The following is a 71,414-nucleotide window of genomic DNA, read 5'->3' as shown; positions in this document are numbered from 1 at the left end:
TGTCCAGATAATCCATGAACACACTGTTCATCAGGTACATAAAGAAGGCTGGCGCATTTGTCAAACCAAAGGACATAACCGTGAACTCATATAACCCGTACTTGGTGATGAATGCCGTCTTCGGTATATCCGAGGGTCGGATTCTGAGTTGATGATAACTAGATCTTAGATCTATCTTCGAGAATACGCTGGCACCTCTGAGCTGGTCGAACAAATCTTCTATCCTTGGCAGGGGGTACTTGTTCTTGACAGTGACTTCATTCAAGGCTCTGTAGTCTATGCACATCCTTTTGGTACCATCTTTCTTCTCTACAAACAACACTAGAGCGGCCCAAGGCGAGGTGCTTGGCCTGATGTAACCCTTCTCTAACATCTCATCTATCTGCTTCTTGAGTTCCACCAATTCTGGTCCAGACACTCGGTAGGCTCTTTTGGAAATGGGGGCGGTACCAGGGATAAGCTCTATGGCAAATTTGACTTTTCTCTCGGGTGGCATGCCTGTTAGCTCCTCGGGAAACACATCCGGAAAGTCTGACACAACCTTGATAGCCTCGAGCGGGTTGGGCTCCTTACTATCAACTGAAATCTGGTGACAGACTCCCTCTTCTGACTTAGGCATCCTTAACTCGGCCACTACCTCTTCTCCTGACGGGGACTTCAATGTTACGGTCCTCTTGTCACAACTAACATTTGCTTCATACTTCATTAACCAGTTCATCCCTAGAATAACATCTATCCCAGGGGTGTCTATTACTATTAAGTCACTGGGGAATCCTATCCCCCTTATTTCCACCATTATGTTTGAACATATTTTATCTGTTTGCACCTTGCCACCAACCGAATTAATCCTCATGGGTGGCATCATTGCCTCTACTGAGATGCTATGCAATTCTACCCATGTTGCAGTGACAAATGAATGAGTTGCACCAGTATCAAATAGCACTTTCGCGGGATGAGATTCGACTGAGAACATACCTACTGCCACGTCTGGTGCATCCTGGATCGCTTCGGCTTCCAAGTGGTTCACCTTTCCACGGTTGTACGCTTGGCTACGATTGCCTGCTGCCGGCTGCAGTACACCTTGCCTTGCTGGGGCATTGGGGTTGGTTTGCTGCTGAGCCGTCTTCTTTGGGCACTGCATCGCCCAGTGGCCTTGTTCTCCACAGTGGAAACATCCTCTGCCTCCTCCTTGTGCTGGGGCTGCTTGGTTGCTCTGATTCGCTGCTGGGGCAGGAAGGCGAGGTGCCTGGTTGTTCTGCTTCTGATACTGATTACCTCCTTGCTGGCTGTGCTGACGATACTGCTGCTGCTGCTGCGGGTACTGTCTCTGAAACTGCTGCTGATGCGGACGCTGATTCTGATTCTGATATCCCTGTGGGTGACCAGATCTGCCTTGCTGAGATGAACTGCCTGAGAAACGCGGACGGCTGATGCCTCCGGACTGGGGTCCATTCATCTTGCGCTTCCGATCTTCCATATCCTTACGCTTCTTCTCAGTCATAACTGCCCTATCGATCAGATGCTGGAAGGTGGGGAAGGTGTGATTCATCAGCTGGTAATGCAGGGGATCCACCAAACCTCTCATGAACCTGTACTGCCTCTTGGCATCAGTGTTGACATCCTCGGGTGCATAACGAGACAGCTGCAGAAACTTGTCTCTGTACTCACTAACAGACAGGGGTCCCTGCTTCAGAGCCAGAAACTCCTCCTTCTTCACGATCATCAGTCCCTCCGGCACATGGTACCGACGGAAACTCTCGCTGAATTCCTCCCAGGTGATGGCTTCGGGGTCAGCATGGGTGGCGAGGTAGGACTCCCACCAGGACTGGGCTGCTCCCCTCAGCTGGCGGGGACCATATAGAACCTTCTCCCTGTCGTCGCATTGGGCGGTGCGTAGCTCCCTCTCCACTGCGCGCAACCAGTCTTCTGCATCCATGGGGTCAGCAGAATGGGCGAAGGTAGGAGGGTGCCCTCTCATGAACTCACCACGCTTATCTCGTGGCATCTGGGGCATCTGCACTTGCAATTGGGGTTGGGGTTGCTGTTGAGCCTGCTGCATGGCTGCCAGGGTCTGCCCGATGGCTTGCACCGCCTGGGTCTGCATCAAGAACATCTGCTCCACTGACATCGGGGGTGGTGGGGGAGGCTGCCTCTGATTTTCCTCCTGCTGGTCATGCTGCTCCAGCTGAGCACGCCTGTTGCATCGGCGCCTGTTGTCAGACATCTGTGGAAGACATTCATACATCAGCATTGATCTTACAACCCTTCAGCATAAGAAAAGAGAATACAGAATTCTTCATGACACTGAGTGAACAAAGAGCTTCACTGATCCTCATTCATGATTCAACACAGCTTCTCAGATAAATAAGGAAAGTAAGAGTAAATGGCTTCCCAACTAAACAACTGACTTCATTAATATTACTAGCTAAGCCGAACTGCAGGGGAAACCCGCAGGTTGGCAACAGTCATTACAAAGATTCGAATCCAGCACAAGTTCATCATAACAAGCATGCAAACAACTGATAAGCAAACTAAACTAAATGGAAGCAACTGATAAGCAAACTAAACTGACTACCTAAGACTGAGACATCTGACTTAAGAATTATTACAAACTCCGACGCTAACGATCTAAGGATCCAGATCTATCCTGGTCTTACAGACAGGGGAACCATAAGTGTGGTGACCACGTGGCGGTGAGCGGTATGGGTGCTGAGTCCCGACAGGAGCGGGGGAACCACCCTCCTGGTGATGGCGCTCTGCCAACTCAGCACGCAACTCCGCAATCTCCGTTCGAGCCCTGCTTAGCTCGTCCAGAGAGTGGTCCAGCTCCGTGTTAAGCACTGCGACTAGGTTGACTGTGCTGCTCAACCTAGGGTTAGCCTCACTAACAGGTGAAACAACCACACTCTCTGTGCTGCCAGTAGGGCGGCGGGGGTAGTACCGAAGGTTAAGACCGTCGGCCACGCCACCGAACAGAGAACAGTACTGGGAGAGTGCACGTCGTGCTGCATCCTGCATAGCCGCCTCTGCAGTGTCCCTCTCGGAGATGGAATAGTGCTCCGAAACGGCCTCCGCACCCCGGAGGTCATCCTCCGGACGGCGAACTAGGCAGGTAGCCTCCCAGCGGTCCGGGTACCTCCCGCGACTGTGCTGGTAGACTACACAACGATACTTGATCGACCAGGTGTGCCGGTCGAAAGCCTGGCGCAGCAAGGTGTCGAGTGCGTCGTGGAAGTGACAACCGCGAGCGGCGTCACGGGTGATGGGTCGGGCGACCCATCCTTCCGCCTCCTGCGGCTCAGAGGACTCCGTGTTGTGGTCTGAGTCGTCGTCGTCGGGGTCTCCTCCAGGATCTCCACCAGTAGCTCCTCCAACAGCCGGGACGTCCCGCGGTGGAACAAGGGGCGCCTCCAGCTGGGCGACAGAGGAACGGGGTCTCACGGTCTCCACCTCCTGCTGGGGTGAGGAGGAAGAGCCCTGCTGCTCTCCGTGCTGGCGCTGGCGTTCCTGCTCCTCACGCAGGCGGTGGTGCAGCCTCTCTAGGTGACTCGACTGTCCGGACACTGTGCGGTGCAGAGGACGCTCCGCAAGTCGAGACGGCAGGAAAGGAATCACCGACTTACGTGCAGTGTGTCTAAGACGAGCCATCTACAAAAGACACCGTAAGCATAAGAGTAAGAGCAGAACTAATATGACAAGTGAATAAACCAAGGACAGAATAAGATAAAAATTTTAACAAGGTATTGTATAGATAGATAGTAAAATATAGGGTTGGTCGAGGTGACCGACTTTTTTTTGAAGTAACATCAGATGTCAAGGTGAGGGGGAGGGTCAATAGTCCTTAGTACGACCAGTGCTACTCTAGGTCAGCGGTCCTACAGTCAGCATGGGCTTTGATACCACTTATGTCACACCCGGTTTTGGAAGGCAAACCGAATGCGAACTATGTACGTGCCAGGATCAGAACTCACGTACACAGCGATTACATAAATGAACATCATCACACAATGCTCGAATAATAACATAAAAGGGTACTTATTACATCATAGAGTCATAGACATCCACATATTCATTGTCTTAACAAGTAAATCAAAGTGTTAAACGAAACGCAGTAAAGATAAAGCCTCCACAGGCAGCTGACTGGGGGTTGCCGCCAACCCACTCCTAGAATTCATCGTAGTCTTGAAACTCCTGGAAGTCTCCTTCCACGGCTTCGCCTTCTCCTGAGCAGTGGTTACAATGTGGGCAACCTGGTGTTTTGTGGTAAAGCAAGGATGAGTACACATCAACGTACTCAGCAAATGTCCCGTTTGGCTGAGGTGGACTAGCTTTATGTGGAGTTAGGCTCAAGCAGTTGCTTTTAGTTGGTCAGGTACTTATCATTAGTAGAAGCCAGATTTTAGCATTAACCAACCCGTAAACCATTTCCTCGTCGAGGAACATCATCATCATAGTCGAACCAAAACCATATCATAATCATTGTATCTCGGACCATCTGTATCTCTAATCAAAGAGGATCCCAAGGCTGCTCTTAACCGTGAGCACGGCTGATATACCAGTTTCACTACCCTCTGCAGAGGTTGCACACTTTACCCATGAGTCATGATTCCCTTTCTACCCGGGGAGAGCTACTCCCCATTGACCACTACCTAGGTGGTCCGGCAGGGCATCACTACGTAGCTTTTACAAAGATTCCCTAGAGATCGTAGCTGCCCGTTAGGTTTCTCCAGTTTGATAAACACAGTACCCCTCCCCGCAGGAGAGTGACTAACAAAGAGCAAAACGAAAGAACCTCGGCACTCAGCCTCAGCAGAGCAAGCACTGTGCCTGGACCCCATTGACGACACGACGGCTAAGCAACTACACCTTTAGTTCATCTAATTAATCAGCTAAGGGCATCCCATTTCACCCTCATGGTTGCACTGTTATCCCGGGTGGTCTCTCAACGAACCAGTCCTTACGGAGAGGTACTCAGGAAACAGCCTGAGCCCCCTAGAGTATCACAAGATCATCAACATCAACAGGATAACAGTATCATAAATAGTCACATCATGTTCATTGATTATGTTAAAGCAATAGCAAAGTGCTAACCATAACAACCCAATAGGTCATCAAGGACAAAGTAAAGTGTAAAGCTAGTCAATCCTTAGGTTTCAAGTGAGTAATGCGGGGTAGTAAGTTATAAATGAATAGGACATAGTGGGACAGAGGACACTTGCCTTCACCAAACTGCTGCTCAGGGACTTCCTCTGCAACTGCCTCGGGAAACACACACTGCTCGTTGTCTACGTAAAGCAATCATTCACACTATGCACTTGGGAAAATAACAACAAAAACAATATACCAAACATATGCAGCAGAGAGAGGTCACAAGTTCATACTTGAAAAGGGATAGGCACTCTGGTGTTCCCTAGGTCTGGAGTAGAGGACTATACAAAGTGATTCATTATCCACTAATCAAGTTTAAGTCAGTGGTGGAATTAAATCATCACCTGGTTTTAAGTTCCTAAACTTAAGTGTTTGAGTCCATAAGCTTAAGTGTTCCAACTTTTATTAAAGTCTACTATCTTTTATTTATCTCAAATAGGGTTCCCATAACATTAACTTTATCCTAATGATTAACCATTAATTGGGACATGGGAACAGCAGGGAAACATTGCATAAACAGATAGATAATAATATTATGAACATTTTGCAATTTGAAGCACCTAATTTGGAGTTCATATGGCAAAGTTATGAATTTTACAAGTTTAGGGGTTAAAATTATACCCTAAGGACTTATTTTGAATTAAATAAAAGGTCCGAGGACCTAACTGCGAGAAACCAGGGACGGCGGGCGCAAATTCCAGAAAACAGGGGGTTCTTTAAGAAAATGTGCGGGCGAAGGGGTATCGGGCGCCTACAGCCGTTGGATCTCAGATCTACGGCCAGGATTAGATCCTGCGGGCGGGCGCGCGGGCGCGCGGCGGCGGGAGCGGCTGACAGGCGGGGCCGGGCGGACAGCGCGGGCGCGGGCGACTGGCAGGCGGGACCGGGCGGACAGCGCGGGCGCGCGGGCGACTGGCAAGTGGGGCCTAACGGGCAGAGGGACGGGGTGAGGGGGCAGTGGGCCTGGGCCGCTGGATCTCTGGCGGACGGCCAGGATTAGGTCCGGGCGAGTTGAATCAGGGCCGCCCGATCTGGGCTGAACGGCGGAGATCGGATGGGCGGCCTGGGTCTTCCCTACGGCTAGCTGGGCGGCGGCGCTCGTCCCCGCGGCGGAGGGCTCGCCGGAGACGAGGGGCGCGGGCGATTGGCGGGGCTCTGGGGCAATCCGAGTGGTCGGGGAGGCTAGGGAGGGCACGGGGACTCCATTGGTGGGGTCTGGGTCAGGGCAGAGGCACCGGAGGGGGGCGGTTCACGGCGGGGCGGCTCGGCGGCGGGGTTACTCTACTCCGGCGAGCAATCAAACGCAACAGAGAGCAAAACAAAGGGCGATAGGGGCGGGAGAGGTCCCTTACCTCAAGGCGGGCTCCGGGGACTCCTCGGCGGCGACAGAGACGCGACGGGGACCCGGGTCGACGGTGGCGGCTGCACGGCGGACGACGGGTGAGCGCGGGCAGAGAGAAATAGGGAGGGGAAGAGGGAATTGGGGTGCGTTCCGGGTTGCGGACGTCGGGGCGGAGCTCACCGGGGCTAGGGGCGCGGCGGAGCTCCAACGGCGACGAGGAACCGAGCTCGGGACGGCGGGGTTATGGCGGCGGCGCTCTGCGTGCGCGCAGCGAGGGGGAAAGAGGGTCTACTGGAGCGCAAATGGGGGAGAGGGTGAGGGCGAGTGGGGCTCGGGGCTCAAGTGGCCAGGGGCGGGTCAGTTCCGAGCTCCACGCGCGACGTGGGCGCGGGGAAGGCGGGCGCGAGCAGCTCGGCGGCGGTTACGCGGGGACGACGGGGCTGACAGCCCGGGCCCGCGACGCAGAGAGAGAGAAGAAAGCGGGTGCGGGCGCGAGAGAAGCGGGGCTGACGGGTTGGGCCCACGGGCAGAGAGAGAGCGAGGGAGCGGGCGCGCGCGGGGAAGCGGCAGCGCCGACAGGTGGGGCCGGGCGAGCAGAGAGAGAAGGGGGCGGGTACGCGGGAGGCGACCGCGCCGACAGGCCGGGCCCGCTGCGCAGAGAGAGGAGGGGAGAGAGGCGCGCGCGCGAGGTGGGCCGACTGGGCCGAAAGGCCGAGGGGGGGCGGGTAAGTGGGCTGCTTTGTCTTTTTCTTTTATTCTGAATTGTTTTTCCCTTTTCTTTTTACCTATTCTATTTGATTCAAATTCAAATGAGCCCCAAATCCAAATTAGACTTTTTGAGAATTATGCACCAAACAAAAGTGAAATCTAGGGTTCAACATGATGCAACAATTCATACTCCCTTAGGGTTTAACATAATAAACTATAACTACAAGTAAAATAAGCACTTAGCTCCTATAGAAATGAGAGAGACAAGAATTAGGAAGGATGAGAAAAGGAAGTAACACCTGAATTTGTGAATATGAGCAAAGAAATTTTATACCCCCAAATTCAGGGTGTTACAGTGGTGGCCTGACCCTGACGACATCGGCGACGCGGTGCTGGAGACCCTGGGGCAGGTGACGTATTTCTCCGGCCGGGGGTTGGCCCGCCCATGCCTGCCCGACGTCCCGGCGGATCGACTCAAGCGCTCCTGCTCCCTCGTCGATCCTGGCCTGCGCCCCGCGGACTTGCTCGAGCTGTGGGTCATAACCCCCCGCCGGGACGGGGACCACAGCTAGCTCCCGCGGGATGTCAGCGCGAGGCACCGGCCCAGGGGGAGCACCGTCCTCCGGCATGCCGAGATGGTTGCCTCCGGAGGGACCCCCTAGATCGACGTGGAAACATTCGCGGCTTGGGCCGCAGTCCTCGTCGTCGAGGCTGCGGCTACCGTCGGAACAGTCGGAGAGGCAGTAGTCACATGCGGTCATGAAGTTCCGCATGGCACTGGGGTTGCCAAATCCGGAGAAATCCCAACAGATGTTGGGGTCGTCATCTTCCTCGGACCCAGAAGGCCCGTAGGTCGAGACGTCCGTCAGCCGGTCCCAAGGCGACCGCAAGCGAAACCCCAGAGGGTTTGTACTCGCCTCTACAAGGGCGCCCGCCAAAGCGAGATCGCTAGGCGGGTTGAGGCTGAGTATAAATGACGTAGGATGGGAATCGGTTGGTACCTTTTTGTCATCGAGCGGCGATGAAGTCACGTCGAGGACTGACTGCATCGTCGCCTCCGGTACGAGGGCGACGTCCTGCAAGCTTTTCGCAAGCACGCTGGCGTCGTCCACTTGCTCGGGATCGGCGTGTCGCGGGGAGACGGCGCTCGCCTTCGTCTCAAACGCGAGGTCGACGCCCAACGCGCCCCCCGTTGGGGTGCTAGGGACGTCGACTCGCTCGACAGCCGACGAGGCGCGGCCTCCTGCTTGGCCTTGGTTGCCCCGCCTCCTCCTCCGTTGGCGGGGGAGAGGACGGGGCGAGCTCGAATGTTGTTCTTCCGCCACGCGGGGAAGACGTCGTCGATTCCGCCGCCGGCGGGCGGGCTGTCGGCCGCCATTGTCGTTGTCGCGCGGCGGTGGAAGGAGTATCATGTCGTAGCTGCTGTCGAGGGACATGAACTCAAGACTCCCGAAACGGAGCACCGTCCCGGGTTGGAGAGGTTGTCGGAGACTGCCCATCTGGAGCTTGACGGGAAGCTTTTCGTCAACACGCAGCATGCCCCTACCTGGCGCGCCAACTGTCGGCGTTTCGAGACCGGGGGGTCCCTCAGGCCGACGAGTGAGTGTCGCGTGCCCCATTCCAGATAGGTCGAGCGCGTGGGCGATCGCGAAGGGGGGAAAGGAGCGAGGCGGCCGGAGACCGGCACGAGAGAGGTGGGAATCCCGCGGCCTTCGTGTTTGTCCCGCGCCCAGGTCGGGTGCGCTTGCAGTAGGGGATTACAAGCGTCCACGCGGGTGAGGGAAGCGAGCGGCCCCAAGAGAGCGCCTGTCCCGTCCTCGTCTCGCGCGGCCAACCCTCTCTAAGAGGGCCCTGGTCCTTCCTTTTATAGACGCAAGGAGAGGATCCAGGTGTACAATGGGGGTGTAGCAGAGTGCTACGTGTCTAGTGAGGGAGAGCTAGTGCCCTGAGTACATGCTAATGTGGCAGCCGGAGAGATCTTGGAACCCAACTAGTGTGACGTCGTGGCCGTCGGAGGAGCGGTGGAGCCTGGCGGAGGGACAGCTGTCGGAGCGGTAGTGTCCTTGCTGACGTCCTCCTGCTTCCGTAAGAGAGCTGAGAGCCGCCGTCGTCACAGGGCATGCGGGGCGCCATCATCGCCTATCTGGTGGAGACAGCCAGATGGGACACCGGTCTTGTTCTCTGCGGCCCGAGTCAGCTCGGGGTAGGGTGATGATGGCGCTTCCTGTTGACGTGGCTGGCCTGCGCCCTAGGTTGGGCGACGTGGAGGCTCCTCCGAAGCCGAGGTCGAGTCTGTCTTCCATGGCCGAGGCCGAGTCCGAGCCCCTGGGTCGGGCGAGGCGGAGGTCGTCGGCAGAGGCCAGGGCGGTGTCCGAGCCCTGGGGTCGGGCGAAGCGGAGTTCGTCGTCTTCCGGGTCTTAGCCCGAGTCCGAGCCCTGGGTCAGGCGGAGCGGAGTTCGCCGTCTTCCGGGTCTTAGCCCGAGTCCGAGCCCTGGGTCGGGCGGAGCGGAGTTCGCCGTCTTCCGGGTCTTAGCCCGAGTCCGAGCCCTGGGTCGGGCGGAGCGGAGTTCGCCGTCTTCCGGGTCTTAGCCCGAGTCTGAGCCCTGGGTCGGGTGGAGCGGAGTTCGCCGTCTTCCGGGTCTTAGCCCGAGTCCGAGCCCTGGGTCGGGCGGAGCGGAGTTCGCCGTCTTCCGGGTCTTAGCCCGAGTCCGAGCCCTGGGTCGGGCGGAGCGGAGTTCGCCGTCTTCCGGGGCTGAGCCCGAGTCCGAGCCCTGGGTCGGGCGGAGCTTCCTATGGTGCCTTTGGCAGGGACTGGCTTCCTGTCAGCATCACTCTGTCAAGTGGCGCTGCAGTCGGAGTGGCGCAGGCGGCGCTGTCCTTCTGTCAGGCCAGTCAGTGGAGCGGCGAAGTGACGGCGGTCACTTCGGCTCTGCCGGAGGGCGCGTGTCAGGATAAAGGTGTCAGGCCACCTTTGCGTTAAATGCTCCTGCGATTTGGTCGGTCGGTGTGGCGATTTTAGTCAGGTTTGCTTCTTAGCGAAGGCAAGGCCTCGGGCGAGCCGAAGATGTGTCCGCCGTTGGAGGGGGGCCTCGGGCGAGACGGAAATCCTCCGGAGTCGGCTGCCCTTGTCCGAGGCTAGGCTCGGGCGAGGCATGATCGAGTCGCTCGAATGGACTGATCCCTGACTTAATCGCACCCATCAGGCCTTTGCAGCTTTATGCTGATGGGGGTTACCAGCTGAGAATTAGGAGTCTTGAGGGTACCCCTAATTATGGTCCCCGACACGTTGTTTTCCATCCTTCAAACAATTGCAACGAAATAAGGGGCAAAGGAACCAAATTTCGTCCAAACAATTATCCATTACTATGACCTGACTCAAAATTTTCTTTGCAAAACATACATTAGTCACAATAATCATATGTTGTTACTAATCATCAAAACATTTGAGGATCTAGATGCTTCCAGTGTCAGCTAGCTCGAGAGTTGACTTTTGAAAATACCTTAGGGGTACTAGAAGGATATTAATATCGTCTAGAGGGGGTAAAAAGAAAATTATAAAACTTTAACTCTGTTAAACTCGACTTACTTGATTATGACATATCGGTACAGTGAAATAATATCCTAGTCTGATAAGTACCTGTGGTTTACAAATACTTGTACCAAATATAATGTAAGAAGTGCAAGTAATAGAAATAAAGGAAATTTAGATCTATATCATGAAAAGATTACAACTATATATATATATAATTTCACTTATATATGGGGTTCACATGACTCAATGACATATGGAGCCAATGATATATATCTAAATTTGTAATCTTTTAATGATATATATCCAATTATTTCTAGAAATAAACACAAATTGACTGTAACCTGTTTGACCGGTAGAGCATACTACCCAACAGCCGCCACAACGCTCCTCCTACGTTTCTTTCTTCCTCCACACGCCTGCTTGTTCACCTCCATGGCTGATGGCTCCATCTCCTCCTGTCCCTAACCCCCTCCGGCCCTCCCCTCCTCCAAAGCCCTAAACCCCACGTAGCTCGGTGTGTCAGTCCACTCGCCCGCCCGGTCGGCGCCGCACCCATCTTTCGGTGAGCGCCCGCTTCCGTCTTGCTTCAGGAGGCGTTCCTCTCTGTCTCCCTCTCTCAGTCTTTCTCTCTTCCGTGTTACTTTCTGTTCCCTATTGGGCATTGGCATTATGTTTTAGGTTCTGTTTGGTGCGACTCGAGTTCGCTCTCCGTTGCATCGGTGGTTTGGTGATGATCCAGGATTCCATGGATGGTTTGACCAGTGGGATCGCCGATCAGTGACTCCGCGTGCTGCTCTTTGTAATTTTAATTTTGGTCATTTTTGGGGGGAAATTTCAGTGGCGATCGGTGAGTTTTGGGCATTTCAGGGTCTATGCGGTAACGAAAAGGACCGAATTGAAACTGTGCTTAATCGCTAATCCATCCCAACGAGTTATTTTTTAATGAAGAAACCACGGTGGCCTTAATCGGCTAATCGCTAACGCCTTGTTCGTTTGTGTTGGACTGCACCAGAAATCGTTCCAGCTAATCAAAGTTTATATAAATTAGAGAAGCAATCTGGTTAGGAATCGTTCCGACCCACCAATCCGGCACAAACGAACAGGCCTAAGTGATACGCGTCGTTTTGCTCGTTGCTGCCCTTTTCTTTAGGTATTGTTGCCGTACTTATTGGAGGTTTGCGCCTCGATCCATCCTTTGCCTGCACATGAACTGTAGGGGTGGTCGCTGATGAATGGTGGTGAACTTGCCCGTGCACTTGGTTATATGTTGAATTAATTTCGGACTTATCACTTATTCTAGAAAGAAGACCCACGTGTTCCTTTGTTCTTCAGTCGCTAAGGCTGGGTAGATTAATGTGGAGCTAAACCAACACGTGTCTTCCTGTTTGTTGTATTGTGGAACTGTTACTGCTGCCGACGGTAAAAGTCTTTTTCCCCGTTGATATGTGGATAATTGTCAGTTTCCACATTGAGATCAGCAAAACATGCAAAGTTTTTGGCAAAGTAGAGGGCTTGTGAAAACGTGAAGTATGAATTTCTTGGAATGGTTGGCTACTGATCTCTAGTCCATTTGTTGCTGATATTCAGAGACTGTTAGAGGAAGTGCTTTCAATGGTGTCAGAATTCGTTCACATTTGACCCATGACAGTTACTAGTGATAAATGGACAGTTGAGGCAAATAACAAGGGTTATTCTTATTTAACTTCTTACCAGCATCTGCAAGAAAACTCCAGATATTTGTTCAGCTGGGGATTCAAAATTTACATTTTCTAAAACTAAATGCTGAGGTCACATGTCAAAAGGGAAAAACATATCGCAAACTTATTTTCTGTAATGCCTATGATTGGATGAACTATGCAAAGTTGGTCACTATTAATGAATTAGCCTAACGATTCTTCTTATGAATTACTGCATCCGTTCTAAATTATAAGATGTTTTGACATTTCTAAATACATAATTTTTATTATGTATCTAGTCATAACTTATGTCTAAATACATAGCTAAAACTATGAATCTAGAAAATCCAAAACGGCTTGTAATTTAGAATGGAGGGACTAGTTGCCAGCTTCTTGTTTTTTTTGAATAATTCTATTTTTAGGCAATTCAAGACAACTGGACATTTGGTTACATTAAAACAACATCCTAGGATTCCTTGAAAATAGTTATTGAAAATTCTTGTTATGGCTGTGGTCTTGTTGCATCAAGCACCTTTGTTCTTTGCAGCTATTTTCTTTCTTTATGGGAATAATATAATCTTATGCTTATGTTTGGACAATTGTATCACTTCAGGATTCTACCCTAAAGGCATGACCTTGGTCTTCCAATCTGGAAATTGAGTAGCAATCAAGTATGGCTGCAAGAGCAATCACGAGGAGAAGGAAGTATCTTTTCGACCATGTTAAAACACCTAACCTCTCATCTTCATCCTCTACTTTCCAACATGGAAGAATTGGTTCTGAAGATGAGCCAAAAATAACACTACTGTTTCTGGAGCAAAGCTCTAGGGATTCAAGATCTGAGAAGGAGCAATACTGTGTGAATTTGACTAATAGGAATTTGGCAGGTATTGCTAATAGATTTCTGCGACGTCCAGCTCATGGGATATCTCTTTCATATTATGGAATTGGAAAGAATGACTTTGGGTTGCCACTGGGAGCTAGATCTATGCTGCAGTCAGTTCGTGCATCATCAACTGCAACCGCAGGGCAACCTAAGTTGGATATTGATGACGAACAGAGTGGGGATCAGAAGCAAAATAGAAAGAAAAAAGAGACATCCCCAGAGGAATGTGATCAGGCTGTGGAAGGCCTAAGCACTGCAAAAGCTAAAGCCAAAGCTAAACAGGTCCAAGAATCTCTCAAGGCTAGCCAATCGGCCATGCAGAAATTCTGGGCAAGGCTTTTGGGTATTGGTCCTGCTCTGCGAGCTGTGGCTTCAATGAGCAGGTCTCAGTTCCTTCATACCTAAATGCGTACATATAAGAACAATGATTGATCGGTCTCTTTCTTAACTTATGAAACTTTACCTCTTTGTTTGTTAAGGGCTGATTGGGCTGCAAAGCTTAAGCATTGGAAGGCTGAATTTGTTACTACACTGCAGCATTACTGGTTAGGGACAAAGCTACTATGGGCAGATGTTAGAATCTCATCAAGATTACTGGTGAAACTTGCTGGTGGAAAAAGCCTTTCTAGAAGAGAGAGGCAACAGCTGACACGCACAACAGCTGATATCTTCAGGCTGGTACCATTTGCTGTGTTCATCGTTGTTCCTTTCATGGAGTTCTTACTGCCAGTGTTCCTGAAGTTATTTCCAAACATGCTTCCATCAACTTTCCAAGACAAAATGAAAGAAGAGGTATGTGTTTGATTGGTTTAAGAACCTGAGATTATATTGGTCTGATGGTGTTACATTTCTCGGCATGTGAATAGTACTCTGTATGCCACAAACTCACTGCCACACATTTGTTATTAATGGATTAGTTCCATGGCACAACATACCTTACTGTTGCTCTTGTTGCTGTAGATAATCATTTTTGTGTCCCATGTTTGAACTGGGTCTCGTGTGCCATTTTGTGTCATGACTACAGAGTAAATACATTATCATAGTGCAAACTGATTGGCTCAAGGATATGATTCATTTTACTGTGCAGGAAGCATTGAAGAGGAAACTAAAAGCAAGGATGGAATATGCAAAGTTTTTGCAAGATACAGCAAAAGAAATGGCAAAGGAAGTCCAAACATCACGTAGTGGGGATATAAAACAAACTGCTGAAGATCTGGACGAGTTTTTGAACAAGGTATATATTATTTCTATGCTCCAGTTATTACTGTAATTAGTTATGTATTTTAACAAGGTATATATTCTTTCTATGCTCCAATCATTACCACAATTAGTTATGTATTGTAAACAGCTGTATGCTATTATGCGATTGGATGACATACCTAAATTTTAATTAGGTTAGGAGAGGTGAACGGGTCTCCAATGACGAAATCTTGAGCTTTGCGAAGCTTTTCAATGATGAACTTACTTTGGATAACATGAGCATGTTCGACGGTCCTTTTATCTTACCTGTGTAAATTGATCATCAAACTATCATAGTTACAATAGTGACTAAACTGTTGCTTGGTTTTGTTTCTGCAGATCACGCTTGGTAAATATGTGCAAATATATGGGTATCCGGCCTTTTGGTACAGATCACTACTTGAGGTTCATGCTTCGCAAAAAACTGCAAGAGTAAGTATTTAAATTGGTAACTGTATAAATGCTGGTTTAATTTGGATTTGGAGGGGCAGGCCCGGTGCCCACATAAGTGGCGTCTGGGGAAGGGATAAACCGAGGCAAGCCTTCCTCCGCAAATGCAGAGTGGCTGTTTCAAACCCGTGACCTGGTAACTGAGTTAGACAGCTCTCACCACCGCACCAAACCTGCCCTTCGATTTGGATCTGGAGCATCTATATATTATTCTGATTATATCTACTTAAATGGCAGTATAACATTAGCCTTACTGTACATAAACTTGCTTTTCTACCTTAATTGAAACGCAGAACTCCTGCCACTCTTTTAAAAAAACCATTATAACAGAAAATGCTCAATTTGGTAGATCAAACTGTGATGAGGCTTGTGGCCTATCTTTATATTAAGTAGTTTCAAGTAATATTTCATATTAGTCAGTTCACGGTGGACGTGCAAGCTTACCAGAATTTAGAAATTTCCGAAATAGACTTAAGTGGTGTTTAGGTTGAATAGTAGTTCAGGTTCAGCAATACACTTTTTAAAAATAAATGCTATATCATCAAGATTTTTTTTTCTTGTTTCACAATTTGCCAGTTCTTTTGCCCTTTGTCTTGTTTCTGTTTGATTTAATATGCTACCGTTTGAATTTGAACTGTCTTCTTATAGTGATGCTTATTTTTTTGATATCGGTACCTATCTTCACAGCATTAAGAATGATGATAAGATGATTCAAGCTGAGGGTGTTGAATCTCTTTCTGAAGAGGAGCTTCGGCAAGCCTGTCGGGAACGTGGTCACCTAGGTCTACTGTCAACTGAAGAGATGAGACAGCAGGTTTGCCCACTTGGCCACTTGATCCTACGACATGCGATAATTCTAGACTGTATGGTCTCAAATAATTCACTTAGTTTCTTGTTATTGGATTTTATTATGCTGTTCATTCATCTTGCAATTCACTAGTCATCCATTGTAGTCTTGCATAACTCCTGCCTTTCTGAGACAGACTTGCATCACTCTTACCATAATTTATATACAATGAAGATATATTAATTAATGTTCATTATGTGCCAAGCCACCTTATGCAAAGCTAAAATTGATCACTTTGAGACAGCGACACACACTTCTACAGCTAGTGGCATAGTGTGGTCAGAAGTGTTCCAAAAGACAGAAAGAAAGGGCTGAATTCTCTCATCCTTGTGGCTAGGGAGATATGGGAACATCTCAATGCTTGTGGCTGAGTACTAGGCCATGTATTTCAGTAGTCTTACGGGCAGTGGCAAATGAGAATAGTTTGTGGTGTTTGGCTGGTTGTCAACTGTTCATGACTACTCATCTGGTCGCTTAACCTTGACACCTAGATCAAGGTCTCTTTTGTCGTTGTTGAGTCTCTATTGTAAGTGGCACTGGCACATGTGTAACTTATATAATTAATGAAATGACACACAGTTCTCCTGTGTAATTTTACAGAAAAAGAAAAAAAAGACAGCAACACCTTAACTGAGGGGCAGATCCACACTGCATTCAGTGGTCTCCTGTGAGGCTGTGACATAAGTGTTAGACATATATGGACAGTGCAGCCATATATGGACAGTGCAGCCGTATATAGACTGATTATAGTCTTCCTTGTATAAGCATATAGCTTTCCCTGTTTAGGAGATTGTATACTTGTACTCCAAGTTACTTTGGCTATATATATGTGAGATCACCCCCTCATTGGGTGTGGTGTCTTCCCAATTCTATCTCTCTACATGGTATCACGAGTCTAGGGTCTCCCTGATTTTGTGCCCTCCCTCCCGCTGCCTCTACACCCACCACACGCCGCCGCCTGACCTAGGGCGCGACACCTACCTGCGCCGCCTCTCCCTCTGCTGCGCAGAAGTCTTGGATGTCCACGATCACCCACGTGGACTCCTCCGCCGGTGACAGCGACTCCGACTGCTCCGTCGGACTTTCTCTCCTGTTCGGCGACGACGTTCTTGCTGCCCAGATCGATCTCCCCATGGCGCTTCCCTACGCCACGATCTCTGTGCAGTCCTACGTCCCCATGAAGCTCGACCTCCGCGCGGACAACTTCTCCAAGTGGAAGGCCTGCTTCGAAGCCCTGTGTGGCACCTTCGAGCTGCTGTCCCACATCGACGGGACGGCGCCTCCCAATCCCCTCACGCCGGTTTGGCTCCAGGAGGACTGTTGCGTCCGTGCCTGGCTCTACGGCACCGTCTCCGACGCCGTCCACGACCTCATCATGACGCCCGAACCGACGGCACGCAAGCATTGGGCTATCATCACCGCCCGCTTCGAGGCGAACAAGGCGCCGCGTGCCATCTTCTTGAGCCAAGCCTTCATGACCTTGACTCAGGGAGACTTATCTGTCGAGGCCTATGGCCAGGAGATGAAGAGAGCGGCTGATCGCCTCCGCGATGTCGGCAAGCCCGTCGACGACTCCACCATGGTGCTCAACCTCCTCCGCGGCGCCAATCCCCGCTTCAGCACCACCTGCGACATCATCGCTGGTGACGCCACCATGGACTTCGTCGGCGCCCTCGACATGCTCGCCCTCAAGGAACTACGGCTGGCTGAGGAGGGCAAGATGGTCAAGTCCACTGCCCTCCACGTCTCCTCCACATCCTCCTCGTCATCCTCCGGCTGCACAGGCCCCTGCCGGTCCTGTACGCCGTCTCCCCAGCAGTTTTGGGTGCAGCACCAGCAGCCGGGGAAGCAGCAGCGCGGCGGCGGGCAGCCAAAGCGCAAGAAGACCTATTTTCGCAAGGGCGGCGGCGGCGGCAACCAACAGCAGCAGCAGCACCGTGCGCCCAACCCCACTGGACCATGGATTTGCATCAATCCGTGGGGCCAGCAGCAGGGACAAGCCGGCGGCAGCAGCGGTTCTGGAGGTGGCGGGCAGACATGGCGCGCTACGAACAGTGGCCAGCAGCGTGGTGGCCCCGACCTTCTCGGGTCCTCCCCGCAGGCCCACACCGCGATCAGCGACCAGTAGTCTGCCGGCCCCCAGTACTTCGACACGGCGGGCCTCATGGCGGCGCTGCAGCAAATGTCGCTGCAAGGTGACGCCTGGGTGATGGACACTGGTGCCTCTACACATATGCACTCCTCTGAAGGTATCCTTCATTCTCATCTCCCAGCTGCTGCTTCTTCGATCATGGTAGGCAATGGTGCAAGTATTCCTGTCACGACCCGCGGCTCATCGATCCTTGACATCAACTCCACTAAATTTGTGTTGAACAACATCCTTGTCACTCCTTCCATAGTCTGTAATTTATTATCTGTTCGTCAATTTACCCGAGATAATGGCGGTTCTATCGAATTTGACGCTTTTGGTTTCTCTGTCAAGGAACCCAGGACGGGGCGAGTGATTCTTCGCTGCAATAGCTCAGGCGATCTCTAAACACTTTCACCAGCCGCCCAGTCCACTGCCAGCGCCCTCCTCGCAGCCTCCTCCTCAGTGTGGCATCATCGCCTAGGTCACCCCGGTCCAGCAGTCTTATCTAGTCTCAAGAGGAAAATTTTAATTTCATGTAATAAAGTAGACCACACTCTTTGTCATGCCTGTCATCTAGGCAAACATAACATCTCTCCCCGCCTTCTCAAACAGCTCGTCCTCGAGCTGTAAGTTGGGGTAAGCAACACGGAACTCTTCAAGCTTTTCCCATGTGGCGTCATCTTCAGCCAGTCCACGCCACTGTACGAGAACCTGCCACACGCCCCGCCTAAGTTGAGCGCGAAGCACCTTGGCCGGCACAGGAAGCAGCCGACCATCCATCACTGGGTCAAGCGTCCTCGGAGTTGCAGGAGGATCCCCATGGTGCGGCTTCAGCAGGCTGACGTGGAAGACATCATGGATGCGAGCACCATCTGGCAACTGCAGGCGGTAGGCTACCGACCCAATCCTTTCCTGGACACGGAAAGGGCCTGCGTAGCGAGGTCCTAGCTTTCCCTTCGCGCGCGGATGGAGGGACTGAAAGGTGCGGTGTAGCAGGCGTAGCCACACCCAGTCGCCCACCTGGAACTGGACCTCCCGATGCCCGACATTGTAATACTTTTTGGCGAGCTGCTGGGCCTGCAAAAGGCGCTGGCGCACCTCGGCCAGCATCTCATCTCTGGAGCGTAGCATGTCGTCTGCGGCCTCAGTACGTGTCGTCCCTGGCGTGTAAGGTAGCATGGACGGTGGGGATCTGCCATAGACCACCTCGAAGGGAGTGGCACGCAATGCTGTGTGGTAGGAGGTATTATAGCAATACTCCGCCCAGGACAGCCAATCCACCCATGCCCGCGGTCGATCGCCGGTGACACACCGAAGATACATCGCAATAATTTTGTTGACCACCTCCGATTGTCCATCCATCTGTGGGTGGAAGGCAGTGCTCATCTTTAGTGTCACCCCCGCCATCCTGAAGAGGTCGCGCCACACGTGCCCGGTGAAGACGGGGTCTCGGTCACTGACAATAGACAACGAGAACCCGTGCAGTTGTACGATGCCGTCGAAGAATGCCCGTGCTACGGACGACGCGGTGTAGGGGTGGCCGAGGGCGATGAAGTGGGCGTATTTGGAGAAGCGATCCACCACCGTGAGGATGACAGACTTGCCTGCCACCTTGGGCAGCCCCTCGATGAAGTCCATGGAGATGTCGGCCCACACATGGGACGACACCTCAAGGGGTTGCAGGAGGCCGCCCGGCTGCTGCGCCAGTGTCTTGTTTTGCTGGCACGTGGTGCAGGTGCGCACCCAGTCCTGGACGAGCGCGCGATCATGTGGCATGTAGAAGTCTGCCCGTAGTCGATGGAGGGTTTTCTGGATGCCCTCATGACCTGCCGAGTGCGCCAGTGTCAGCACCTGGTGGCGCAGGTCGTCGTAGTTCGGCACGAAGATGCGTGTGCCGTGCAGGAGCAGCCCGTCGACGAGGCGCCATGGCGCAGCCAATACGCCGTCCCGCATCTGCTGGAGGAGGTGCTGCCCGTCAGGTGCAGCTGCCAGTGCCCGCCTGATGTCGTTCAGCAGGGAGAATGTCGGGCCCGAGATGGCCAGTGCTGCCATAGCCGTGTCCTCCACGGCAGCCTCCGAGTCGCGGCGGGACAGGGCGTCGGCCACGGTGTTCAGGCGCCCCGGCCTGTATTCCACCGAGAAATCGAAACCGAACAACTTGCTGGTCCACTGATGCTGAGGAACTGTGGACAAGTGCTGATCCAGCAAGAATTTGAGACTGTAGTGGTCAGTCTGAACAGAAAAGTGGCGCCCCCACAAGTACGGGCGCCAGTGACGGACGACCTGCACGAGGCTGATGAACTCCCTCTCGTAGGCCGCCAACTTAAGGTGGCGGGCTGCAAATGGCTTGCTGAAGTAGGCGAGAGGTCCCGCGCCCTGATGAAGGACAGCACCGAACCCTGCACCTGACGCGTCACAGTCGACGACGAAGAGCTTGGCGAAGTCCGGCATCTGGAGCACTGGACCCGTCGTTAGGGCGTGCTTTAGGGCGTGGAAGGCTGTTGTCGCGTCATCGTCCCAGGCAAACGCGTCTCGTCGCAAGAGACGTGTCAGCGGGGCTGCGATGAGGCCGAAGTCTTTGATGAACTTCCGGTAGTACCCTGCTAGTCCCAAGAAGCCCCGGAGGCCTCGTGCAGACCGCGGGGGCGGCCAGGAGGCCACTGCCGCGACCTTGTCGGCGTCCATGGCGACCCCGCCCTCGGAGATGACATGGCCCAGATAGGCCACTGATGTGGCGCCGAAGGAACACTTGGAGCGCTTCAGGTGGAGGTGGTGTGCCTGCAATGTCTCGAGGACGGTGCCCACATGCTGGAGGTGCTCCGCCCATGATGCACTGTAGATCAGGATATCGTCGAAGAAGACAAGCACAAACTTCCGAAGATATGGGCGGAGTACGTCGTTCATCAGGGCCTGGAAAGTAGCAGGCGCGTTTGAGAGGCCGAACGGCATGACCAAGAACTCATAGTGGCCATGATGGGTGCGGAACGCCGTCTTGGCGATGTCATCGGTGTGCATCCGCACCTGGTGGTAGCCTGAGCGTAAGTCCAGCTTGGAGAAGAAACGGGCTCCATGGAGCTCGTCGAGGAGCTCGTCCACCACCGGGATCGGGAACTTGTCCTTGGACGTCTTGGCGTTGAGGGCGCGGTAGTCGATGCAGAAACGCCACGAGCGGTCCGCCTTGCGAACCAAGAGCACCGGAGCGGAGAACGGCGACGTGCTGGGTCGTATGATGCCTTGTGTGAGCATGGCCTCACACTATCGCTCCAGCTCGTCCTTCTGCAGCTGTGCGTACCGGTACGGTCGTACGGCCACCGGAGCTGTACCGGGCAGCAGGTGGATGTGATGGTCGTAGGGGCGGGCCGGGGGCAGTCCCGTGGGCTTGTTGAAGATGGCGCCATGTTGCTGCAGAAGGACGTCCATGAGGGGCTGTTGGGCAGTGTCGACGACTGCCACAGCCAGCTGCTGCGGGGCAGGCTGTTGCGTGGCCCGCACACCCTGCCAGTGGATGCGCCGGCCCTGGCGCTGGAACGACAGGGTCAGTGCTCGGAAGTTCCACTGGATGGTGCCCAGCGTCTCCAGGAAGTCCACGCCGAGGATGAAGTCGAAGCAGCCCAGGCGCATCCCGACGCACGTGATGGAGAAGGACTCGTCGTTGATGATGACGGGGACGTCGCGGGCGATGCCGGCGCAGGGTAGGCGGTCACCGTTGGCCACCGTGACCCGAAGGTGCTCGCCACCCGCCATAGCTAACCCGAGGCGGCTCATCGTGTCAGCGTTGAGGAAGTTGTGGGTTGAACCTGTGTCCATGAGGGCGAGTAGTCGCTCGCCGTTGATGGTGACTGGTAGCAGCAGCGTCTTGTCCGTCCGGATGCCCGCCAGCGCGTGTAACGAGACCACCAACGCGTTGGCTCCCGTGACGTCTGGGGCGGCCGACTCCTCAAGGGGGTCGACCCCACCCTCACCGGACGCCTCGTCGAGGAAGTCGTCGACCTCCAAGTAGAACAGCCGCTGGCAGACGTGTCCCCGAACGTAGGGTTCATCGCAGTTGAAGCAGAGCCCCTGCCGGCGCCGCTCCTGCTGCTCGCCCGGGGACAATCGGCGAAACGGGCGTGTCGGAGTCGTACTATCGCCTGGCGTCGTCGTACCGGTCGGTAGAGCCCCGGGCGGTGCTGGTGTCACGCGACCCGAGCCCTGCGCCCGTTGTGGTGGTCGCGACCCGCGCTGCTGGAATGGGGGCTAGGCCGCCGCGCGCCGTTCGAACGCCCGTGCCAGGTACATGGCAGTTTGTAGATCCTGTGGGTCGCGCAGCTCAACGTCCACCTGCAAGTACTCGGGAAGGCCGCCCACGAATAGCTCCGTCTTCTGCATGGGGGAGACGTCCCGAGCTCGACACAGCAACGCCTGGAAGCGGTCCGAGTACTCCTGGACCGTGGACAGGAAGGGGAGGTGTCCCAGTTCCGCAAGGCGAGAACCGCACACTGCTGGACCGAAGCGAAGGCGACACAGCTCGGCGAAGCGATCCCAAGACGGCATGCCCTCGTCCTGTTCCAGGGCATAGTACCACGTCTGTGCCGGCCCCTTAAGATGGTACGAGGCCAGCCACGTGCGATCCGAGGCTGGCGTGCGCTGCCCCCGAAAGAACTGCTCACAATGATTTAGCCAGTTCAGCGGATCCTCAGAGCCATCGTATGTGGCGAAATCCAGCTTGTAGTAGCGTGGAGGCGCGCGCGCCTCAGTGCCCCCGTAGGCTGTGGTCTCCACGTCGTCGTCCTGAGGCAGCCTGTGGTACGGTGACCACGCTGATGTCGCTGCGGGTACGTGGGGGCGTAAGGGCCCCCGACCCGGGAACAGGGGGTCGTCGCCGCCTCCTAACAGCATCCCGGGAGGCCCACCGACGGTGCTGCTGGGTAAGGAAGTCGTGAGCGCCGGTCGCGGGAGTGCCTCAGAGTACACTGGTGGTGAAACCGTAGGCGCGCCCTGCGCCCAAGATGGGATGGGGGATGGGGATGGTGGGAAGCGGATCATATGGATGGGGGCTGTGGTCGGTGATGCGGTGGATGAAGGCCCGGGGTCGATCGACATGCCGTACTGGTAAGAAATTGGTTGCCGGGCGAGTGGAGGGAGTGGCGCAGGTGGCTGCGTGGGTGGGGCAGTGCGGCCGGCGGTGGCTGCGCTGTCAGGGACGGGTGCGGCGGCTGGGGTGGATGGGCGGCTTGTGGATTGGGGAGGTGGTCTGTCAGCATGGCGTTCATGGTGATCTGCATGTCGCGCACGGCGTGGCTGAGATCCGCCAAGGACGCCACGATCTGGGTCGGTGTGAGCGCGGGGGCGGCCTGCTGGTTGATGGCCGCGCCGGGAGGGCCGAGCGCCATGGCCTCCGACGACGCAGGGACCGCGGCCAGGGAGACGACCGGCGCTGCGGGCGGGCTTGAGGCCGGCGACGGCTGCTGTCCCGGTGACGGCGACTTGGAGGAACTCATGATTGTCGAGTCCTCTGATACCAGATTGGTAGAACTACGGATTCTACCGGGCAGATTGCGCAGATTGTAGGGAGGGGATTTGGTGCGACCAGGGTGGCGGCGCTGGGGCGCCGTCGTGATCCTGACTGGGTTGCGCGCAGGGAGAAGATCACAGGAGACTCTGGCTCCCTCTGGGAAGCCAGAATAGATTGGAATTTTGCTTATCTTTATTCCAGAGTTTACAGATCTATATATAGAGCTATCTCAAGTCTATCTACTAACTTTGGATAAGTATAACTATCTAGATAGAGCTGATCTTTATCTACTAACTTTGGATAAGTATAACTAACTAGATAGAGCTTATCTATTAGCTATTGGGCCTTGGGCCCCACCTGGGCAGCCTTGGCCCTATTGCGCCTAACATAGGCTTGGCCATACATAACATGCAAGTTCAAGGAAACTTTTTATAAAGAAAACTCAACTGATGCCATATAAATGCATATAAAACTATGCTAGTAACTTTTTTTTGCAGCTCCGAGACTGGTTGGATCTCTCATTAAATCATGCAGTGCCATCTTCACTTCTCATACTTTCAAGGTAAACTTAGCAAACATTTCCCCAGTTGTCATGCTATTACTTTTTATGCTTGCATTCTTATGTTTGGTAATTCTGTCAGAGCTTTTACTGTATCTGGGAAAGTGAAACCTGAGGAAGCTGTTGTAGCAACACTATCTTCACTACCGGATGAAGTTGTGGATACAGTTGGAACAGTACTGCCATCTGAAGATTCAGTTTCTGAGAGGAGGAGAAAACTTGAATTTCTTGAGATGCAAGAAGAACTTATCAAGGTGACGTGTACATATGCATCTTTTTATTTCTGTAGAGATACCATATAGAGTGTAATAATTAAACGACGTGTTTTTTAATCTCCCATTGTGCCAATGCAGCCATAAGCTTTGGGAAATATAAAACCACTGTACTGATAAGTTGATAGAGAACTTCCCTTCACTGAATGTGTACCTGCTGGCTTTTAGTTTGTAATCTAAATTTTATTATTAGTTTTTTTTCTCGAAAGCGCAAGAGAGCTGCGCATCATTATATTAAGAAAGGAAAGGTCCAAAGTGGACCGAATTACAACACCAAGACCAAACCCTCAAGCCTCCCCCACAAGGGGGAAGCCTGACGGGCCCTACGAGACCCTATTTAAAGCGACAATAATTCCCAAACTGTCTAAATGCTTCGCTCCCGCCTTACTCCAACTAATAAACTCATCTAGAAACAACCTCTTTGTCAAATTAATGGAAGGGCTCACTCCATCAAAAACAACCCTATTACGAGAGAGCCACAAGCACCAAGCTCCAAGGATAATGACACTATTGAAACCTCTCCTCTTGCACCTATGGACTCTTTTAGAGACCCTCTCCCACCACGCAGCAAAGGACTGTTCAGCAGCAATAGGAGTGAAGTTACCAAGCCCGATGGACGACAAAATGAGATGCCAAAAATCCCTAGGAAAACTGCAGTTGCAAAGGATATGCTGGATTGTTTCCTGCTCCTGATCACATAGGGGGCAACTCGCCGGGTAATGTAACCCTCTCCTCTGAAGTCTGTCCGCAGTCCAACATTTATTCCTTATAGCCAGCCAAAGAAAAAATTTGCATTTAGGGGGGGGGGGGGGTCCAAGTCTTCCACAATTGTTTCCAAGGCTCAAAGAAAATGGACCCCGGGAAGAAGGCATTATAGCAAGACTTTGAGGAAAACTGCCTAGAAGTCGTGTGTCTCCAAACAAGCCTGTCCGCCTCTTGTGAAAGAGTCACCTGTCCAATCTCATCCCATAATTTTAAATACTGCTGCAGCCCAAGCATAGAAAGATGACTCCCAATATCCCTAACCCAACGCCAGTTGTCCAAAGCTTGAGCAACCGTCCGGGTCGAGCTGACTCTACTGTCCACCAAACAGACAACCTCTGGTGCAATATCAAAGATAGCCTTCCCATTCAACCATTTATCAAACCAAAAGAGAGTGCTAGTTCCATCTCCAACCACATGAAAGACCGAAAGATTGAAAAACTGTCTCACTTGTTGCTGAATAGGAAGATTTATTCCCTGCCATGGTCTGGACGGATCGGTTCTTTGCAGCCATAACCATTTCACCTGTAAAGCCCAACTTTTGAATTGTAAATTAGAAACTCCAAGACCGCCATACTTTAGAGGTCTGGTTACTATCTCCCAAGGAACAAGACAGCTTCCACCATTAACATTCTTCCTTCCTTTCCATAGAAACCCTCTCTTGAGTTTATCAATGGACTTGATCACCCATTTGGGAACACTCATGGCCATAAGGATATAAACTGGAATTGCCGAAAGCACATGCCTCACTAACGCTGTCCTACCAGCCGGACTCAGCAAACGAGCCTTCCAGTTGGGAAGCTGGTCAGCAATCTTATTAACCCACACCATAAAATCCCTTTTCCTCAGCTTTTTATCAGAGATAGGCAGCCCCAAATAGCTGCACGGAAAGGATCCCGAACTGCATTGCAAGATATTGCAGCCAGCCTGACTCTCCAGCCCTTCACATCTAATTGGAATAGCAAAACTTTTACGCAGATTTGTTACCAGCCCCGTTGCTTCACCAAAGCAATCCAAAATCAATCTAACACAATTCAGATCATCCACCAAAGGTTTAACAAAAAGCACCACGTCATCAGCGTAGATCGAGAGCCTATTCCGAATCCCAGCTGCCTCCAATCCTTGTAACAGCCCCCTGCTTTCAGCTGCCCTGAACAGACTATTAAGAACATCCATGACCATCACAAACAGCATAGGAGAAAGGGGATCACCCTGACGAAGGCCTCGCCGATGAGCAATACGAGCACCAGGCGAGCCATTAAGAAGTACTTGCGTAGAAGACGTGAACATTAGGGAGGAAATAAGATTCCGCCAGATTGGACCAAAGCCAAGATGGACAAGAATTTCAATAATGAAGGCCCATGACACAAAATCGAATGCCCTTGATATATCTAATTTTAAGAATAGACCCGCAATCTTCCTCTTGTGCAGCGACTTAATAGACTGCTAAACCAGCATAAAATTATCATGAATTGATCTCCCTCTCACAAAAGCGCTTTGGTTGGCTGCCACCAACTCATGAAGATGAGGGCCCAACCTGTTGGCCAGCAGCTTGGTGACCAACTTAGCAAAACTGTGGATGAGACTAATGGGCCTATAATCGCTTGCAGTCATAGCATCGGACCTCTTAGGGAGAAGAATAATATAGGCTGAATTCAACAGTCCAAGTTTATGAGCATTTCCTTGGTGCAGAATCTTCCTTAATAATGCTCCAGCAGGTCTTGTAAAACCTCCCTGTAAACCCATCAGGCCCAGGAGCCTTGTCAGAAGGCAGGTCAACAATCGCATCCCTCACCTCCTTCTCCGAGAAAGGGCTATCCAGCTCACTGAGATCCGCTGCAGGCCTATGACAGCCCAATAAATCAATAGTAACAGACCTTGGAAAATCAGTGCCTAGAAGGTTGGTAAAGAAACCGTCCAGAACTCCTTGAATATCCTCATGATTTGTGTACACCCTTCCATCCTCCTCTAGATTTGAAATGAACTTCCTTTTTTTACGGTAAACAGCCTGTCGGTGAAAGAAATGAGTATTGGCATCTCCTTCTTTTAAAAATTGAATTCTGGACCGCAAACGTGCAATAGTTCTTTGCAAAGACGCCAATACCAGACAATGTTGTTTCAGCTGCCCCCAAAGCCAAAGCTCCTCCCTGGATAAGGATCTGATATCTTGCGCCATCTCCAGCCTATGCAAAACCTCACGGGCAAGTCCCAACTGGGCATTGACATTCCCCACCTCTTTGTGACCCCAGGACTGCAAACACTTAGCTAATCTTTTAAACTTCAGTGATATCTTCTCAAATGGACAAAAATCTTGCAGAGGTAGACTCCACGAGGCAACCACCACCTCCAAAAACCCCGGGATTTTTGGCCAAAAACTCTCAAAGTGAAATCTTCTCCTCCCCACGCCCCCTCTCTAATTCTAAGAGTTAGGGGACAGTGATCCGAGACAGCAGTAGCATTACTGTGAAGAGAACAATCTGGAAAAAAATCCTCCCAGTCCGCAGTGCAGAAAACATGATCTAATTTCACAAGAGTAGGCACCTCCCTCTGATTTGACCAAGTGAATCTTCTGCCAATCAAAGGAATCTCTTTTAGCTCCATAGAATTGACAAACCCCCTGAAACGACCCATCATTAGTGAAAGTCGCCTAGAGGGGGGGGGGGGTGAATAGGGTGAAACTGAAATTCTCAAAAATAATCACAACTACAAGCCGGGTTAGCGTTAGAAATATAATAGAGTCCGCAAGAGAGGGTGCAAAACAAATCGCAAGTGAAATGAAGTGAGACACGCGGATTTGTTTTACCGAGGTTCGGTTCTCTCAAACCTACTCCCCGTTGAGGAGGCCACAAAGGCCGGGTCTCTTTCAACCCTTACCCTCTCTCAAACGGTCCCTCGGACCGAGTGAGCTTTCTCTTCTCAATCACTTGGAACACAAAGTTCCCACAAGGACCACCACAAGTTTGGTGTCTCTTGCCTCAATTACAAGTGAGTTTGATCGCAATGAAAGAATCAAGAAAGAAGAAAGCAATCCAAGCGCAAGAGCTCGAAAGAACACAGGCAAATCTCTCTCTCTAATCACTAGGGCGTTGTGTGGAATTTGGAGAGGATTTGATCTCTTTGGTGTGCCTAGAATTGAATGCTAGAGCTCTTGTAAGTAGTTGGGAAGTGGAAAACTTGGATGCTATGAATGGTGGGTGGTTGGGGGTATTTATAGCCCCAACCACCAAACTAGCCGTTTGGTGAGGCTGTCTGTTCGATGGCGCACCGGACAGTCCGGTGCGACAGCCACGTCACCAAAGCCGTTGGGTTCCGACCGTTGGAGCTCTGACTTCTGGGCCCGCCTGGATGTCCGGTGGCGCACCGGACATGTACTGTAGAGTGTCCGGTGCGCCAGCATGGGCGTGCCTGACCTCTGCGCGTGCTGCGCGCGCATTTAATGCGTCGCAGGTAGCCGTTGGCGCCTGAAGTAGCCGTTGCTCCGCTGTTACACCGGACAGTCCGGTGTACACCGGACAGTCCGGTGAATTATAGCGGAGCAGTTGAAATGAATTCCCGAGGCTAGCGAGTTCCGGAGGCCGCTCTTCCTTGGAGCTCCGGACACTGTCCGGTGTACACCGGACAGTCCGGTGAATTATAGCGGAGTCGCCTCTGGAATTTCCCGAAGGTGACGAGTTTGAAGTTGGTGTCCTCTGGTGCACCGGACATGTCCGGTGGCACACCGGACAGTCCGGTGCGCCAGACCAGAGGTGCCTTCGGTTGCCCCATTGCTCTTTTGTTGAACCCAATACTTGGTCTTTTTATTGGCTAAGTGTGAACCTTTGGCACCTGTATAACTTATACACTAGAGCAAACTAGTTAGTCCAAATATTTGTGTTGGGCAATTCAACCACCAAAATTAATTAGGGACTAGGTGTAAGCCTAATTCCCTTTCAATTAGCCTATTAATGTTGGAATTATTCTTATCTTCCTCCCGGAGGATCATATTAAAATCCCCACAAAAACCATGGCCCCACACATTCATCACGAACCGTTCTCAATTCATGGATAAACTCCTGCTTAAAAATATCCTGGTGAGGTCCATACACACCTGTGAACCACCAGGAAGAACCAGACTCATCCTGAAACTGGACTGAGACAGAAATTCTTCACAACCGAAGCCACAGAGACAAAAGACTCATCACACCAAGCAATTAGTACTCCTCCTCTAGTCCCCTGGGCAGGACTAAACACAAAATTACTGAAACCAGTCCCAAGAATAGACAGCATGTCAAAGTCCGAGATAGCACACAATTTGGTTTCCTGTAGACAAACAATGGAAGGCTTGATATCAAGGACCAGAGATTTAACCGAGTCCCTCCTGGCACGATCATTTAGACCCTCACATTCCAAATAAGAAAACAGCTATTCTCCATTGGAAACAATCAGATCGCCCCCACCTGAGGGACCTCCCAACCAAACAAAGCTGCCAAAGCAGCCACATGTGCACTCAAAAGCCCGGAATCAAATAACTTTGCATAATTGCAGGCATCTTTGAGAGAAATATTCTCCATGTCATCACAAAAACCCAGATGCCTACATACTTGTGCAGCCGCATTGGATCCAAGTTCTGGAGGGAATTTGGCCACCCTCCTACTTCTCCGTGGCCGAAAATCACTTGGCATGGCCTTTTTCCTGCTTTTGGTCCTTCGGTGGGGAGGGGGTGGTAACAAGCCATCAGAAGGCTTAGTAACCGCAGACTTGAACTCCTCCAAAGGTGGAACCATTTCCACCACAGATTGCAGTAAAAGGTCTTCCTGGACCACCTGAGCCTGAGATAATCTTCTTCTGGAATAAACTTTAAACACGGGTGGCTTTGATCTCCATCTATCATCCCGGGAAGACTGACAAGACTCAAACCTTCGAACCCTGGCAGAGACAACAGCAGGAGAACCAACAGCCACCAATTGGGAGAACCCAGAACCATGCTGCCCAGCAGTGACTGCCTCCTCCACATTAGCAGAAACACCATCGGCCAGCAAATAGGAGAACCCGGAACCATGCTGCCCAACAGTGACAACCTCTGCCAAGTCGGTCATAAGGACCCCCACCAAAGGATTGTCCAAGCAAGGCCCAGCCGGCGAGATAACAACATGCGAAGACCAGTCCTCCTGACAACTGACCCTCAAATCCTCTGCCAGATCCAACGCTAACACTGGAGGGTGACCAGGCGCCTCCAGCTCTGCAACCGAAACTTCCGGGAGAGCCAGGCATCAACTGATCCCAAATCTGGAGGGTGACCAGGCGCCTCCCGCTCCTCAACCGAAACAATCGGGAGAGCCGGAGCATCAACTGATCCCACCTCCACCAAATCCTGATGAACAGCCTCAACAGACATGTCATCCACCTGCCCAGAACGACTGCGCTGACCCAGACGCAAATGAATTGGAACCCGAACAGAAGACGCAGGGCGCCCCGGCCACCCCACATGATGCTCATGATCACTATCTTCGTCGACAAAGCCCGAAGGGGGTGGCGCTGGAGGATCCACACCGGAAGCTGAACTTCCATCAGAATGAAGAACCACCACAGAAACAGGGAACACTAACGTGCTAGGAACCCAGCTCCCATCCTCTCCACAGACCATCGGCTCTTCAGCAAGGAGATCTACCACCGCCGGCAGCAGCTCAGGTGACCGGCACCATACTTTCAGTCTGAGAACAGACATGTCTTCCTCCTTGACCAAGCCAGGCAAAAAACCATGAATCAAACAGAAAGCACCAAGAACAGCCTCAGCAGCCTCAATCCCCCAGAGATGCGCAGGAATTCCACGTAGTTCAACGCCAACGGGCACAAGCGGCTGTCCACCTCCAATAGCGAAAGCCTGACGAGACCACCTTCGAATATGCAACCTGAGCGGAGGGACATGAAGAGATTGCCCCTCCCCAACCACCCGATCAGCCACGGCAACCGAGGGGAAGAAGACGAGGAAAGAATTAGGCGCAACACGACGTATGCGGAGCGACCCTGCTTCAAGGCAAAACCTCGAGGCGATCGCGTCACGCACCTCCACGGCGCAGCCAGAATCCTCCCTGCCTACAACACTGACGATCAGTGCACGACGAAGTTCCTCCTCAGCCCGATCAATTCTTCCACAACGCCCGACAAAGCTCACCGGCTTATCCAGGCCGAAGGCAGGCGGAGGAGGCAACTGCCCCCCAGCGCCCGACTTCCTCTTCCTCTGTCCACGGCGAGTTCTCTTCTTCGCGCCTTCACCAGTCGTTGTAGCAGGTCCAGACCCGCCAGCCACAGCCATATCTCGACCGCAGACAGTCTTCTCCGAAGGTTTCATAGCCATAGGCCGCCACACCAAAGTGCGTCCAGGGATGGGAGGGTCCGTCCGCCAGCGCGGGCACACGCCCACACGGTGCCCCGGCAACCGACAGAAAAAACACCGCACGCGATTACGGCACACCGCCGCACGGTGCTCAGTCGAGAAACAATTGAAGCATCTTCCGCACAAATCCACCGGGACAGGTCTGGGGAGGGACTTCAAGGTGCTCGAACGCCGACGAACCACCGTCACCCAACCACCAACGTCCCTGGACGCAGCAGGCTTGGGAGAAAACAGAGCCTCCCTATAGGATTTCCTCCCCACGTCACCCTGAACTAGTGACGCAGCAGAGGAGGCACAAGCTCCACCGTCCTCCATCCAGCGCTGCTCCTTCGATCTTCCGCCGTGCACAACACCAAGGGGATAATCCTCCGACGTCGGGGAGGGAAGTTGAGTGGTCGCCGGTCTTGGAGTAAGAGCCGGCGAGAGGCCAGAGGAAGGAGGACACGGCGCGTAGCGCAGCTCCTCCGGACGTCCGCCGCGCTGAACACCAGGGGAGGGGTCCTTCGACGCCGGCGAAGGGAGAGGGGTGGTCGCCGGTCTTGGAATAGGAGCCGGCGAGGGGCCAATGGGGGGTGGAAACGAGGCGTCGGGAGGGGGAAGGCCAGAGGGCGGGAGCGGGAGCGTGACCGTCATACCGCTCCTTGCACCCATCCTAAAACGCAGGATAACCAAGAAAATAATGGTGGCACCTGCGCAAGTTACATTTTAGCCACATTTAATTTTATCTAACACAATGCGCTGTTTCAGATTTTGAAATTTCTACTGTCGAGCATTGTTATTGTGTTGCTGCTCCCTAGTTATACATCATGTTTGAATCCCTAGTTGGATTGTTAGAGTACATTTACTGTCTGCCACTATTGTAATGGGCTCGGCCCACCTAACTCAGACCATATATGTATATATATATATCACCCATTCCATTTCAATATGGTATCAGAGGACTCTCATTTTTCAGCCTTCTCCTTGGCCGCCACCCACCCACCCAAACCCTAATCCCACCAGCCGTCGGCGCCTCCATCTCCGGCGCGGCCCTTGGGGCGCTCCCCCGCGCCGCCGCCCCCTCCTCCCCTCTTCCTACGCGGCGCGCCTGCACCTCCCGGTCCGGCGTGAGGCCACCGCCCGCGCGGTCGCGCTTCTAACCCCGCGCCGCAGCCCCCGCTGTCCTGCTGCTCGCTCCGGGAGCTCGAGGCCGTAGGCCCCCACTCGAGTGGTCGAAGCCCCGACCAACGACCCCGCAGATTTGTCCCATTGTTCTCCTCCCTCCGTGGCGACGACGCCGGCGCCCCTCCGTCCTCCCCGTCGTGTCCTCCTTGATCCTTCTTTGAGTGGTAATGCTGACCTCGCCTCCTATTCCTCCGGTAGCCCTATCGGGGTCCGGGCGCACAGATCTGCCCACCCTTGGACGCTCGGCGCTGCCCAGCTCTTCCCTCCCAGTCGGTCGCGGCGGCTGCCAACCAGCACGACAGGGCTGCTGTTGCCTGCTCTTGTCATCGCCGGTCGTGGAGACCGACAGCGAGCTCTTCAAAGCACCCACGCAGGACAGCAGGCCAGGCGGCGGTGCTACCGACAGAGACACCCACCCCACCACACACAAGCCCGGTGCTCCACCCCGCCGGATCTCCCCCTGCGCCCTCACCCTCGACGGCCATGGACGCGCACGCGACGGACCACACCACCGCCGGTGCAACCGCGCCCCTGGTCCCTGCTGGTGCAGCCGCGCGCCCGCCTGCGCCCCTAGCCGCCGCCGGCGCGGATGCGCGCCTGCCCGCACCCAGCGCCGCTAGCGCTCGCGCCGTTGGCCTTGTCCCCTCTGGGCTAGGCCTACCGGGCTACCCGGAGTTCTCCGGCACCCTTACCGACCTTCCATCACCGACCCACCTCCCTAGGCATCTGCCTCCGGGGTTCTCCACCACTCGTCCGCTCGTTGCCGACGCCACCTGGACTTCCGTGGCGCCTTCCACCGACTCCGGGCTTGTGTCTGCCATCACCTACATCTAGGCTGCCCTGGAGGCCTCGAAGGAGCGCGAGCGCACCACGACCCGCGCACTCGAGCAACAGCGCACATTGGGAGCCACTCTGAGAGCACATATGGCTACTGCACAGCGTCTCCTCATCGGCCCCCTCCGGTCGCTCAGGAGACACCACCGCCCACCCCGGAGGCTCCCCACGCCTCTGGACTCGATGCTGACCACATTGCCGCTCTCCACGCCCAGGCCTCCGGTCTCCACAACATCCGGTCCCTCGTCTCCATCGTGCTGGACCAGGCGTCCGCCCACTACCCTCGCTGGCGAGGGCAGATCCTCCTCACCCTGCGGCGCTACGCCCTCGACAATCACGTCCTTGACGACGTCGCCACCCCGCCGTCACCAGCCTGTTCCTTGATGGACACCGTGGTGCTCTCCTGGATCCACAGAACTATCAGCGTCGAGCTCTAGGACATCATCCGCGACCAAGCAGACACGGCCCGTCAGGCGTGGCTCGCCCTCGAAGAACAGTTCCTCGGGAACCGGGACGCTCGCACTCTTCACCTCGACGCCTAGTTCCACCAGTTCTCCCAGGGAGATCTCGACGTGGGGGAGTACTGCCGCCAGATGAAGGGCCTGGTGGACTCCCTCCGTGATCTCGACGAGCCGGTGGCGGACCGCACCTTGGTGCTGAACCTCCTGTGTGGCCTCAACCCCGCTACGGTCACCTTCCATGCATGCGGAATGAGCTTCTTCTCGAGGAGCTCACCATGGCGCACAAGGCTCACACGCCGGCCTCGGCTCTCTACAGCGCCACCACCGGTGCCCAGGCATCTCCAGGGGGACAACCCCCCGCCCTTCGTCTGTCGAGGCCCCCACTCGGCCCCCGTCACGCTTCCACCACCGACAGCAGTCGTCGCCCTCGCAAGGGCGGTCGTGGGTGGCAGTTCCTCACGCGGAGGTACCACCAGCCGGGGCGGCGGCCAGAACTGGCCGTCTTTCTACAACCCCTGGACCGGCACCATCTCCATGTGGCCAGGTCAGACCCCCGGTGCCTCTTGCCCTCGGGCTCCGGCACCAGCCCTCCTGACCACGCTACCTGTCTACGGTGCGCCATCGACGACCCTGCCACGACCTCCGCTCTAGCCTCTAGGGCCATCTACCACAACCCCATGGTCCCCGTTTGCTGGAGGCTGGGACGCCAACGCCCTCGCCACCGCCTACAGCTCCATGGCGCTGGCTCCACCACCCGCTGACTGGGTCATCGACTCCGGTGCATCCAATCACACCACTCCCACTACAGGCATGCTATCTCACTCCCACCCACCTCCTTCCACACACCCCACCTCGATCGTCGTCGGCAACGGGTCCACTCTTCCCGTTACCTCTGTAGGTACCTCAGTTCTCCCTGGACCGTTCTACCTCAACGACGTTCTCGTAGCCCCTCACATCACTCACAATCTCCTTTCTGTCTGTCGGTTCACCACCGGCAATTCTTGTTCCGTTGAGTTTGACCCCACTGGTTTTTCTGTGAAGGATCTGGCCACCAGGACCCCACTCGCCCGACAGCGTCGGGCCCCTCTACACACTTCGATCGCCGTCCACCGGCTTGTCTCCTCCTGCCCTGGTCTCCACCACCACCTCCACCACTTGGCATCGTCGTCTCGGGCACCCAGGACCTGACGTCATGACCAAGCTTTCTAGCTCTTTAGATTCTTGTACTAGGGGACATTCTGAGGGTCTCTGTCATGCTTGTCAGCTTGGCCACCATACTTGTCTCCCTTTTACTGCATCTTCCTCTAGGGCCACGTAGGCCTTTGATCTGGTTCACTGTGACCTGTGGACCTCCCCTGTACTCAGTCTGTCTGGATACAAATACTATTTGGTGATTTTTCCCACTTCTTATGGACTTTTCCTCTCCACTTGAAGTTAGACACGTTTCCCACCCTCACTTCTTCACCTGGGTCTCCACCCAGTTCCGTCGCCCCATCCGTGCACTACAGTGTGACAATGGCCGCGAGTTTGACAACAATGCCTCTCTGTCGTTCTTCCTCGCCAGTGGTGTCCAATTGCGTCTCTCGTGCCCCTACACCTCTGCCCAGAACGGCCGTGCTGAGCGAATGATTCACACTACCACCAACATGATCCGATGCCTCCTCTTCGAGGCATCTCTCCCCGCCAGCTACTGGGCAGAGGCTCTTCACACCGCTACCCACCTCCTCAATCGCCTCCCATCAAAGGCGGTGAGCCACCCCACCCCCCACTTCGCCCTTTACGGCACGACCCCCTCCTACGACCACCTTCGTGTGTTCGGTTGTGCCTGCTATCCCAACACTTCCGCGTCTGCTCCTCATAAGATGTCCCCGCGCTCCACCCGTTGCCTCTTCCTTGGCTACGCTCCTGACCATAAGGGGTATCGCTATCTAGACCTCACCACCCATCGCGTCGTCATCTCTCGTCATGTCGTCTTCGACGAAGATGTGTTTCCCCTTGCCGGCTCCTCCCCACCCACCGACCTCGACTCCCTCCTTGAGTCTGATCCGAGTACCCATCCCCCCCGACACCTCGCGTCGTGTCATCGCCCTCTCGCGCAGCCCCGTCGACCATGCCTGCGCCTCGCACGGCCCAGTCGACCCAGCCTGCGCCGCGGGCGGCCCCGCCGAACGCACGGCCACGCCGACCCCGCCTGCGCCTTGTCCAGCCCCGGCGACTCTGGCCTCCTCACCGTGCGGGACCCGTATCGTCAACCCCGCTATCGTCTATCGCCGCCGCGGGAGTGTTCCTCCCTCTGTGCCCACGGACCCGGGCCCCTCGATGGACGCGACCCTACTCGCTGACCTCGCCGTCGTCCACCCTCACCACAGGGCCGCCCATGCCGGTGGCCCCTGAGCCGTCGGTGTACCACCCCTTCGTCATTCACCGCGACCCCGGGCACACTCACCCCATGGTGACTCGTCGTGCCGCCGGTGTCCTTCGTCCTGTCGACAGGCTGATCCTGGCCGTCAACACGTCCGCTACTCCACCAGATTCCTCCCCGGCCCCCTCCTTCGTTCGCACCACCCTCGTCGACCCCCACTGGCGTCGTGCCATGGAGGAGTATGCGGCCCTGCTGGCCAACCACGCCTGGGATCTGGTGGCTCATCCTCCTGGCACTAATGTGGTCACTGGCAAGTGGCTATTTCGCCACAAGCTGACTTCGGCTGGCTCCCTCGACCGCTACAAGGCCCGCTGGGTTCTTCGGGGCTTCACCCAGTGCCCTAGCGTGGACTACGATGAGACCTTCAGCCCCGTCGTCAAGTTCGCCACCGTCCGCGCCATCCTCTCCCTCGCCCTCTCCAGGAACTGGGTGATCCATCAGCTCGATGTCAAGAACGCCTTCCTTCATGGCACCCTAACGGAGACTGTCTACTGCACCCAGCCCACCGGCTTCGTCGACGCCACCAACCCGGACTTCTGCCGGCTGAACCGCTCCCTCTACAGCCTCAAGCAGGCGTCGTGGGCCTGGTACAGCCGCTTCGCCACCTACTTGGCCTCCCTCGGCTTCGTCGAGGCCAAGTCGGACACATCCCTCTTCATCTACCGGCGGGGCGACGACATCGTCTACCTCCTCCTCTACGTCAACGACATTGTGCTCACAGCATCCACCGCCGACCTCCTCCAGCGCACCATCCTCGCCCTCCAGCGGGAGTTCGCGATGAAGGACCTAGGGCTTCTCCATCACTTCCTCGACATCACCGTCCAACGTCGACCCCAGGGTCTCTTCCTGCACCAGCGTCAGTATGCCATCGACATCCTGGAGCGGGCTGGCATGTCCGACTTCAAGCCCTGCCCCACGCCTGTGGACACCCAGACGAAGCTCTCTGAAGACGACGGCTCCCCGGTCGCCAACACGACGTCTTACCGGAGCTTGATAGGCGCCCTCCAGTACCTCACCTTCTCCCGGTCCAACATCGCCTACGTCGTTCAGTAGGTGTGCCTCCATATGCACATACCACGGGAGCCCCACATCACCGCTCTCAAGCAGATCCTACGCTACCTCCGGGGCTCACTCGACTACAGCCTCGTCCTCCGACCATTCTCGACGACGGATCTTGTGGTCTACATCGACGCTGACTGGGTCGGCTGCCCCGACATGCGCCGTCCACCTCCAGCTATGACGTGTTCCTAGGCGCCAACCTCGTCTCCTGGGCCGCCAAGCGGCAGCCCGTCGTCTCCCGCTCTAGCGCCGAGGCTGAGTACCGCGCTGTGGCAAACGGCGTGGCAGAGGATTCCTGGCTGCGCCAGCTCCTCCATGAGCTCCATAGCCCCCTCCAGCACGCCACCCGGGTCTACTGCGACAACGTCAGCGCCGTCTACCTCTCCACTAATCCCGTGCAACATCAGCGCATGAAGCATGTGGAGATCGATCTGCACTTCGTCCGGGAGCGTGTCGCCGCAGGCGACGTTCGGGTCCTCAACGTCCCCACCACGCCGCAGTTCGCCGATATCTTCACCAAGGGACTACCCTCCAGTGTCTTCCTAGACTTCCGGTCCAGTCTCAACATCTGTCCAGGATAGAGTTGTGACTGCGGGGGATGTTATAATACATTTACTGTCTGCCACTATTGTAATGGGCTCGACCCACCTAACTCAGACCATATATATATATATATATATATATATATATATATATATATATATATATATATATATATATATATATATATATATATATATATATATATATATATATCACCCAGCCCCTCTGTTAGGGTTAGGGTTTCCATTTCAATATGGATCCTATGTGTAAACTTCATAGGAGATCCTGTTTATATCTTTGTCACGTGGTAGATGTTCAGATGACACAATTACTTAGCCTTTGTTTCAATTATAGATATTAGGTTTAATCTCATGGTATCAGTAGGGAATTGAACTAGAACCCCTTAATATTCAAAGGAATCTGCCTAGTCCCAATCCATTAAGGTTTCTCATTACATGGTTCATGTAGTTTCTTGGTTAGGGAGAAGATGTTCGATTCAGATAATGGAAATGTTATTACAAATTAGACTTCATAATTGATATCCCTGCCTGTATTGTAAGTTTGTAACTCGAGGTATGCTTGCAAATTGTGTAGTTTCTAATCCCAATGCTGCCATCTTATCTAGAGTACTTGATTTGCACTGTAATTATAGCAGATTTGTTCTCTTTCACAAATCTGCAAACACATTTTACTTGATAATTATCCTATGTTTGTCGGAACATGGCTTTATTTATATTTAGTCCAATCATTTTATGTTATTAATGTAATGCTGCAAATCTATTATTGATTTTTTAATGCTAAAATATATTCAGGAGGAAGAGAAAAGGAAGGAGAAAGAAGAAAAAGCAAAACAAGAGGAAGAGGAAAAGGCAAAGCTCAAAGAAACGAAGGGTTCTGCTGAAGATTTAGCTTTGAAAGAAATGATTGAGGCTACTGCTAGGGAAGAGGAACTGCGAAAGGCAAAACAACACGACAGGGAAAAACTCTGTAATATCGGCCGAGCATTGGCAGTGCTCGCATCTGCATCAGTATGCTCCTATACAATCAGTATTTTTCTTTTAGTAACTATACACGCTGACAGTAACAACACTATGAAACATTAGTATCTCATTCCATCCTCTCTGTCTGATCATTTCTCTAACTTGTATTTGCAGTCTGTAAGCAAGGAGCGTCAGGAGTTCTTGGGACTTGTCAACAAGGAGGTATAATGTGAAGTGGATTAGACAAACAAATTCTCATGCAGGCATCTTTCATGAATGACATGTAAATATGTACATTGGACATTTAATAGGACTTTTATTCTAATGCAGATAGAACTATACAACTCAATGCTTGAAAAGGAGGGTGCAGAAGAAGCTAAGAGAGCATACATAGCTGCTAGAGAGGAATCAGACCATCATGCTGAGGCTGCTGCAGAAGAAAAAATTTCATCAGCACTTATTGAGAAGGTAAGGAATTCTTCCGGGCATGACCTGTAGTTGAACAGCTTCTACCTAAAATCTGTTTATCTTTCCCATATTTTGTTTCTACCACTCTTGGAACTATGCTGCCAAATAGCCTTGAATATTGACAGTGAAAACTATAAACAAATATCTTAAAAGTTGGAGATAAGAGTGCATACTTTACTTTTACTTGCAAATTGTAACTAAGTTCTATATTGACAAGACTTGGTAACTAAAAGGCCTCTGATTTTTATTTTGATGATGCAATCTTAGAAACCCTACCTGAACTGAACCTCTTTTGGCATTTTAAAAGTGCTGCAAAGGAAACAAGCATCCTCTTGCTTTTGTATCTTCAGTATGTTGTCGGCATATGTATGCTATTATGTCCTTTTTTGGTTAAATATCTATTATTCATGGGTTTGCTGTTCACATGAATCGCATATAGCTATGACCTTTGCTGCATTCAGGTTGATGCTATGCTCCAAGAATTAGAAAAGGAGATTGATGATGTGGATGCACAAATTGGAAATCGTTGGCAACTGCTTGATAAGTAAGTCACTTCTATGTATGGATCTTTTTATGTTGTGTGCTTCTCATCCAGTGCATTTTGTTGCCGAGTTCTACCTGATAGGGAAACTTAATGCTATTTTTTTGTTAATTTAAAATCGGCAGTAGCTCTATTGCCCTGTCAAAACACAGTTCTGCGTCACGACCAATTCAGTTTTTAATGTACTCTTATATTTTAGTGGTTGTTTTATGTCCATCTTTTGTACTGGACTTTGTTTTCCTTGAGATATATCAGTTGTGAGGCACTATTTTGAGTGTCTTTATAAAAAAACACAGTTATGTGTCATGTGTTTCTGTGATCTACCTAACCATATTCAGAGGATTGTTTTATGAAATGCACTATTTCATAAGTCATCGTCTTTGTGGAGTCACTGCAAAAGCATGGTTGCTGCTTCCTATTTGTTTCCGTGACCGGCCAACATGTGACTGCTAATCTGCGATTAAGCGAACGCAGCTCTGAGGCCGCGTTTTGGAAATCGCACAGTCGCGTTCATTTTCTGCTGCTAGACACGCTATCGTCATTGACCGTTTGGCAAGATTATTTTGTGTTTTCCGTTGAAACACGCCACTGACACGGAACCAAACAGGCCCTACGATATGTGGGATGACCTACTTTATCAACAGAGAAGCCATTTGCAATATGCCACCATAACCATTTTGCACATAGGAGGTCCTAAGCATTCTGATCCAATTTGCACAATTTTCAGGGACCATGATGGCAAAGTGACCCCTGAAGAGGTGGCGGCGGCGGCAGCTTATCTCAAGGACACCATAGGGAAAGAAGGCGTGCAAGAGCTCATCAGCAACCTTTCTAAAGACACAGGTTCATTCACCTACATGCTGCCCCAGTGTTGCCTCTGTCCAATTTTCTTGTATTTTTCTGAACGTTCTCTTTATGCACTCCTTCAGAAGGAAAAATCCTTGTTGAAGATATTGTGAAGCTAGCATCCCAAACAGAAAACAATGAAGAGGAAGAGGAAGCACGGTAGATGGGAGAGTATATGGAAACATCACACTCGTTCAGCAGTCAAAACTCATGTATTGAAAGGCAATACGTCCATTTCTTGTGTCTCTTGACTGACTTTGATAGTGACTTCCAATTAGCAAGGTAGATTTTCTGTAGAAAGGCTCATGCTGACATGCATTTAGTTAGCCGCCGTGTTGTGATTTGGCAGGTAAAATTGCAACCAAAATTTAGACCGGTTGCATGGACGTGGATAATACAGATCAATTGTATTTGTTACTACTATGCAATCCCGAAATATTGGATCTGTTTCAAATTCTCAAGTAATCATTGATGGATGCTATTTATTGACCATAAAGCTTACGGAATCATTATTGTTTTAGCTGATTTTATCGTGACCAGTTCTGATCAATCTACGTGCCTGCGTGGTTGCTGCATTATTCTGCTTGGAGTCAATTTTCATTAGTTAAAATTAAAGGCTGCGATTTTGCACCGAAATGTTTCTGGGCGATCAGGCCATCAGGGCCACATTGCCACATTGATACTCGGGCATGGGAAGTTGGAGCCCTGGGCTCTTATCCCCTTCATTTACACGTCAGTTATGTTGCTCGTACAACAATGTTTGCAGTGAAGAAATCGAATGTCACATTCTGCAGCTTGCAGCTTGTAAAAGTTTCAGGAGTATGAATGAAGATTTTTTTTTCTTTTTCTTTTTGTTTGGGTAGGAACTTGTTCATCAATCTTCTAATATAATATATAGGGCTGAAAAATAAGCTTAAGGCTTGTGAGCTCATCAATCTTCTAATATAATATATAGGGCTGAAAAATAAGCTTGAGGCTTGTGAGCCGGTTCGAGCTCAGAGCGACTCGAGCGAGCCGAGCCTATTTTTTGACCTCGTTGGAGCAGCGAGCCGGCTCGTTTAGGCTCAAACATACTCAAGAATTGTGCTAAATAAATTAATTTGTAAAATAATATTGTACAATTATATAGATAATCACTTGTTACTTGGCTTTTGATGAATATATATTTATAATTTAGATTACTCATGATATTGAATAATGATTCTATATTCCATATTTATATATTTTAATTTTAGTTTATAATACAATAACATTTATCAGGATGCAGCGCACGAGCCAACTGAGTCGAGCCGAATCTCATTCTTGAGCTCATGCAATGGACGAGCCAAACCAAACTCGACCAATCATCGAGCCGAGTCTCAATTAGGCACCAAGCCGCACCAAGCTCGACTTGTTTCTAGCCCTAATAATATCCTTAAGAACTTTGTTGCAAGATCCATGAGTCTTTTACATTCATTTTAAAGAAATTAGAATCTACTTACATTCATTTTAAGGAAATTAGAATCTACGTTATTTGGCTTGATATTTCACACCTTTTTATAGTTCAAATATAATCTTACTTTATAAATAAATTTATAAGGTGAAAGATATAAATTAATTTTATAGATTATCATGACATATTTTTAATTTGTAACTTATAACATGCTTTTCGGCTCACTCCTCTACGAGTACGCATGTACAAATATATTATACATACAACCATATTAACTAAATTGATCTATATCTAAATTGTGATAATTAGATAGATTTCAATTCCAAAAATACCTAAGAGTAGACTATATTACCTACTTCTGTGTCCCAAATTATAGGTAAATCGTATTGCCTACTTCGGTACTTCCCTGTCCTAATCTATGTATGATACATACCTCTCATTTTAAATTGTAAGTCATTTTGGCATCCCTAGATCCATAGTTTTATAATATATATCTAAAAAAAACTATGGACCTAAAAAAAGGTCAAAACAACTTGCAATATATTTCTAGAAAAAACAGCCTGTAATTTTTTAAAAACAGAGCACATTTTTCACGTTTGACAGGTTTGTTAGTTTTGAATAAATTAGCTTTGCTCTGAATACCGAGAGAACAACAAAACTTCCAATAGAGCTCTCCTTTGGTATGCCCTGATTATTGCCGAAGTACCCAATGACCAGTCAGGACACGCTTCAATGCCAAGAAAGATATAATCATAATTTGTCCCCTTTATATTTCTATATGCATTAGCCATCGATCTGGTATCGACAATGGGAATTCGAAGGCAACTGACACCGTACTCATGAGCCATGATAGAGCTGTTCCAAGAACATTCATTTACATAGCATAAAAAGGACAAGGGGACTTGTACATTAGGTGGAACCTGTCTTGCAGAAATCAGCCACACACAAAAAGAAAGTGTGCGAGAGATAATTTCCGGTCCTGGGCCAGATACCTTGGACAACATTGAGGTAATTGTTAGTGCCAGCGTCCATATGTAAAATTTCTCACGGCATGAAGTCAACGAAGTCAACGTATGTACAGAAATCCTGGGAAGAACAAATAAAGTTGCCACAATTCAGGTGATGTGACCATAGTTGAACTAAGCATACCAAGCATTAGAAGTAAATCAGGAAAACCTGTTCAAAATGTTAGTAGTCCACCCTAGCCAGATGCAGATGCTGGGGTTCCATTTGCCTGTTGGGATGTCTCTGTGAGCTTCTGACCGCGAGGTCGCTTACTTTTTCCATTGGCTGAAGTATCCTGCACGGTCTCATTTGGCTTCGGAGGCACCTAGCCATACCACCGTGCCATTGAATGCAATCAGTTCATGCCCCCCAAAAAGAAGTCCTTGCAAGATGAATGGAACTTGCAAACAAACATAAAATCAAACCTGGAACATCTGCTGGTACATCACTGGCATCATAACATTTCCAAAAGCATGTGGATCAACACCACTCTGAAAATTTAACCAGCAACAGTCAGTAGCATATTCCTACACAATAAAATGTGCCTCAAAAGTAAAAATAATAATAAAGAAAAAAACTTGAAAATAAAAAAACAATTATCAATTAAAGCATGTTCGCTTCGGATTAAAGCCAGCTGTTAGTAGAAGCCGGTACGGATTAAAGCCAAGCGAAGCGAACAGGCACAAGTACTCCATTCAAATTCCAAATTGTAAGTTGTTTTGGATTTTCAAAGCATGTTATTGTGCATGTGCTAACTCTGCCTATGTTGTCTCAACATAGCAAGTACTAAGGCTTGGCTATGCACCATACCGGAACCCTAGCCATTCTAATGGAATGAAACCTGAAAGAAATCCGTTGGGGGGCATAACCCTCTTAGCGACGACTCGGTATGGTGTTAAATGGCAAGGGCCTGGTAGGCTCCCCATTGGTGACACGTCGTGTCACGATCTAGGCACGGTGTCAAGCGAGCAAGGATCAGATCGCTACTTCTTAAGTGGTGCACCACATCGGCGCCCACGTCACCACGTGTAGTGAAATGCGCAAAGGTCTTCACATCACCGACGGGTGTGAAGGGTAAGGAAGCTAGTCAAACCAACTAGTATCTGTTTAGGTAAGTTAGAATGTAGGGTCGCTTACAGGTAATTTAAAGGAGTTAGTTGAGACAACGACTAAGATGTGTGTAAATAACTTATGCAACCAAGAGACTAAATAGAAGGGTCAAAAGGCAAAGGACGTGTGTTAGAATACCCGTTCAGGGTTTGGGTTTACCGCGTAATTACCCTCTCACCCCTGTGTAATGGGTCAGGCCCAGCTAACTCAATCTATTAATACAACATCTAACCCTATGTTAGGGTTAGGGTTTCCGACATGGTATAGAGCTAGGTTCCAATTTCTCCCTCCCTCCCTCAGCCGCCGGCCGGCTCTACCTTACTCATCACCGGCCTCCTCTCCCTGTTCACCCCCCTCCAGCAACTCCCTGTCGGCCGCCGCTTGCTCTCCTCCCCAGTCAGACGCCTCTCCCATGGACTCCCCGACATCCGCCGTCGCCGCCTCAGCTGAGGGCGCGGCCCCAGTCGTCGAGGTCGCCCCCGCGACCTTCACCCTCGTGCCCGGCACCTCTCTGCTCGAGGCCGGCGTCATCACGGCCCGGGGGCGCGGCCCTAGTCGTCGAGGTCGCCCCCACGACCTTCTCACTTGTGCCCGGCGCCTCCCTGCTCGACGCTGACACCGTCATGGCCCGGGAGCGCGCCCACGACCTTGCCGCCCCCACGGCCAGCGCCTCCATCGCAGCCCGTGCTGTCGCCGCGGCCTGTGCCACCCTGTGCTCGGCCCCCACGTGCCTAGTGACAGCCACCGTAGCAGCAACCGCCGCCGCGGCCAGCGCGTGATGCTAAGCTCGACCTCTCGGGCTACCCCACGTGCACGAGTGCTCCTACCACCGCCGTGGGAGCGGGCCCTATCTCGCCGGCAAGCTTCTCTTGGCACACGCCCCCTGGCTTCCCCACCACGCGCTCGCTCGTCGTCGACGCCATGGGCTCCCTCGGCGCACTCCACCGACTCCGCGTTGGTCACCGCCATCCAGGTCGTTGTGGCTGCCTCACAGGAGCGCGAGCACGCCACGTCCCTCGCCCTAGAGCAAGAGCGTGCCATGGGCGTTGCCCTGATCGCACAGCGGCACAACGCCTCATCCTCGGCCATCCTCCGGTCGTCCCTGAGGCTACTCTGGTCACTCACGAGCCCCCCCTCGCCTTTGGACTCGACGCCGACCACATCGCCGCTCTCCACGCTCAGGCTGCCGAGATGCACAACATTCAGTCCCTCGCGTCCGTTGTGTTGGACCCGACATCCACCCAGTACCCTCGTTGGTGGGGTCAAGTCCTCACGCTTTCGCCAGTGCGCTCTCACCGATCATGCCCTCGATGACCTCGTCGCCCCGCCGTCTCCATCATGGTGCCTAATGGACAGTGTGGCCTTCTCGTGGCTCCACGACACCATCATCGTTGAGCTAAAGGACATCATCCGTGACCAAGCAGACACCGCTCGACAGGCGTGGCTCGCTCTCGAGGAACAATTCCTCGGGAACCGAGAGGCTCGGGCACTCCACCTCGATGCCCTGTTTCACCAGTTCTCTCAGGGGGAGTACTGCCGCCAAATGAAGGACATGACGAACTCTCTTCGCGACCTCGGTGAGCCGGTCGCCGACCGTACCTTGGTGCTGAACCTTCTGCGTGGCCTCAGCCCCCGCTACGTCCACCTGAAGGCTCTCATCAAGAGGATAGTGCCCTTTCCCCACCTTCCATGCCGCGCGGAACGGGCTTCTCCTCGAGGAGCTCACCATGGTGACTAAGGCACCTGCTCCGACCCCGGCCCTCTACAGCACTCCTCCCGGCGGTCAGGTGCATTGGGGGGGGGCTTTGCCCTCCGTCGACCGAGGCTCCTGTCCGCCCTCCACCCGTGGTCCATACGGCTCCTCGTTCAGCTTCCACCGCCGACGGAGGTCGTCGCCCTCGCAAGGGCGACTCCATCCGAGGTGGTCCCTTCGGCCGGGGTGGCGACCGAGTGTGGCCATCATTCTACAACCCCCGAACCGGAACCATCTCCATGTGGTCGGGCCAACCCCGAGTGCCTCTCGTCCTCCGGCGCCAGCCCTCCTGGCGGCGCCTCCCTACGGAGTGCCACCTACGACTCCGACACCGCCTCGATGCCCTGGTCCCCGCTGGGTGGAGGATGGGACCCCGCCTCCCTCGCCGCCGCCTTCAGCACCATGGCGATGACCCCCCACCCCACCCCTCAACTGGGTGGTCGACTCCGGTGCTTCCTACCACTCCCACTTCAGGCATGCTCTCTCGGTCCCATTCCTCCCATCCCTCGATCGTCGTTGGAAACGGTACCACTATGACAGTCACCTCTATAGGTGCCTTTGTTCTCCCTGGGCCATTCTATCTCAACGACGTTCTCATAGCCCCTCACACCACTCATAATCTTCTTTCTGTTCGTCTCATCGGTTCACCACCAATAACTCTTGTTCCATTGAGTTTGACCCCTCTGGTTTTTCTGTGAAGGATCTAGCCACCAGGACCCCTCTCACCCGCTGTGATAGCTCGGGGCCCCTCTACACACTCTGGTCTTCCTCCACCGGCACGTCTCCACCTCCCGTCCTGGACTCCACCACCTCCTCCACCACTTGCATTGTCGTTCGACCATCCAGGAGCTGACGTCATGGCCAAGCTCACCAGTAGTTTAGATCTTTCATGTAGTAGGAAACAAGAACATTGATGAAGATGTTAGCCATAGAATCAAAGCAGGGTGGATGAAGTGGAGTTAAGCATCAGATGTTCTATATGACACAAGGGTACAACAAAAGCTAAAATGTAAGTTTTATAGGACGTCAATTAGATTTGTTATGTTGTATGGTGTAGAATGTTGGCCTAAAAGACGACATGCTCAACAAATAAGTGTCGCGGAAATGTGTATGTTGTGTTGGATTTATGACCATACAAGAAGGGATAAAGTGTGAAACAATCATACACGTGATAGGCTAGGGGTAGCACCAATTGGAGAAAAACTTGTCCAACATCGGTTGAGATGGTTTGAACATGTCCAGCGGAGAAATCTATAGGCACTAGTGTGTAGTGGAATCCGAAGATGCGATAACAATGGAAAGAGAGGAAGAGGAAGGCCGAAGTTGATATGGGAAGAGACCGTAAAAGGAAACTTGAAAGGATTGAAATATACCCGAAGATTTAGCCTTGAACAGGAGTGCATGGAAAACAGTTATCTATTTGCCCAAAAATTGAATTGTGGTTTCTGTTGGTTTATAACTTTAGCCTATCCAAACTTGTTTGGGACTAAAAGGCTTTGTTGTTGTATTATTTTGTGCATAAGTCTTCTAGACACACGTAGCAAAAACTATGTATCCAGAAAAGTCCAAATGACTTGTTATTTGGAACAATGATATATAATTCATTTTTGCTAAAGATTCAATATTTTTTTACCAGGTGTAGAGAACAATTAATAACTACGGTTATTGCAAATATTCCTGATTCAATATGCAAGAAAAGCATCAATATCCTGGAATAGTGCAGATTTGGCACCCAGGGTGACTCGCGGCCTCCTTATCTGGAGGTTGGAGCGGACATCTTAGTCAAAATAAACAAAAGAAAACAGAGATAGTGGAGCCTTTTTCCTCTTCCTCACCGCCACACAGCCCACACCACCACTCGTCTTCCTCACATCACCAACAAGCATGCTCCCTTGTGACCTCCTTTGCTCCTCCCAATCTCCTAGCTCTAGCTGCCGCATCACATGGGATGAGACATGGATCCACTGACTTCTTGCAATGCTGTTTGACCTCGAGCACGGGCCGGCACTCAGTCATGGACGCAATGCTCATGGGAGAGGACTTCCTCACCGCCACACAGCCCGCACTGCCACTTGTCTTCCTCACACCACCAACAAGCAAGCTAGCCATGGCCCTGCTCTCTTGTAGCCTCCTTTGCTCCTCCTAGTTTCCTAGCTCTAGCTGCCGCATCGCGGGGGAGGAGGTGTGGATCCACTCGCTTCTTGCACCGCCACTTGATCTCGAGCACAGGCCAACAGTCAGTCATGGAAGCAGTGCTCATGGGGACAGAGGGACACGTTCCGTCACAAGGGAAGGGGCACTCTCATGGAGAGATGCATGCGCTCGCAGAGGGCAAGCTTGTGGAGAGGTACACAATTTCATGGGGCGCGTGGATGGGAGCGGAGAAACGTGAGGCTGGGCCCGTCACTGATGCAGCACGCACGGGGAAGGCTGCATGGTGAAACACAGACGGAAGCAGAGGAACACAAGATGAGGAAGGTGGAGGAAGAAACACTGTCAGAGCCTGTTGTCAAAGCAATTCTTAGTGATGCCAAGCATCGACTCCAAATGAGGGGGCCATACTATTTTCGTATCATGGAAATTTGGTTTTCTAATGCCTGCGGGATTTCACCAAAGATACGAGAAAGCATATATGACCATCTGTATTGACATACCGGTACCATGTACACAATGCTTGGCCGAAATGCTGTTTGATTGCCTACAAATTGTTGGAGATTAGCTGGTACTCCAATGTAGCCAGTAGGAACTATTCCTTTTTCTGCTCCTCCCTGGAGTAAAAATAGCACCCAATCAATACCTTCTTTTTAAGGAGATTTCTGCTTATATTGAAAGCAAATAGTCTTGCAAACCAATCAATATCCTCAGAGCCAGATGTATCAACTAAGGATATGAAATTAACTAATGCTTAGTGCAATCTTACCTTTTGGGATTGTGGTACTTGCGTGACTGCTGTAGCCTGCATATTGCAAAACAACCCATTTAAGGAAAATCATATCGAGTAACAATTCTAATTTCCACAAAGCTTACAAGAAAACATGTGTAATTGTGTATCTAAGATTTATTATAAGTTGAGCCAGTACCTCTGGTCCTTTGAGACCATCATTTCCATTTCCAGTAGCTGCACCCACCATGGTTTGGCCAGTCACAATATTTGGTTTATTTACTTTAGGAACACGAGACTTGATCCTTGGTTGTGTATCATCATGTGTGTTGCTATTTAGCAGAAATTTCTCTGTCTCCCTTACCAACCTCAAAGCAAGGCGATACTTATCTGATAGGACTGCAGAGTCAACAAGTTGCAAACATCTTATTGATAAATAGTCATATCGATCCATGCGATTGTTAGGAACAAGATCGCTTGGAGGGCGTCTCATCACATGCAACTGTCGAAAATCCTTCTTCCACCTATCAAGAATATAATGTTGTGGGATTTCACGAACCAGTTGAAACTTGAGCATTGAGAGACTATGCCTACATAGTATGCCACTGAATTGGAAACCTCCACATATACAGCTAATATTCTTTTCGTCCACTTTGTATGTCACTGCAAAAATTTTACTCATAGTCCTTTTACCATCTTCAAAGAAAATGCACTCCTTGACATTGAATGTAGAGACAGGCCCATCAACACTAATTAAAGATACATGGCAGTACATTATGGCTTCAATCTCATCTTGGAACTTCTTGAACATATTATGTGTGTATACTTTTGAGAGCTGCTCTTCCATATAGAATTTTGATACCGGTGGGCGTTGCTTATGAAACGTCTCAAAATCTGCTTGGGCCTCCTTCTCATATTTACTCTGCAAAGCCATCTCATACTTGACAAGAAATTGTTTCAAGGTAGTTTTCAAATCAACATATCCATCAAAAAAAGGAGTGATTGTTTCATTTCTTTGTGTAGTAGACATTCCTGCCCAAAATGTATCTTTAATAAAAACAGGAACCCATGAAGATCGACATTCATAAAGTGATCTTAACCAGTCATTGCTCTGAAGCCCACTATATGTAATTAAAGTATTCCATTCTTCTTCAAACTCATCAATGGTTAAAGAATCATATACAGCCTTATGCATCGCCTTGTTGATAGCTCTGTACTCTGACAGCCCACCTAAACGTTCTGCGGCCTTCCTCATTATCTGAAACAAACACATTCTATGACGGACTCCCGGAATAATCTCAGCTACAGCACTTTGGATGCCCCTACAATAGTCAGTGACAATAGCCTTTGGAAGATTGCCGTACATACATGCTATCCAAGACTTAAGTAGCCATGAATAGGTTTCTGCTGTTTCATCAGAAAGCAGGGCACACCCCATCAAGACAGATTGTCCATGATGATTCACCCCAATAAATGTTGCAAGAGGCATATCATATTTACTAGCCACATATGATGTATCAAGTGTGATGACATCACTATAGTACTCACACATGGCTCTAGACCGTGCATCTGCCCAGAAAACATTCCTGGTACAGCCTTCATCGTCCAGGTCAATGACATTAAAAAAGTTGGCATTTTTGGCCTGCATCCGAGTGAAGAAAAGCCGAAGGGCCTCCGAATCTCCAGGTTGGAGCTTCAAACGACCCCTCTCCACAAAGCTGTTGTGCTTGCTCTCACCAAACAGAAGCTGCTCAAGCTCCCCCAGCTTATCCATGGGCATCTTGCTTGACTCTTCAACAGGCATAGTCCCAGGGCCACCCATACGCAACCGCCTCTTTGCAGGGCCAGAGAGCTGCTTATAAGAGTTCAAAAACCTTGCCATTGCAGGGCTCACTGGGTGATTATGATCAAGGATCGCCAACTCTATATGCAACAATTTATCTCCCCACAACTTCACTCGTACTTTGGCTGGGCAGTTAGTGGTCGATGAAGCCCTTTTCCGAAACTTCGGCTCATAACGTGGCCTCCCTCCTTTGCAGCACATAAGCTCCAGATATAAGCAGGTCCCTTCTCGTGAGAACGAAGACCTCCTTACTGAGACACCAAAGCCAACACGGCGGGCATACCGGCGGTAGAATCGGTTGACTTCTGTGTGATTATTGAACACCATACCAACTTCCGGAACACCAATATCCTCCCCGTCGGACTCCTCCAATGTGGGATCCTAAAAGAACTCCATCATGAAACCACTTGCATTGCAAAGTACTGGAAAAAATCCAAGTTTTTCAAGCTAATACAAAGTGAAGTGAAGTGAAAAGTAACATTTTGAAACATAGAAAATACAGAATTACAGAAATAAAGTGATGAACAGAAACACAGAATTACTAGACACTAGACCGCTTACTGAAAAAACAAATGCTAGTCCACTGACGAAAATAGAGTTGAAATATGAAATAGCTACCCATTAAAAACAAATGAATCAATCAAATCCAAACCCTAAATGACAACCACTGCCTGCCCGCCCGCTTCAGAATGAAATTCTGAAGGCTTCCTCGGCAGTCCCACACCTCGAATCGAATTCAAGGAAGGCAATGGAAATTTCCCCGCACATAGCTGTTAGCACATATCAAACGCTCAGGATCCCAAGAGCTCTAAAAGGATCAGCACTGACAGAAGAACAGGGGGACGGGGTGAGTCTGACCAGTGCGTTGAGGTCCCGGCGCCGAGCACGGCGGGGGTTCTTGGACGTTGGGAGCGGTTCCTCCACCTCCATCGCCGGAGGGCCCGCCGCCGCCGAGGTAGACTAGGGTTTCGGACGGGTACGGCGAGGCGGGTGCAAAGTTTGGTGACAAACGAATTAGGGGACGCAACCTCTGCGCATCTGCACAAGGGCCCGAGGGAGGTGGGGCCCGGCCTTTAGCTCTCGGCTTCCCCGCCGCGCAACAGTGAACGCGAGCAGCTGTTCCAGCAGCTGTCCGGCCTTTAGCTCTCGACTTCCTCACCGCAACAGTGAACGCGCCGTGACGCTGTTAGGGCTGGCATTCGGTTTTTTTTTAAACTTCGGTTTGGTTTTTCGGTTTTAAAAAACTCGGTTTTTTAAATATTAGAAACTGATCGATTTTCTAGAAAATAAAAAACTGATAAATTCGGTTTCGGTTTTTTACTTCGGTTTTTTTTAAAAACGAATACCAAACTTATACTCAAAAAGGCTACAAGACAACACATTACACACAATTTTAAAAAGTAAAAATTATATATGTACTAGTCGGTTACCCGTGCGTTGCGAAGGCTCACAACAATATCCACTTAAACTATCCCTCAAAAAGATCTCAAAATTTTATATTGATTGTCTCCGCTCTTCGCATAATATTTTTATGAACGCACAGGTACTATAGGCAGCAAATCAGAGACACTCATCCCTCGCCTCCCCCACTTCCAAAATTTCGTAGAGCAGGAGGGGAAGGGAAGAGGCGGGCATATATGTTCGTTGTCGTAGAAGGACACGACAAAGACCTGGGCATCTAGAGACGGCATAGCTAGTATACCGCTAGATATATAGGAGAGAGCACGCAAGCGGAGAAAGAAGCCCTACCGGAGCAGCTCCAAACCGAGAGGCACCCGCACCAGGCGTCAATCCGAGAAGGGCGAGAGAATGCGAGTGTATTCCCAGCCCTGGACCCGCCGAAGCGACACAACACCACCACAAACTCCATAGCATATGTCGACTGCTGCCACGCTACGAGCCTTAGTTGTCCAATATCTCAGACCTGGACACCTCATTGCCAGGATAATCTAAGTGTGGCAGGCGCCACCATGTCCTCCTCGACGACACGCATGGAGAAAGGCCAGGGGTATGACCGACTCGCCCCGTACCCGCGTCGACGAGTGTCGGTCGGCTCGCGGTTGCGACCGTGGGCAGGGACAGCAGGTTGGGGAGGAAGAACAGGGCGAAGGCTGGGAATACGAACGGGACATCCGACGATGGTGAAAACGATGGTGCGCGCATGATGTGAAACGTCCTCGTGGACGTACAATATCCACTGCGCGAGTCGGTGTCGGGGCTGGTGTCGAATGAATACGAGAATGGGGTGGCGCGGAGGTGGAGGCATGAGGTGAGAGAGAGAGAAAGTATAATGGCGAACGAGATGGTGGCAACTGAGGTGAGGACCATCACTATCATGCGGACGTATATATGGCCAAATGGGTCATGTCTGACGAGCCGGTTCGAATCACGATCCATTTAATAGTGTCTTGGTCAACCCGGCACGAGCAACGTGCGGTGCTTGGGCCGTAGCCTCGGCCCGTAGTGTTGGCCTAGCCTGACACGCTTTTTTTTATTTTACAAAAAATCATATATACATATGTACAAATTATATTCAATATTATAAACACGTGAGCATGATGTTTTACTGGTTAGACAACTTCATCCAGTGTCTTCCGCCCTTCTTCCATCAGGGTGTGGGTTCAAACCCCAACTCCTGCATCACTTTTTAACATAACCCACCTCCTGCACCGCTTTTTAACATTTTACGCTGAGTTGATTTAGAAGAAATGTAGGGACTTTTTTGTAAAAAGATGACCGTTGAAACTAGTGCTTTAAGTATAGTAGAGACTAGTCGGTTACCCGTGCGTTGCGATGGCTCACAACAATACCCACGTAAACTATCCACCAAAAAGATCTCAAGATTTTTTATTGGTTGTCTCCACTCTTCACAAAATATTTTTTATGAACGCGCGGGTACCCTAGGCAGTAAATCAGAGACCCCCATCCCTCGCCTCCCCAACTTCCAGGGTTTTGTAGAGCATGAAGGGAAGAGAAGAGGCGGGCATACATGTACATTGTCGGAGAAGAACATGATGAAGACTTGGGCATCTGGAGGCGACATAGGTAATATACCGCTAGATACATAGGGAGAGAGCACGCAAGCGGAGAAAGAAGCCCAACCGGAGCAGCTCCAAACCAAGAGGCAACCGCACCAGGCGTCAGTCCGAGAAGGGCGAGAGAATGCGAGTGTCTTCCCAGCCCTGGACCCACCGAAGACACACAACACCACTACCAACTTCGTAGCATATGTCGATTGCTGCCACGCTACGGGCCTTAGTTGTCAATTATCTCAGACCTGGACTCCTCATTGCTAAGATAACCTAAGTGTGGTAGGCGCCACCATGTGCTCTTCGATGGCACACATGGAGAAAGGCCAGGAACATGACCGACTCGCCCCGTACCCGAGTCGACGAGCGTCGATTGGTTCGCAGCTGCGACCGTGGGCGGGGACAGCAGGTTGGGGTGGAAGAATAGGGCGAAGGCAGGGAAGACGAACGGGGCGTCCGACGACGACGAAAACGATGGTGCGCACATGATGTGAAAAGTCCTCATGGACGTGCAATGGCCACTGCGTGAGTCGGTGTTGGGGCTAGTGTCGGGCAAATACGGGGAGGAGTGAGAGCACCTAGAGGGGGGTGAATAGGTGATCCTGTGAAAACTTAAACTTATAGCCACAAAAACTTGTTAAGTGTTAGCACAATGATTGCCAAGTGGCTAGAAAAGAGTCTCAACAAAACACAATACCACAAGAGATCAATCACAGAGATGACACAGTGGTTTATCCCGTGGTTCGGCCAAGACCAACGCTTGCCTACTCCACGTTGTGGCGTCCCAACGGACGAGGGTTGCAATCAACCCCTCTCAAGCGGTCCAAAGACCCACTTGAATACCACGGTGTTTTGCTTGCTTTTTCTCAATCCCGTTTGCGAGGAATCTCCACAACTTGGAGCCTCTCGCCCTTACAATTGAAGTTCACAAAGAAGCACAGAGCAAGGGGGAATGAGCAACGCACACAAGACTTCAAAAGATCAGAGCAACAACACGCACACAAGTCGCAACAAGAGCTCGCAACACAACTCAAAGAGTTCACAACTCCACAAGAGCTCTATATGCTATCACAATGAAACGAATGCGAGAGATCGATGTCTTGGTGCTTAGGAATGTTGTAGGAATGCTTGGTGTCCTCCTCCATGCGCCTAGGGGTCCCTTTTATAGCCCCAAGGCAGCTAGGAGCCGTTGAGAACAAATCTGGAAGGCCATCCTTGCCTTCTGTCGTCGGGCGCACCGGACAGTCCGGTGCACACCGGACACTGTCCGGTGCCCGATTTCCTTCCTTAAACAGCGCAGTCGACCGTTGCAGATCTGGGAGCCGTTGGCGCACCGGACATGTCCGGTGCACACCGGACAGTCCGGTGCCCCCTTCCGACCGTTGGCTTGGCCACGTGTCGCGCGCGGATTCCGCGACCGACCGTTGGCCCGGCCGACCGTTGGCTCACCGGACAGTCCGGTGCACACCGGACAGTCCGGTGAATTTTAGCCGTACGCCGTCGTCGAATTCCCGAGAGCGGCCACTTCGCTCGAGCCAGCCTGGCGCACCGGACACTGTTCGGTGCACCACCGGACAGTCCGGTGCCCCAGACCGAAACAGCCTCTGGGCTGTACACAGCCAACTCTTCTCTTTTCTTCTTCTTTCTGTTTCTAACACTTAGACAAGTATATTAGTACACAAAACCAATGTACTAAAGCTTAGAAACATACCTTTACTCTTGATTTGCACTTTGTCCATCCATGGGCATAGATTCACATTTAATCACTTGTGTTGGCACTCAATCACCAAAATACTTAGAAATGGCCCAAAGGCACATTTCCCTTTCAATCTCCCCCTTTTTGGTGATTTATGCCAACACAACATAAAGCAACTAGAACAAGTGCAATATCACTTCAAATAAAAACTCAAATTTATTTTGATTCAATTTGGCATATATGGATCATCCTTTGCCACCACTTGGTTTGTTTTTGCAAATCAACCTCAAAATCCTATCTCTAAGTCAAATCCATTTGTAGAGACATAAAGAGAGGTTTTCCAACGAAAATTGATTCAAGATTCCAAAAACTCCCCCTTTTTCCCATAATCAACACTTCTCCCCACAAGAGGCCAACTTTTGACAAAAGAGACAATGCAAGAGTTTTGACAAACCAAAAGCTCTATCCTACTGTTTTCAAAGTTTCTCAAGTGGTAGCTGATCCATTTATTGCTTTGGCCTTTATTTTCTCCCCCTTTGGCATCAAGCACCAAAACGGGATCAATCTTGGCCCGATAACCCCATTGCCTCACCAAAATCTTCAATTAAGAGCAGATGGCAATAAGAGTTAATGAGATGAACTTGGAATAAGTTACCCTCTCATCGGAGTGCAGTGGAAGTCTTTCATGTCCAAGTCCACCTTTTTCCCTTTCAATCCATCTTCGAGACTAAATCATCAAACTCAAGCATATGGTTAGTCTTCAAAGGGTCAAGTTGTAACATATCTCCTCCTAAACATGTGCATCACTTTGCAACGGACTTGTGAGGTCCAGGGAGTGTTTGTACAACTTGAGCACCATAATAAGCAACAAAATGCAAAAAGGAACATGATCAAAAGCATAAACACATGTATGCTGCATTTCAATCCAAGTTCCGCGAATCTAAGACATTTAGCTCACTACGCAGCCTGCAAAAGGTCTTCTCATCTAGAGGCTTGGTAAAGATATCGGCTAGCTGGTTCTCGGTGCTAACATGAAACACTTCGATATCTCCCTTTTGCTGGTGGTCTCTCAAAAAGTGATGCCAGATGTCTATGTGCTTTGTGCGGCTGTGCTCAACAGGATTTTCCGCCATGCGAATAGCACTCTCATTGTCACATAGGAGTGGGACTCTGCTCAGATTGTAGCCAAAGTCCCTGAGGGTTTGCCTCATCCAAAGTAGTTGCGCGCAACACTGTCCTGCGGCAACATACTCGGCCTCAGCGGTGGATAGGGCAACGGAGGTTTGTTTCTTAGAGTTCCACGACACCAGGGACCTTCCTAAGAATTGGCACGTCCCTGATGTACTCTTCCTATCGACCTTACATCCAGCATAGTCGGAATCTGAGTATCCAACTAAGTCAAAGGTAGACCCCTTTGGATACCAGAGCCCGAAGCAAGGTGTAGCAACCAAATATCTAAGAATTCGCTTCACCGCCACTAAGTGACACTCCTTAGGATCGGATTGAAATCTAGCACACATGCATACGCTAAGCATAATATCCGGTCTACTAGCGCATAAATAAAGTAAAGACCCTATCATTGACCGGTATGCTTTTTGATCAACAGACTTACCTCCTTTGTTGAGGTCGGTGTGTCCGTCGGTCCCCATCGGAGTCTTTGCGGGCTTGGCGTCCTTCATCCCAAACCGCTTTAGCAGATCTTGCGTGTACTTCGTTTGGGAGATGAAGGTGCCATCTTTGAGTTGCTTCACTTGGAACCCAAGGAAGTAGTTCAACTCGCCCATCATCGACATCTCGAATTTCTGCGTCATCACCCTGCTAAACTCTTCACAAGACTTTTGGTTAGTAGAACCAAATATTATGTCATCGACATAAATTTGGCACACAAACAAATCACCATCACATGTCTTTGTAAAAAGAGTTGGATTGGCTTTCCCAACCTTGAAAGCATTAACAATTAGAAAGTCTCTAAGGCATTCATACCATGCTCTTGGGGCTTGCTTAAGTCCATAGAGCGCCTTAGAGAGCTTACACACATGGTCGGGGTACCGTTCATCCTCGAAACCAGGGGGTTGCTCCACGTACACCTCCTCCTTGATTGGCCCGTTGAGGAAGGCGCTCTTTACATCCATTTGGTACAACCTGAAAGAATGGTGAGCGGCATATGCTAGCAAGATACGAATTGATTCTAGCCTAGCCACAGGAGCAAAAGTCTCCTCGAAATCCAAACCTGCGACTTGGGCATAACCTTTTGCCACAAGTCGAGCCTTGTTCCTCGTCACCACCCCGTGCTCGTCCTGTTTGTTGCGGAACACCCACTTGGTTCCCACAACATTTTGCTTCGGACGAGGCACCAGTGTCCAAACTTCATTGCGCTTGAAGTTGTTGAGCTCCTCCTGCATGGCCAATACCCAATCCGGATCTAGCAAGGCCTCCTCTACCCTGAAAGGCTCAATAGAAGAGACAAAGGAGTAATGCTCACAAAAATTAACTAATCGAGATCGAGTAGTTACTCCCTTGCTAATGTCACCCAGAATTTGGTCGACGGGATGATCCCTTTGAATCATCGCTCGAACTTGGGTTGGAGGTGCCGGTTGCGCTTCTTCCTCCATCACGTGAACATCTTGTGCTCCTCCTTGATCACACGCCTCCTTTTGATGAACCTGTTCATCATCTTGAGGTGGGGGATGCACCGTTGTTGAGGAAGAAGGTTGATCTCGTTCATTTTGTTCCTGTGGCCGCACTTCTCCAATCGCCATGGTTCGTATAGCGGCTGTCGGAACATCTTCTTCATCTACATCATCACAATCAACAACTTGCTCTCTTGGAGAGCCATTAGTCTCATCAAATACAACGTCGCTAGAGACTTCAACCAAACCCGATGATTTGTTGAAGACTCTATACGCCTTTGTATTTGAGTCATAACCTAACAAAAACCCTTCTACAGCTTTGGGAGCAAATTTAGAATTTCTACCCTTCTTCACTAGAATGTAGCACTTACTCCCAAATACACGAAAGTAAGATACACTGGGTTTGTTACCGGTTAGTAGCTCATACGAAGTCTTCTTGAGGAGGCGGTGAAGGTAGACCCTGTTGATGGCGTGGCAAGCCGTGTTCACGGCTTCCGACCAAAATCGCTCGGGGGTCTTGAACTCTCCAAGCATAGTCCTCGCCATATCGATTAGCGTCCTGTTCTTCCTCTCTACCACACCATTTTGCTGTGGTGTGTAGGGAGCGGAGAACTCGTGCTTGATCCCTTCGTCCTCAAGGAACTCCTCCACTTGAAGGTTCTTGAACTCGGACCCGTTGTCGCTCCTTATCTTCTTCACCTTGAGCTCAAACTCATTTTGAGCTCTCCTGAGGAAGCGCTTGAGGGTCCCTTGGGTTTCAGACTTATCCTGCAAAAAGAACACCCAAGTGAAGCGGGAAAAGTCATCAACAATAACTAGACCATACTTACTTCCTCCTATGCTCAGATAGGCGACGGGTCCGAAGAGGTCCATGTGCAGCAGCTCCAGAGGTCTTGACGTGGTCATCACATTCTTGCTGTGATGCGCTCCTCCCACTTGTTTACCTGCTTGACAAGCTGCACAAGGTCTATCTTTTTCGAATTGCACGTTAGTCAAACCTATCACGTGTTCTCCCTTTAGAAGCTTGTGAAGGTTCTTCATCCCCACATGTGCTAAGCGGCGATGCCACAGCCAGCCCATGCTAGTCTTAGCTATTAAGCATGCATCTAGACCGGCCTCTTCTTTTGCAAAGTCAACTAAATAAAGTTTGCCGTCTAATACACCCTTAAAAGCTAGTGAACCATCACTTCTTCTAAAGACAGACACATCTACATTTGTAAATAGACAGTTATATCCCATATTGCATAATTGACTAACAGATAGCAAATTATATCCAAGAGACTCTACTAAAAACACATTAGATATGGAGTGCTCATTAGAAATTGCAATTTTACCTAACCCTTTTACCTTGCCTTGATTCGCATCACCGAATATAATTGAATCTTGGGAATCCTTATTCTTGACGTAGGAGGTGAACATCTTCTTCTCCCCTGTCATATGGTTTGTGCATCCGCTATCAATAATCCAGCTTGAACCCCCGGATGCATAAACCTGCAAGGCAAATTTAGGCTTGGGACTTAGGTACCCAACTCTTGTTGGGTCCTACAAGGTTAGTCACAATTTCCTTAGGGACCCAAATGCAAGTTTTATCACCCTTGCATTTTGCCCCTAACTTTCTAGCAATTACCTTTCTATCCTTTCTACAAATTGCAAAGGAAGCATTCAAAGCATGATATATTGTAGAAGGCTCATTAACTTTCCTAGGAATATTAACAACATCTCTTCTAGGCATATTATGAACAACATTCCTTCTACCAACATTTCTATCATGCACATATGAAGAACTAGAAGCAAACATAGCATGAGAAAAATCATCGTAAGCATTATAACTCCTATACGCATTTCTAGTTTGTCTCCTATCATGATACAAAAGGCATGGTTCTTTTTAGCACTAGTAGCCATAGGGGCCTTCCCTTTCTCCTTAGCGGGAATGGGAGCCTTATGGCTTGTTAAGTTCTTGGCTTCCCTCTTGAAACCAAGTCCATCCTTAATTGAGGGGTGTCTACCGATCGTGTAGGCATCCCTTGCAAATTTTAGTTTATCAAATTCATTCTTGCTAGTCTTAAGTTGGGCATTAAGACTAGCCAATTCCTCAGTTAATTTGGAAATTGAAACTAAATGATCACTACAAGCATCAACATCGAAATCTTTACACCTAGTGCAAATCTCAACATGTTCTACACAAGAATTAGATTTACTAGCTACTTCTAATTTAGCATTTAAGTCATCATTAACACTCTTTAAAGTAGCAATGGTTTCATGACACGAAGATAGTTCACTAGAAAACACTTCATTTCTTTTAACTTCTAAAGCATAAGATTTTTGTGCCTCTACAAATTTGTCATGCTCTTCATACAAAAGATCCTCTTGTTTTTCTAAGAGTCTATCTTTTTCATTCAAGGCATCAATCAATTCATTAATTTTATCTACTTTAGTTCTATCCAATCCCTTGAACAAACTAGAGTAATCTATTTCATCATCACTAGACTCATCATCACTAGAAGAATCATAAGTGACATTGTTTTGATTACATACCTTCTTCTCCCTTGCCATAAGGCATGTGTGACTTTCGTTGGGGAAGAGGGATGACTTGTTGAAGGCAGTGGCGGTGAGTCCTTCATTGTCGGAGTCGGAGGAGGAGCAATCCGAATCCCACTCCTTTCCGATATGTGCCTCGCCCTTGGCCTTCCTGTAATGCTTCTTCTTTTCCCTCTTGCTCCCGTGTTCCTGGTCACTATCATTGTCGGGACAGTTAGCAATAAAATGACCAAGCTTACCGCATTTGAAGCATGATCGCTTTCCCTTGGTCTTAGTCTTGCTTGGCTGTCCCTTTCGACCCTTTAGTGCTGTCTTGAATCTTTTGATGATGAGGGCCATCTCTTCATCATTAAGACCGGCCGCCTCAATTTGCGCCACCTTGCTGGGTAGCGCCTCCTTGCTCCTTGTTGCCTTGAGAGCAATGGGTTGAGGCTCATGGATTGGGCCATTCAACGCGTCGTCCACGTACCTTGCCTCCTTGATCATCATTCGCCCGCTTACAAATTTTCCAAGAATTTCTTCGGGCGACATCTTGATGTACCTAGGATTTTCACGAATATTGTTCACCAAGTGAGGATCAAGAACGGTAAATGACCTTAGCATTAGGCGGACGACGTCGTGGTCCGTCCATCGCGTGCTTCCGTAGCTCCTTATTTTGTTGATAAGGGTCTTGAGCCGGTTGTATGTTTGAGTTGGCTCCTCGCCCCTTATCATTGCGAACCGTCCAAGCTCGCCCTCCACCAACTCCATCTTGGTGAGTAAGGTGACATCATTCCCCTCATGAGAGATCTTGAGGGTGTCCCAGATCTGTTTGGCATTGTCCAAGCCGCTCACCTTATGGTACTCGTCCCTGCACAAAGAGGCTAGCAACACAGTAGTAGCTTGTGCATTTTTATGAATCTGTTCATTAATAAACATGGGACTATCCGTACTATCAAAGTGCATTCCACTTTCTACAATCTCCCATATGCTAGGATGGAGAGAGAACAAGTGACTACGCATTTTGTGACTCCAAAATCCGTAGTCCTCTCCATCAAAATGAGGAGGTTTACCAAGTGGAATAGATAATAAATGAGCATTAGTACTTTGAGGAATACGAGAGTAATCAAAAGAAAAGTTCGAATTGACCGGTTTCTTTCTCTCGTATTCGTTGTGGTCGTCGTCCTTTTGGGAGGAAGTAGACTCATCGCTGTCGTAGTAGACGATCTCCTTGATGCGTCTTGTCTTCTTCTTCTTCCCATCTTTGCGTCTGTGGCCCGAGCCCGAGTCGTTGGACTTGTCATCCCTTGGCTCGTTGACGAAGGACTCCTTCTCCTTGTCGTTGATCACCATCCCCTTGCCTTTAGGATCCATCTCTTCGGGCGGTTAGTCCCTTTCTTGAAGAGAACGACTCTGATACCAATTGAGAGCACCTAGAGGGGGGGGTGAATAGGTGATCCTGTGAAAACTTAAACTTATAGCCACAAAAACTTGTTAAGTGTTAGCACAATGATTGCCAAGTGGCTAGAAAAGAGTCTCAACAAAACACAATACCACAAGAGATCAATCACAGAGATGACACAGTGGTTTATCCCGTGGTTCGGCCAAGACCAACGCTTGCCTACTCCACGTTGTGGCGTCCCAACGGACGAGGGTTGCAATCAACCCCTCTCAAGCGGTCCAAAGACCCACTTGAATACCACGGTGTTTTGCTTGCTTTTTCTCAATCCCGTTTGCGAGGAATCTCCACAACTTGGAGCCTCTCGCCCTTACAATTGAAGTTCACAAAGAAGCACAGAGCAAGGGGGAATGAGCAACGCACACAAGACTTCAAAAGATCAGAGCAACAACACGCACACAAGTCGCAACAAGAGCTCGCAACACAACTCAAAGAGTTCACAACTCCACAAGAGCTCTATATGCTATCACAATGAAACGAATGCGAGAGATCGATGTCTTGGTGCTTAGGAATGTTGTAGGAATGCTTGGTGTCCTCCTCCATGCGCCTAGGGGTCCCTTTTATAGCCCCAAGGCAGCTAGGAGCCGTTGAGAACAAATCTGGAAGGCCATCCTTGCCTTCTGTCGTCGGGCGCACCGGACAGTCCGGTGCACACCGGACACTGTCCGGTGCCCGATTTCCTTCCTTAAACAGCGCAGTCGACCGTTGCAGATCTGGGAGCCGTTGGCGCACCGGACATGTCCGGTGCACACCGGACAGTCCGGTGCCCCCTTCCGACCGTTGGCTTGGCCACGTGTCGCGCGCGGATTCCGCGACCGACCGTTGGCCCGGCCGACCGTTGGCTCACCGGACAGTCCGGTGCACACCGGACAGTCCGGTGAATTTTAGCCGTACGCCATCGTCGAATTCCCGAGAGCGGCCACTTCGCTCGAGCCAGCCTGGCGCACCGGACACTGTCCGGTGCACCACCGGACAGTCCGGTGCCCCAGACCGAAACAGCCTCTGGGCTGTACACAGCCAACTCTTCTCTTTTCTTCTTCTTTCTGTTTCTAACACTTAGACAAGTATATTAGTACACAAAACCAATGTACTAAAGCTTAGAAACATACCTTTACTCTTGATTCGCACTTTGTCCATCCATGGGCATAGATTCACATTTAATCACTTGTGTTGGCACTCAATCACCAAAATACTTAGAAATGGCCCAAAGGCACATTTCCCTTTCAAGGAGGCGCCTGCTCCTACGCCCTCTATCGAGAATGGGGTGGCGCGGAGGTGGAGGCATGAGGGGAGAGAAAAAAGAAGTAGAATCGCGAACGAGGTGGTGGCAACTGAGGCAAGGACCATCATTATCGTGCGGAGGTATAGATGGCCAAATGAGTCGTGTCTGGCGAGCCGGCCAGAGGCACGACCCATTTAATAGTGCGGGGCTAACCCGGCACGAGCGTCGTGCGATGCTTGGGCCGTAGCCTCGGCCCATAGTGCTGGCTCGGCCCGACACGATTTTTTTATTTTATAAAAAATCATATATATATATGTACAATTTATATTCAATATTATAAATACCTGAGCATGATGTTCTATTGGTTAGACAACTTTGTCCGGTGTCTTTCTTCCATCAGGGTGTGGGTTCAAACCCCACCTCCTGCACCGCTTTTTAATGACATACCCCACCTGCTGCACCACTTTCTAATATTTTACACAGAGTTGATTTGGAAGAAATGTAGGGACTTTTTTGTAAAAAAGATGACGTAGGACGACCGTTGAAGCTGGTGCTTTAAGTATACTAGTCGGTTACCACTTGCGTTGCGACGGCTCACAACAATATCCACGTAAATTATCCACCAAAAAGATCTCAAGATTTTTTATTGATTGTCTCTGCTCTTCGCATAATATTTTTATGAACGCACGGGTACCATAGGCAGCAAATCAGAGACCCCATCCCTCGCCTCCCCCACTTCTAATGTTTTGTAGAGCAGGAGGGGAAGGGAAGAGGCGGACATACCTGTTCATTGCCGGAGAAGGACATGACGAAGACCTGGGCATCTAGAGGCGACATAGGTAGTGATGAGGACATCCTCCACTATTACCCGTTGGCAAAGACGCAATTGGCCCAGTTGGCCCAATTGTAGTCGGACAGCGACCGTGTGAGCCTCAGAATTATCCCACCTCGCTTAACTTGGGAGGAGGAAGCCACTTTAAAATGGAGAGCCACCCTTCCCCCATTGGACTAGTCTTTTGGGGCGATTGGGCCTTTCCCTGAGTTGGGTGTGCTTAATGAACTATTGGGCTCCGGGCAATCCTAATTTGTTGGGCCTTGGCCAACCCCACCTGGGCTGGGTGTATCATTTGGTATCAGAGCTAGGGCCTATTTTAAGAAGGTGGGAATGATGAGGACATCCTCCACTATTACCCGTTGGCAAAGACGCAATTGGCCCAGTTGGCCCAATTGTAGTCGGACGGCGATCGTGTGAGCCTTAGAATTATCCTACCTCGCTTAACCTGGGAGGAGGAAGCCACTTTAAAATGGAGAGCCACCCTTCCCCCATTGGACTAGTCTTTTGGGGCGATTGGGCCTTTCCCGGAGTTGGGTGTGCTTAATGAACTGTTGGGCTCTGGGCAACCCTAATTTGTTGGGCCTCGGCCAACCCCAACTGGGCTGGGTGTATCAGGTAGTATACCGCTAGATATACAGGGAGAGAGCACGCAAGCGGAGAAAGAAGCCCTGCCGGAGCAGCTCCAAACCGAGAGGCACCCACACCAGGCGTCAATCCGAAAAGGGCGAGAGAATGCGAGTGTCTTCCCAGCCCTAGACCCGCCGAAGCGACACAACACCACCACCAACTTCGTAGCATATGCAGACTGCTGCCATGCTACGAGCTTGGTTGTCCAATATCTTAGACCTGGACTCCTCATCGCCAAGATAACCTAAGCGTGGCAGGCGCCACCATGTCCTCCTCGACGGCACGCACGGAGAAAGGCCAGGAGCATGACCGACTCACCCTGTACCCGCGTCGACGAGCGTTGATCGACTCGCGGCTGCGACCATGGGCGGGGGCAGCAGATTGGGGAGGAAGAACAGGGAGAAGGCCGGGAAGACGAATAGGACGTCCGACGACGGCGAAAATGATGGTGTGCGCATGATGTGAAACGTCCTCTTGGACGTGCAATAGCCACTGCGTGAGTCGGTGTCGGGGCTGGTGTTAGATGAATACGGGGAGGAGGTGCATGCTCCTACGCCCTCTGCCGAGAATGGGGTGGCGCGGAGGTGGAGGCATGAGGGGAGAGAGAAAAGAAGTAGAATGGTGAACGAGGTGATGGCAACTGAGTTGAGGACCATCATTATCGTGTGGAGGTATAGATGGCCAAATGGGCCATGTCCGGCGAGCCGGTTCGAGGCACGGCCCATTTAATAGTGTCTAGGCCAACGCGGCACGAGCGTCGTGCGGTGCTTGGGCCGTAGCCTCGGCCCGTAGTGCTGGCTTGACCCGATACGATTATTTTTTTTATTTTACAAAAAATCATATATACATATGTAGAATTTATATTCAATATTATAAACACTTGAGCATGATGTTCTACTAGTTAGACAACTTCGTCTAGTGTCTCCCAACCTTCTTCCATTAGGTTGTGGGTTCAAACCCCAACTCCTACACCACTTTTTAACATTTTACGTTGAGTTGATTTTTAAGTATAGTAGAGAATAGAGATAAATATTTCAAGATATATCATACATCACATAAGTGAATAACAATTTGACCGCATCACACATTTAGTTTACATAATCAAATAGTCAAAATTTTGAATTCATAAAGTTTGGTATTCTGTTTTTTTTTGTATTTCGGTTTGATATACGGTGAAAACCGATTACGATACCGAATACCGAAATTCTCAGATATAAAAACTGAAACCGAACTAACAAAAAACCGAAATTTCAGTTCGGTACGGTACTGTTCGGTTTTCGGTTTACGGTAAAAATGCCCATCCCTAGCCGCAGTGCGAGCCATCAGCTGTCCGGTGCCCCGATATGTTTGTACCGCTGCACGCAACACACCCGTCGTGGCAACTGGCAATGGCTGAATGGCTATGGTCTGTAGCTGGTGAGCCAAGCCAAAACTTAATTAATCTAGTTTTAAAGAAACCAGGTCTAAAATCTGCGCAGGGTGCATAAACAACCTAGATATCAGTAGCCCTTCACACTAAACTCATCCAGAGTCACTGTTTTTTAGGAAAACAACAAAGAAAACCCTTCCTATGGTATATATTTATAAATATATATAAATACAAAAAACACAGAACAAACTTGATCATAGAGAGAAGAGAGAGATGCTAGCTAAAGGACTGAACGAGGGAGCAGAAAGCATCCTTCTTAGAAGGGTTCATTCTATGAGATTGAAGAAAAGCCTCGGCAAGGAAATATCTTTTTCTAAGATGAGAGCGAGGGCATTTTTGCTTCAAAGACGAGTCCATTATGTAGCTTTCAGATCAACACAAAGGACGAGCAGCTCGGACTCCACTAGACGGGCTGCACATGGCTAAAGAAATTGATGATGCCTACACCCAAACATCGACACAAAAGGAGCAAGACCGCGATCGACACAAAACATCGACACCCAAACAACCCCTCCCTCTCCTGCGCTCGACGACGCTTCTCGAGAGCATTGTGAGCCGCCATTTTCTCGCGAGCCCGCTTCTTCTCCTCGTCCTTCTTCCTCTTTTGCTGCTCCACAACCAACCTACGCGTCGCCCGACCAGCCACGTCTTTCGGTACCGGCGGCAAGGTGGTTCGATAACCCCGTAGCCCCTATGAATGCACGGGAGGCCAGGTTGATATGAAGAAACGAGTACAAAAACAAAAACATGTTCTGCGACTTACCAGGGACACGTAGCCGCAAGCCTCTTTGGATCGCCTTCCCAACGAAGGAAATGGGCCCCGAGCCTCTTATTGATCAAGGGTTCGAAGGTTGGCCCCTTAGTGGGGTTCGGCAGCCGCCCCAGAGCACACGGGCTCTAAGCCCTTTATTGATCAGGGGTTTTCGAAGGTGGGTCCCTCGGTAGGGTTCAATAATCGCCCCAGAACATAGAGTCAGGAACCATGGGTACGTCCATACATGGCCGAGGCACGAGCTACAATTCCGAGGTATCCTAAGACATATCCGGGGCCCCAGTATTGATTCGTAACAGTATCTCATCAGAGGGAGGCATCGAGCCCTTAGATCCCATCGAATGGGTCCGGGACCAGCGAATCACCCGCAGGTATATTGGGGCACATGTCCGGACCGCTAGCCAACCTTATCAAACGGGGCTCAGACCTCCACTCAGATCACCCGCTAACAGCTCGTAGGAGACATCATGCTCGTTGCCCATCGAGGGTAGCATTGTGCTTTCCCCCTCTTCATCCTTACAGAAACACGACGAAGATGCATATCATCAAAAGTCAAGGCATTCTTTGATCGTCCTCTCGCCCTATGCATAGGTTCGGGGGCTGCCCTTGCACCAATGCTGCGACAAAATTGTTGGAAGCACTAACAAACCAACACAGAGACTCGGGGCTGCCTTTGCACCTAGGCTACGGCCAGATAACATGCAATGAACAGATCAATGAGATCCACAGAGGGAAACATAAAGACCTCAAAGGAGTAACCACTCCTCCGAGACCTCGGGGGCTACACATGACGGGTGCGCTCACGCGCACCCATCGGAAACAAATCTACCACCTTTCATAGGGTAAACAACACGTCTACGAGAGTTCAACAAATCCTCCAAGCAAGTGCCTGCACTACCTTGGATGCTCGAGGGCTAATGTCAGGTATCATAATTAGGGGTACCTGGATTATGTCCCTAAACATACCTAACACAAGAGTACCGGGAAATCATAAACCAAAAAACGTGCTCCCTAGGGCCACGCAGGGTCGAATCACGATTCGCCCGAGACGCCACTTGACGGCTGCTCAAAACTACGCCTCGCCCGAACCCATCCTCGGGCAAAGGCTGCGCCCGCATGGATCCTTGACTCGCCCGAGGGGCCCCCTCTGACAGGAAGCAAAAGTTCGCCTCACCCGAGGGCATCTCGGGCGAAGGCCTAGCCTCAAGCCTGGCCTCGGCCAAAGTTCTCAGGAACCACAAGACGTGCGCATTAAATACAACCGATACGAATACCTGCTCCACCAATGATGCCACATTCAATAGAGGACGATGGGACCACAGTCCCATCTAATTTCACCGTCTATGATACCGCACGCCCGTGAATACCGAACACTTCTCCCCGCTCCGTTCACTATTCTCAACAACTCCATATGGGACATGCGACGTTTGGGCATAGCCTCAGCCTTGAGAGGGAACTCCACCTCGCCCGAAGTCGGCCTCAGGAGGGAACTCCACCTCGACCGAGCTCAGTCTCAACCAACTGCCCCAGCCTTGGCGCATTAAATGCTACCAACTCCCCGCCAATCTCACATTACTATTGTTTTGACCACTCCCAGTGTTACCACGTGTCCAGGCGCAGGCCCAACCATGGCCTCGGGAGAAATCTCCGTCTCGTCCGAGCATGGCCTCGGCCAAACAACATCGACATAAGGACATCCGACGCCACCAACCCTTCTGCAAAAACCGCTAACTATGGGATGGCTACAAAAACCACAAAGCTAGTGTTAAATCCGCTTTACGCCATACGGGTCAGATTACCATGCACTTTTCACCATATTCATCGCTATTTCAGCCACTATGGCTCAGACGTCTTGTCCACAAGATGGGCTCGGGTACACATCCGAGCCCCTGACCCTGGTCTCGGCTCTCTGCTTGGTCAAGACACAGATGCAGGAACCAAACATCCACCTCCCGATCAAAGACAACAGCCAGGACATGAGCCATCCCAATGGCCATACTGCTACAGGGGCTCGGTATCTCCCACTCTCAACAACTATGACAACCCTTGTACTCTTGGGTTGCCTCCTTGTGGCTATAAAAGGAGGAGTCCAGGTCCTCCATGGGACAGAGGACAACACTTCACCGTTTGCCATCCATGTTCGATATTGTCACTAGCCTCAATCATTCACAGAGACTTGGGATCCACTCTCTCTCTCTCTCGACCAACTTGTACCCCCTAGTACGAGCACCTAGGTGCAAGATAATAGAAGTCTCATCCCCCGCTAGAAGCAGGACCTTCTATTTTGTCTGAACCAGGATAAATCTTGTGTCTTCTTACATCACTCATCTGGACTGAGACACGTAGGACAAATTCACTGGTTGGTTAGGACCCTCAAGTCAAAACACCGACACATGTAGGGAAAAAGGGAACGCATTTTGTATGCATCGATTTGCGCCAGACATGATCAAACAATGGGAAGGAAAAAAAAGGCACGCATCCAGATGAGGTGAGGTGACAGAGCGAAGGATTCGAGGTTGCAGATGGATAGGGAAGCAAAGGGGAGGACGATGCGTAGGGGCAAAGTTATAGGTGTACATTCGGTTCGCACGACCCCTCCTGGCCCGAGCTCAAAAAGACCCGACACAATTAATTTCAACTCAGCCCGGTCCAATATTAAATTTAGGTCGTGCCCGAACGGCCCACGGACTGAGCCCTCGGCCTACGGCCGGCACGTTACCCAGCTAATTTTGGGTGGCCAAAAATAAAAAAAGCACGAAATACACACTAAAGCTTGAAATAGACAATGAGCCCAGAATACAAAAGAAACCGAAACTGGAGCATGTACGGGCAAACAACATCATCTAGACGAACATCTTTATTTGGCCTATAGCACACCAATTACCGCATGACCTGCTTGAGGCGTAGTGTAGGTGTAGGGTGTATGGGTTTATACTAGCTTCTACTAGGCGGTGCAATGGAAGATATGTGACGTGAGAAATGATTCAATGATGCCTATATATGCCGTAAGTCCAAGAACTGACATTATATTTCATGTATCAGGCCCTTTTCGTGTTTATAAACAAATCGTTTCTTGCTTGCATAAACGAGTTAGGATTGTATCCACATGTGTGTAGGCCATGCCCTCAATCCAAACACGACCCGATACATCGAGCCAGGCCAACTTGACCCAAAATCTCTGTCGAGGACCATAATTAGGGGTACCCTCAAGACTCCTAATCTCAGCTGGTAACCTCATCAGCACAAAGCTGCAAAGGCCTGATGGGTGCGATTAAATCAAATATCGGTCCACTCAAGGGACACGATCTCGCCTCGCCCGAGCCCAGCCTCGGACGAGGGCAGCCGATCCCGGAGGATTTACGTCTCGCCCGAGGACCCCCTCCAGCAACGGACACACCTTCGGCTCGCCCGAGGCCCAGTCTTCACCAAGAAGCAACCTTGGCCAAGTCGCCATGCCGACCGACCGTATCGCAGGAGCATTTAATGCAAAGGTGGCCTGACACCTTATCCTGACGCACACCCTTCAGTCGATAGAGCCAAAGTGACCGTAGTCACTTCGCCGCTCCACTGACCGGCATGACAAGATGACAGCGCCGCCTGCGCCGCTCCGACTGCTGTGCCACTCGACAGAGTGAGGCTGTCAGCAGCCAAGTCCGGCCTCGAGTGCCATAGGAAACTCCGCTTCGCCCAACCCCAGGGCTCGGACTCGGGCTCAGCCCCGGAAGACGACGAACTCCGCTTCGCCCGACCCCAGGGCTCGGACTCGGGCTCAGCCCCGGAAGACGACAAACTCCGCTTTGCCCGACCCCAGGGCTCGGACTCAGCCCTGGCCTTAGCCGACGGTCTCCGCCTCGCCCGACCCAGGGGCTCGGACTCAACCTCGGCCTTGGAAGACAGACTCGACCTCGACCTCGGAGGAGCCTCCACCTCGCCCAACCCAGGGCTCGGACCGACCACGTCACAGGAGGCGCCATTATTACCCTACCCCAAGCTAACTCAGGCTACGGGGAACAAGACCGGCATCCCATCTAGCTCGCCCCGGTAAACAAGTAATGATGGCGCCCCGCATGCACTATGACGACGGCGGCTCTCAGCCCCCTTACGGAAGCAAGGGGACGTCAGTAAGGACTCGACAGCCCCGACAGCTGTCCTTCCGCCAGGCTCCAGCGCTCCTCCGACAGCCACGACACCACACGAACCGGGTGCCAAAACCTCTCCGGCTGTCACGATGGCATGTACTTAGGGCACTAGCTCTCCTCCGCTAGACACGTTAGCACACTGCTACACCCCCCATTGTACACCTGGATCCTTTCCTTACGCCTATAAAAGGAAGGTCCAGGGCCCTCTTACAGAGGGTTGGCCGCGCGGGGAAGGACGGGACAGCGCTCGCGTAAGTCGCTCGCTCCTTCCCGCGTGGACGCTTGTAACCCCCTACTG

The 71,414-nt window shown here is 50.9% G+C and overlaps 2 protein-coding genes across 3 annotated transcripts; one reads left to right on the top strand and one right to left on the bottom strand.

Moving 5' to 3' along the window:
- The first annotated feature begins 11,051 nt into the window (after positions 1 to 11,051).
- LOC103627398 (mitochondrial proton/calcium exchanger protein) lies at positions 11,052 to 41,233 on the top strand. Its single transcript, XM_008647687.4, has 15 exons — positions 11,052 to 11,292; positions 13,020 to 13,675; positions 13,772 to 14,084; positions 14,380 to 14,526; positions 14,687 to 14,775; positions 14,871 to 14,963; positions 15,669 to 15,795; positions 23,951 to 24,015; positions 24,095 to 24,266; positions 38,715 to 38,930; positions 39,057 to 39,104; positions 39,213 to 39,350; positions 39,812 to 39,894; positions 40,619 to 40,734; positions 40,821 to 41,233. Exons 2-15 carry the CDS (start codon positions 13,080 to 13,082, stop codon positions 40,898 to 40,900), a joined length of 2,283 nt encoding a protein of 760 aa, XP_008645909.1. The 5' UTR covers positions 11,052 to 11,292; positions 13,020 to 13,079; the 3' UTR covers positions 40,901 to 41,233.
- A 1,681-nt stretch (positions 41,234 to 42,914) lies between these two features.
- Positions 42,915 to 51,966, bottom strand: LOC103627397 (protein FAR1-RELATED SEQUENCE 6). 2 transcript variants are annotated; one of them, XM_008647686.3, is made up of 7 exons: positions 51,620 to 51,966; positions 49,118 to 51,142; positions 48,958 to 48,993; positions 48,692 to 48,805; positions 43,600 to 43,665; positions 43,346 to 43,499; positions 42,915 to 43,255 (listed from the first exon to the last, which is right to left on the bottom strand). In XM_008647686.3, the coding sequence occupies exons 1-6, from the start codon at positions 51,689 to 51,691 to the stop codon at positions 43,371 to 43,373; spliced, it is 2,442 nt and encodes an 813-aa protein (XP_008645908.1). In that variant the 5' UTR covers positions 51,692 to 51,966; the 3' UTR covers positions 42,915 to 43,255; positions 43,346 to 43,370. The 2 variants fall into 2 exon arrangements, with proteins under 2 accessions (XP_008645908.1, XP_020394175.1); XM_020538586.3 differs by having other exon boundaries at positions 49,118 to 51,531; positions 51,620 to 51,775.
- Between the last annotated feature and the right edge of the window lie 19,448 nt (positions 51,967 to 71,414).

This window comes from Zea mays, chromosome 5 (genome assembly GCF_902167145.1).
Source record: "Zea mays cultivar B73 chromosome 5, Zm-B73-REFERENCE-NAM-5.0, whole genome shotgun sequence".
NCBI classification, from domain to species: domain Eukaryota; kingdom Viridiplantae; phylum Streptophyta; class Magnoliopsida; order Poales; family Poaceae; genus Zea; species Zea mays.
This window is presented reverse-complemented; position numbering and strand designations above follow the sequence as displayed.

Excerpts from the sequence above, each read along its gene's own strand:
- LOC103627397 (XM_008647686.3), bottom strand. The coding sequence starts at position 51,691 with ATGGAGGTGGAGGAACCGCTCCCAACGTCCAAGAACCCCCGCCGTGCT. Across the intron at positions 48,806-48,957 it reads AAGTACCACAATCCCAAAAG|GGAGGAGCAGAAAAAGGAAT; the intron begins GTAAGATTGCAC and ends TTTTTACTCCAG. Across the intron at positions 43,666-48,691 it reads GCATTGTGTACATGGTACCG|AGTGGTGTTGATCCACATGC; the intron begins GTATGTCAATAC and ends TTAAATTTTCAG.
- LOC103627398 (XM_008647687.4), top strand. The coding sequence starts at position 13,080 with ATGGCTGCAAGAGCAATCACGAGGAGAAGGAAGTATCTTTTCGACCAT. Across the intron at positions 14,964-15,668 it reads CTTCGCAAAAAACTGCAAGA|CATTAAGAATGATGATAAGA; the intron begins GTAAGTATTTAA and ends CTATCTTCACAG. Across the intron at positions 15,796-23,950 it reads CTGAAGAGATGAGACAGCAG|CTCCGAGACTGGTTGGATCT; the intron begins GTTTGCCCACTT and ends TTTTTTTTGCAG.